General features: G+C 41.2%; 1 protein-coding gene across 1 annotated transcript; it reads right to left on the bottom strand.

Moving 5' to 3' along the window:
• Positions 1–16,911: 16,911 nt before the first annotated feature.
• On the bottom strand, positions 16,912–22,383 carry LOC124788578. Its single transcript, XM_047255851.1, has 3 exons — positions 22,040–22,383; positions 17,802–18,081; positions 16,912–17,715 (listed from the first exon to the last, which is right to left on the bottom strand). The coding sequence occupies exons 1-3, from the start codon at positions 22,190–22,192 to the stop codon at positions 17,129–17,131; spliced, it is 1,020 nt and encodes a 339-aa protein (XP_047111807.1). The 5' UTR covers positions 22,193–22,383; the 3' UTR covers positions 16,912–17,128.
• Between the last annotated feature and the right edge of the window lie 49,706 nt (positions 22,384–72,089).

Genomic DNA, 72,089 nt, shown 5'->3' on the forward strand with positions numbered 1-72,089 from the left:
TAGTAGGTGAAAGAAGTGTGATAGCTGATAACTTACTCAAATGCAGGATAGGTGCTTTTAATGGAACCCTCACTAATAGTGTGGTCCTTCCCCTCCCCAAGTTACCTCTGCAGCTACAGGCCACCTAACATTATATTACTCTAACTGTTGGATAACGCAGCAGAAAATAAATTCCTTGAAGAAGAGGGCACCTTGGAGAAAAAATGATTACATCAACTAATTAGTTTCCTAACTTTTAGCTACATGCATTTTAACTAAATGGTGCCAATATGTTCATATTCCATCACACACTAAACTTATTCTCCAGACTGATCCATGTGTACAGAGAAGCAATATGAAGATACCGATTCTCCCTTGTTGGAAACACTTTTTCATGAAACACTATGCATCAAACAGTACAATGCTTCAAAATAGGTCCTTTTGCATCAATATATTTTTGTCAGTTGTATCTCCAAGCATTGTAGGCCTTGGTTGGAATGTCATTTAGGGCACACACAACAGTAGTTTTCAAATTGTTGATTGTCTTGGAATGGAGACCTTTCAATGATGACTTAAACCATGGGGTGGAAAGGGGGGGAGGGAGAAGTCTGTCAGAGTAAGGTCGGAACTGTAGGTGCAGCAGAAAGCAGGTAGGGATAGGAAGACATTGCAACATTGTTTTTGACCTGATAAACCCTCAGCAACACGGTGTTGTGGTTGTGCGCATTGTCATGGCAGAACTTCCAGGAAACAGTGAGGTGTGGACTGATGCATAAGTCTTTTCTTTCAGCTTCTTGAGTATGTGAACACAAAAAACAACAATGGCAATCAGTTCAGCATATACAAACTCATGGTGGATGATACCATACGCATCAAAAAATGCAGCATTGCCTACACTTTGGATCTGTTAATGCATGGCTTTTTGGGCTGTGGTGACTGAGATATGCCTCTCTGAACACTGTCACATTCGAAAACCCACAACTCGTCTTCTGTTAAAACTCTGCTAAAAATAGCATCATTCCAGAAGTTCTTCATAGACAAGTACTTGGTTGAATTTGTGGTGGTCAGTCAAAATTTTAAGAACTGGTTTTGCATAACTTTCTTCATCTGCATTTGTTGAGTTAAATGTTGTGGGTAATTGTTTTGAGTACATCCATTGGGTGAGCTATCAGACAAACAGTCATTCTACTGTCTGTATTCAAAAGTTCATGCACATGTGTCACACTGTCTTCATCTTTCAACTTTGAAGGGCATCCAGAGCGAGTTTTATTGTCAAACATCATCCCACATTCCAAAGACACTTTCTGGCACCAAAATACCTGCCATTTCGAGACACTGATTCCCAAATTCCTACTCAATGATTAGAAACATTTCAACAGCTGACTTCCCAAGTCTCAAGCAGAATTTAAACAAATGCTGTTATTCGATGAATTCTGCATCACTACTGGAACGAGACCACCAGACAGAGGCTCATACCCTGAATTTCCGGGAGCTCGGAGGAAACAGATTGCTTGCATTGGGAAGCTAATAACCCCCACCAACTATCACAGGCATGTAGACCACCACCACTACTACTACTACTACTACTACTACTACTACTACTACTACTAATAATAATAATAATAATAATAATAATAATAACCTTGCCATTGCTGGTACCAAGCCCAGGGTCTCATCCCGCAAATGATGATGATGGAGGAGGAGGAGGAGGAGGAGGAGGAGGAGGAGGAGGAGGAGGAGGAGGGGGGGGGGGAGGAACACCTTATTAAAAAACCTGGGCCGATCGGGTTCAGGATGATAGCATCCAGTGAAGACCCCAGCCTAGGGTCCTGCGTAAGAGGAGCTTCAGTTCCCAATGATGGATAGAACTTCTCAGAGAAACCTCTGCAACATCTGCTCAGAGCCAGTGGCAAAAAGTCAGCATCTGTTCACCTATTTCGTGTGGCTACAAACAAAACTTTGGAAAAAAGCACTCCAGCTTTATTCACTCAGCAAAAGCTAGACTCACTAAGCAAGCATAATAATGAATTGTGAGAGGAAAATTATCGATATGCCAGGTGGTAACCAATCCATTGGTGCCCACAGTAGCATTGCAACTGGACTACTGGATTCCAGGGAGTCCAGCCTACAACGCAAAAAGGAGGGAAACTGAGCCTGTGGCAAACTTTCCACCATAGTGAAGACACACAAAGAAACACTGGACAGCAGTACACCAATCACAGCAGGGAAGTGACACAAATTAGGAAAGAGGCTGGATGAACAGAATATTTTGATATTAACAAGCAAAGAGACTTGCATAACACATGGTAATACTATTGACTTCTGTAACTACAGACTGTTCGAGCAAGACCGATAGGAAAATATCTAAAGGATTCCCACTCCTGGGAATGGCCTTCACAGTCAACAAGGCAAGCCTCCAATCAGAAACAGAAGTAACACCAATTAACAACACACTGGGCCCTAATGAAAATGATGCTCACAAATGTGCTAGTCACTCTTACATGATAATCAATGCATATGCACCAATAAACAAAGATAACAAGAGAGACTACGGCAATAACAAGTACTGGGAGACATTAAAATTTTAATAGGTACTTAAAATTCAAAATTGGGTAGAGGAAAAAAGAGTATGTGATACAACAGGACAAGATCAAGACACAGCAGACCAAACAGAATAAACAAGACCATAGTGATACCACAGTTCAATAGATCAAAACTGGAAGTGTCAAGGATAAGAGAGACATGAGATGAAGAGACGGCTAAGACCTGAGAAGAACTGAAAAAGAAGGTAGTCAGTAAAGAAGATTTTATTGCAAGATGGCGGCAAGTAAATGATGTGCACTAATGCAGCTCACAAGTTTACTTGAAATTTGGAGGTGTTATTAAGCAGTTAGTCCATTCTATACATACAAGATTCATGTGATGAGTGCCTAGTGTCATATTAGCATTTCACTTTGAATATGCATTTCACGAATTTGCTCTTACTATGGGAAACTTTATAACACACGGCACTGCCAATAGCCAGGTCGACAAGAATCTTGGGGTCAAGTAGGCACTGCGAGTTATGGCCGCATCTCCTGGTCTCCTGGTGCTGCAGACGTCAATGCTAAGAGGTGAGTGTAGTGCTACAAACACAGGATAAACTCAGGTTTGTTATCCAAACGATCTCTGATATTGTCACTGCAGCACTGGTGGACATAATACAGAAAATTCGGAGACGAATGCAAGTGATACCTGAGATCTGAACAAATCATTAAAAGAAACTGAGAATAGGGCACAACTGCTGAAGCAGAAGCTGGCCAAAAAGTCTGGGAAGCTTGAGCAATAACACATGCAATCTCAGACTGTTTGAAATTCCAGAGAACAACAGAGAGAATACAGAAAAATTAGCGATGAATCTTACCCATGAGCACCTGGGCCTGCAGATGACAATGAATGACATTGACAGAAGTCAGAGTGGGAAGTAGGAGCCAGGAACTACAAAACCGAGACCCATTAACTGAAGTTCTTGTTGTACAGGAGAAAACCTGACATCTTCAGAACAAAGAAGAAACTCGAAATCAGGTCTGTCTGACAATACGAGAAGATCTCATTTATATTTTGAAAAAACAATTTTGATACCTGAGCTACAAAATGTATGGACAAAAGATGGCATGATAATGGTGGAGGACAAAAATGAAAAAAGATCAGTTTGCAATGCAAATAAACTCTAAAGCATGTGCTTTAGGAGCTAAGAACATTTCAACTCTTGCAGCGGCTCGTTTGTGTGTTTATATTGTTGTTACAGATCATAGTTACCCATAACTTAACTAATGCGTTAACCATTTTGTTTTGCTTTGTTACTAATTTCTATTTCTTATTGTTTCTTATGTACTTTGTAAATTACAGCACCAACTTAGTTTTAATTCTATTTTTATTTAGCAATTTATTACCATATTTTTGTTGTTACTTACTATTAGCATAATTAATAGTGCACTGTGTTTTTATTATCTTACTGATGTGAACTGATTATTCTAGCTCTGTTAAGCAATATTCTTTCCCTGTTACAATTCAGCTATTACATGACTGTTAGTGATCCTGCTGGCCTTAGCCACAAAACCTCCCTTCTCCCTGAAGATACCTGCCACTTTCACCTTCTGGAACCTTTGCTGCCCCACCCTAGTGCATTCCTTATGCCTTGTTCCCACACCAGCACTTACCCTGAGTTGGAAGTATCCATCAGCAGCATCCTTGCACATGTGACACCTGAACGCACCAAGCTTCATGTTGCACATGCAAATATGTGATCTCTGCCCACTTGTCTCTGTCGGAGACCTGGCTCAAATGAGGCATTCCCACAAGTTTGGAAATCTAGAAAGCTACATCTTTCTAAGTCACAATAGATGTAACAGATGAGGAACTGGTAAATCTGAGTGATTTATCACTTACTGTGCTACACACATCCCAGAATAAAGAATAAGAAAAAGTGGAACCAAAGTTCTAAGAGTTCAAATCCCCTAACAGAAAATGCCTATCACATATCCTCTACAAACCTTCTGAAATAGGCTGTCTTGTTGCTTCAAAATTGCTCTCTCAACTCTTGAATCAACAAGTAAGCATATAATTTTAGCTGGTGACACTAACAAATTTTCTACGTAACAGTCCTTCTAGTGTGAAACCGAAGCGCACGTTTTGTTCTTCAAATGTAACACTACATCTTGCGCCTACCTGTCACACGACCAACAGTCACACACTCACAGATATATTTGCAATGACATTCCCAAACAGAGTAATTCATACCTCTCAAATACCTGCACCTGGCATGTCTACCCAGGGCATAATTCTCATGACATATTTGCTAGAATGTCCCAGAAAGAAACCACACCTGACTACATACCGAGGTTTCATACGCATTAATTTTATCTGAACTTGCAACTGAGTCACAAGGAATAGTTTGGGGGATGACTTCTATTCCCTTTGCAGATATAAACAAAAAACTTTATAGGTTTACCAACAAACTTACTCAGCTATGTGACAAATATGCTCCCCTAAAGACTGGAAGAGTAAGAAGGAAACCTACACCTCATCTAACTGATGAATTAAAATAGCTCATGAATCTCGGGGATGTTCCAGTTTTTGTGTACAAACTACAGCCTACACCTAAAAATCTTATCGCTTACAGGCAAAAGCGGAACAATCAGTCAAGCTGCGACAAATGCTAAACTTAGGCATGCCCATACATTAACAGACAACCTACCCCACAATTGAACTGTGAACGATACAGATACTCCTTGATTACTTCATGGAGACACACAACTGTAGCCACGAAAAATTCTGTCTAAAGTGTGTTACTTGCAATACCATCAAAAAAGCCAACATGCATATCAGATAAGCATCTACTGGACATGATGGCATTGCAGTCCAAATGATGAAACTTATTATTCACTCACTATTAGCCACTATAACACATACCTTCAACTTCTCCTTAACCATAAGTGTTTTCTCTGAAGCCTCGAAACACTGATTACTTATGCCACTACCTAAAAATGATGTTGCCATAGCACGCTCCAATTACCAGCCTATTTGGATTCTTCCTGCATTGTCCAAGGCCTTAGAATATATATTCCACAACTAGCTACTAAAATCCTAACAACAAATGACTGATTAGACGAATACATATCATGTTTCTGTAAATATCACAGCACAACATCTGCTTTAATAAAGTTAACATATGCATACAGGAGCAATGGGAGGCCTGAAACTTGCCACGGATGAAAAGAAGTGACCATCATTTGCTTTTTCGACTGCAGCAAAACCTCTGACACTGTCAACTATGACATTTTACCTGTCAAACTTAGCAGTCTAAATTACTCACCAACTGTGGTGCACTGCTTTTGCTCATATCTAACATTTTATCAGCAATTAACCTGGCATGTCATCAGCAATGTATTGTATCTGGCACCATAATGTAACAATGGAGGCAGGTAATACCAGGCCTCCCTTAGGGCTCAGTATTAGGTCCTGCACTCTTTTCACTGCATGTCAATGATGTGTCATCTGTTTTGTCCTATTGAAAGTACCACAAGTATGCTGATGATCTTTGGTTGTACAAGCATCTAAGGGCAAAGCCAATAAACCTGAAGATACCTTTTGAGAATTTCAATACTGACCTGTGCGCGCTATCAAAATGGGCACAGAATATGGGGTTAAAACTCAAAACCCAAGCAGTACTGCTTGGTAATTATAGACTCATTAGCCTGAAATATTGGTAATTCCTACAGCTTTAATCGTAAATGAGACAAATATCAACTTCTGTCTCTCAGCAGAGAGACTAGGAGTAACAATAGAGGAAAATCTAAATTGGACCGAGCAAGTAACTGCAGTGTGCTACAAGGCTTCAGCCTCGCTCCCTGCCCTACAAAACATTAAATGCTCTTTCCTCTTGACACGAAACAGAAACTTGTAAAAAACACTAATACTTCCAATTATTGATTACAGGCACGTTATCTTTGCAAGGTCTTCCCCAGGAAAGCTTATGGCACCTGGAACTAACTGTGAACGTCTGAGTTTGTTATATTTGTGATGTTCGACTCTCTGATCATATTTCGCCATCACATGCACAGCTATACTGGCTGTGCGGAGACAGGCACAGACATTTCCATACACTCTGCCTCCTCCATTGTCATTTCAACATGTACTGTCCCTCACCTCTCTCCTTGATCTTAACGCACTTGTCTGAACAATGCAACAGAAACACCTGTACTCGAAACAGCAAAATACTTCCTGTCCCACCCACTTTCTCAAAGTCCTTTTCAATAATAGCAACTTGACTCTGGAATAATCTAGCTCATTGTGTCAGAGAACTTAATAACCTTTCCAGTTTCAAAAGAAGTTAATGGCATACCTAATGAAGCAACAATAATGCCTACCATTGTCCCCGTATGCATTTGTTACCCTTGTAAATCCTCCTTTCCAACCAGATCTTCCTCACTTCCAAGTGTTCTTAGCTGGTGCAGTCCTCTTAAATTTCCCTTCCTCACAACTCGCTAGGTCAGAAAATATCTATTTTGTAAATCATACACTATTTTTATAACTCCCATTATTATTATTATTATTATTATTATTGTCATCATCAACATCAGCAGCAGCAGCAGCAGCAGCAGCAGCAGAAGTACTGCCAGTATTAACTTTATTATCTCGTTGTCAGTACTGTTTATTGACACTGTCTCTACAGACTCTCAAATCATTTTATTACTATTTCTCATACTAAAATTAGTTATTTCTTAGGCAACTATGATATAAAAAAGTACCACATGTGTGAAAGCTTGGACCAATATAAGAGAGGGCCAGAAGGCCCAAATCTGATCGCATTATATAAATAAATAAATAAATAAATAAAATGAACCAAAGGAGAAAATTTGTCTTATCAAAAAGAGGAGGCATCACAAAGGAATGACATGTGACCAAGCACTGAAGAACAGGTAAATAGCAAACAACAACTGGAGCAGTGATGAAACTAAATTAATCTAGCAACATTCATAGAGTCACGAAAGCAAATGACAAGTCACAGCAAGAGAGTCAAAAGAAAATATGAAAAGGCTCAATTAAAAGAAACACAAACAGGTTGAAACTGTTTGGCCACATTACAGAACACGAAAAGAAAGACAACCAAGAAGAGCTCTGGAATGGACAGCATCTGAAAGGAAACCAATTGGAAGACCATGAACAAGATGGAGTGACCAGGTGAAGGACGATGCAAATTGGAGAGGACTACAATGGGAGGAAATTCTGAATAATAAGACTGTAAAACAAGAGGGTAGGTTGGAAGAGGCTTTGAGAATGCTCTGCATAAGTAAAAATGCTTCGGGAAGAAGAAGAAGAAGAAGAAGAAGAAGAAGATTTTTCAAATTCCAACACATGAGATTTATACAAGACATTCAAAACCAGATGCTTAGAATACCTATAATGAAATTGGGTTTCAGGAAAAAGGATGGAAAAGTGACACTGAACAACAATGAGAACTGCGAGACACTGGCGAAGTACTTCAATGAGCTATTTATTTTTCCAAGACTGGCAGAAAGGGCCCCAAGGAGCAAAGAAATAGAGAGAAATGGTACCTCAAAAGCACCAGATGAACTGGAGATCAAGAGAGAAATTATGAAACTGAAAAATGTTAAAACAGCAGGAGAAGATGGCACTGTAGCAGAACTACTAACAAGGGAACCTCCCCATCGCACCCCCCTCAGATTTAGTTATAAATTGGCACAGTGGATAGGCCTTAAAAAACTGAACACAGATCAATCGAGAAAACAGGAAGAAGTTGTGTGGAACTATGAAAAAAATAAGCAAAATATACAAACTGAGTAGTCCATGCGCAAGATAGGCAACATCAAGGGTGGTGGGAGCTCAAGAGCGCCGTGGTCCTGTGGTTAGCGTGAGCAGGTGAGGAGCAAGAGATCCTTGGTTCAAGTCTTCCCTTGAGTGAAAAGTTTATTTTCGCAAATTTATGATCTGTCCGTTCGGTCATTGACGTCACTGTTCAGTGTAATAAGTTTAGTGTCTATGTTTTGCGACCACACCGCAAAACTGTGTGATTAGTAGACGAAAGGACGTGCTTCTCCAATGGGAACCAGCGCAAGGTCATAGGTCAACCGATTCCTCCACAGGAAAACACGTCTTATATATTCTATACGACACTGGTGACGGCATGTGCGTCACATGACAGGAATATGTTGTCGACCCACCCAACTTGTACACTTGGTGAATGGGTAAAAAGATTCTTCTACCTTGCCCGATTTAGGTTTTCTTATGAATGTGATAATCACCCCAAAAAAAAAAAGTGACAAACATAAGAGTTTGTCACATTAACAGCAACAAATGTATGCAACAGTTTCACAGTCACACAGTTTTCCCTGTGCTCTGTCAAAACATATATTTTTAATGTTTTCAAATTTTTACATGTGTAGACCGTCAAATGCTGCATATGTCCAAGCAAATCTGAACATGTCCTGGAATTTTGGAGAGTGAAGTTATTATATAAAAAAATAAACTTTTCACTTGAGGGAAGACTTGAACCAAGGACCTCTTGTTTCGCAGCTGCTCACGCTAACCACGGGACCACGGCGCTCGTGAGCTCATGCTATCCTTGATGTTGCCTAATTTGCGCATGGACTACTCAGTTTATATATTTTGTTTATTTTTTTCATAGTTCCACACAACTTCTTCCTGTTTTCTCGATTGATCTGTGTTCAGTTTTTCAAGGCCTATCCACTGTGCCAACTTACAACTAAATGTGAGAGGGGTGCGATGGGGAGGTTCCCTTGTAAGGAAACTTGTGCCAAAGACCATCAGACAAATGGCACATATCACATAAGTCATGTGGAAGAGTGAAGTAATACTAGAGGATTAAAGTGCTCAGTTATACACCCTCTACATAAGAAAAGGGCTATGACTAGCACTGAAAATTACTGAGGGATACCTTCATTGCCCATCACATACAAAATTCAATCACAAGGCCTGTTAGACATGACACAGTTCCAACTGGACAGCACGACAGAATACCAAACAGGCATCAGGAAGATCTTTTGCTGGACAGATAATCTATTTAAAGACAGTCCTGAGATACCAAGTGATGACAAGCAGAGACTGTGCACACCTTTGCAGATTTAAAAAAGACAACTACCTACAGACCAGAGTTTCCCGAACTGTGTTCCGTGGGAAGTTAATAAATGCCTTGCAAAAAACTATTAATAACATGGCTTTCTTTCAGATATTCTGTTGATACTAATTATGTTTTAAAATTTTATTATGATTTGTGTATTATTAACATGACCGAAAATCAAAGTGATCACTAAATAACACAAGTTATTCCCATTTTTAAAAAAAATTACTAATATTCCAGATAAAAAAAAGTGTTCCACAAAGTTCCAGGATTTTTATAGTGTTCTGTCAGATGATTTTGGGATCCCCTGCTATGAACCATTACTGATCCATGAGCTGCAAGAGAGGGTGTCGATGATGAGAAGACAGTGAATCTTATCAAAAAGAACTAACAAATAACAAACCCAAAATTAAATTAATGGTGGACTTGTCACAGTCCTTCAAGCTTAGAACAGGAGTGAGACACTGGGTAAAGGCAATTCACCGCTATTGTTCAACATACTATTAGACGAAGTTGGCAAGAAATACGGAAAAAAAAAACTGAAGGCACAGAGACTTTATAAAACAGTCAATCTTGGAAGGAAAACCAAATGACTAGATATCTGGCATTCGCTGCTTATCTCACAAGAATGACATAATACAAAAAATACATTAAAGCAAATTGAGGTCCTGAAAGAGAAGGCTGAAAAAGTCGGACTACAGACATCCTCCGAGAAAATAGAATACATATCAAACCAAAAAGATGCACCAAGAAAGACAGCCAAGAGATCAAGAGACTTAAAATACTCGTGTATCTAGGGGAGAAGATACAAGCAAAAGGGATAGAGAAAGAAGCTCACAAGTAAAAAAATCAAAAGGAGGCAAATCACTCATGTAGACTGGAAACATTTACAGTAAATTCTTCCTATCATGTATTGTGAAAGTGAGACACTACGTTACTGTCATTAAATGAGAAACTTTATACATGACAAAAAGATGCACTAGAAAATATCAAGAACTAGAGAGAAAATCCTATGGCCTAATTAGACAGACAAAGGCTACAAATTGCTCAGTAGAAAAGAGACTAACGCAGTACATGACGGTAAGAAATATCAACCGAAATTTTACAGGCATATCTATAGAATGCAGGACGCCTGACAAAATAAACAGATCTTGGAGTACACTGAAAGCATTAAAACATGAAATTGATGACCAGCATCAGAAAAGATCTGTAGGATGCTGGTGTCTACCTGAGCAGAGTTAAAAGCGGGCAGTCCAACAAGATGTGAACCACCGTCAAAGCTGACCCGCTGCGACATAAAGGTGGGTCTTCACAGTGCAATAAATAGCTGTGTATTACCTAGGTGTGGCCAATGCGCAGCCGGCCGAGAACAACAGAGTCCTGCGAGAGACCCGCAAGGAGGAGCGCCACGCACCGGTAGCCTCCTTGGTGGCCCGAAGTTTGTTGAGTGAAGGAAGGGTGCGCCATTCTTCACTCCAGGTGCGAAGTACCTTCTGCCACAAAACTGACCTGAGGTCACTCTCCGAAAGGCCAATTTCCAAGGCTGGTGCATCGACAGCCTGTTTGGCCAGCATGCCAACACGTTCATTTCCCGGGATGCGGACATGACCTAGGGTTCACACAAAGACCACAGAGTGGCCGCAACGGGCAAGAGTATGGAGGGACTCCTGGATAGCCATCACCAGACGAGAGCGAGGGAACCACTGGTCGATAGCTCGTAAACCGCTCAGGGAGCCACTACAGATAACGAAGGACTCACCTGAGCAGGAGCGGATATACTCTAGGGCATGATAGATGGCGACCAGCTTGGCAGTGAAAACACTGCAGCCAGCCGGCAATGAGTGTTGTTCATAATGATGCCCTAGAGTAAGAGCATAACTGACATGACCAGCAACCATTGAACCATCAGTATCGATAACATCAGAGCCTTGAAATGCGGAAAGGATTGAAAGGAAGCGGTGGCAGAGGGCCTCAGGAGGGACTGAGTCCTTTGGGCCCTGTGCCAAATCGAGCCAAAGGCATGGGTGGGGCACACACCACGAGGGTATATGCAGAGGGGCCTGGAAAAGAGGTGGAAGAGGGAAAACCTCACGCCCAGAGAGAAGAGCTCTGACGCTAACTGCGATCGTACACCCTGACCAGGGCCGCCGTTCCGGAAGATGGATGACCGACTGAGGGAACAGGAGACGATAATTGGGATGACCGGGCCAGCTACAAACGTGTGTAGCATAAGCGGCCAGTAATCATTGGCCCGGAACTGCACTGGAGGGACACCTGCATCCACAAGTATGCTGTTGATAGGGCTTGTCCGGAAAGCTTCAGTGGCGAGTCAGATCCCGCTGTGAAGGATGGGGTCAAGCAACTGCAATGCGGAAGGTGATGCCAAACGGTAAGCCAGGCTCCCATAATCTAGACGGGACTGAATTAACGTCTGGTACAGCCATAGAAGTGTAGACTGATCGGCACCCCAGCTGGTGTGACTCAAGCAACTAAGAGCGTTAAGATGCCGCCAGCACATCTGTTTAAGCTGCTGAATATGAGGGAGCCAAGTCAACCAGGTATCAAAAACCAATCCCAAAAACCGATGCGTCTCCACCACAGCAAGAGGTTCACCATCAAGATAAAGTCGTGGCTCAGGGTGAACAGTGCATCGCCAGCAGAAATGCATAGCGCAGGTCTTTGTAGCTGAAAACTGGAAGCCATGGGCTACAGCCCAAGACTGTGCCTTGCGGATAGCGCCCTGCAGCAGCTATCCAGCAGCTGCAATTCCAGTGGAGCTACAGTATAGGCAGAAGTCGTCAGCATACAAGGAATCTAGACAGATGTCCCCACTGCCACAGCGAGCCCATTAATTGCAATTCAAAAGAGGCACAGAGACTTAAGACAGATCCTTGCAGTACCCCATTCTCCTGAACTCGGGAGGAACTATGGGAGGCCGCAACTTGCGCGCAGAACGAATGAAGTGACAGAAAATATTGTACGAAAATCGGGAACGGACCCCGTAGACCCCAACCATGAAGCGTAGAGAGGATGTGATGTCGCCATGTCATATCGTATGCCTTCCACATGTCAAAAAAGACGGCGACCAGATGCTGATGGCAGGCAAAGGCCATACAGGTGGCAGACTCCAAGCACAGCAGATTATTGGCGGCAGAGCGGCCCTTACAGAACCCACCCTGAGACGGAGCCAGAGGGCCCCGAAACTCAAGTAGCTAACTCAATCTCCGGCTCACCAGGCGTTCGAGCAACTTGCAAAGAACGTTGGTGAGGCTAGTGGGGCGGTAGCTGTCCACCTCCAGTGGGTTCTTGCCAGGTTTCAACACGGGGATTACGATGGTTTCCCTCCATTGCGGCGGGAACTCACCCTCAACTGAGATACAGTTGAAAAGGTCTAGGAGGCGTTGCTGGCAGTTTACCGAGAGGTGTTGGAGCATCTGACAGTGGATGCAATCTGGCCTGGGAGCCACATCAGGACAAGCGGCTAGGGCACTTTGGAATTCCCATTCAGGGTGGCGTGTGTGAAATGAAAGGCTGCGACATTCCAACTGCTCTTTCAGGGAGTGGAAGGCCAGTGGTTAATTCGCAGAAGCGGAACTCTGAGCAAAATGCTCTGCTAAGCAGTTTGCAATTGTGTCAGAGTCAGTACAGACTGCTCCATTCGGTGAAAGCACAGGTACGCTGATGGGGCCCGATAGTCATAGAGTCACCTTATCTTGGCCCAAACCTGCGATGGAGAGGTATGGAGGCCAATGGTGGAGACATACCTTTCCCAGCATTCCTGCTTGTGTTGGCGAATGAGGCGGTGGGCTCGCACACGGAACTGTTTAAAAGCGAGGTGTGCCAATGAGGCATGGCACTTGTGACACCGGAGTGCCTGCCTGCAATCTTTAATCGCCTCAGCGACCTCAGGCGACCACCAAGGTACAGTCCTCCGCCAAGGGGACCCAGAAGAACAGGGAATGGCAGATTCTGCAGCAGTAACTATGCCAGTGGTGACAGAGTGAATCACCGCACGAAGGGCATCATTGGAAAGAGGCTCAATAGTGGCAATGGAGTTGAACAAGTCCCACTCAGCTTTATTCATAGCCCATCTGCAGGGGCGCCCAGAAGAGTGACGCTGTGGCAGTGACAGAAAGATCGGAAAGTGGTCACTACCGCACGAGTCGTCATGCGCACTCCATTGGGCAGATGGTAATAGGCTAGGGCTGAAGATCGAAAAGTCGATGGCTGAGTACGTGCCATGCGCCACACTGAAATGTGTAAAGGCACCAGTATTTAAAAGAGAAAGGTCGAGCTGTGCCAATACTTGCTCAATGATGCTGCCTCCGCCTGTTGCCACCCCACAGAGGGTTATGGGCATTGAAGTCACCCAGTAACAGAAAAGGTGGTGGCAATTGGGCTACCAGTGCAGCCAGGACATGCTGGGGGACATAACCATCCGGTAGAAGATAGGGACTGCAGATAGTAACAGCCTGAGGCGTCCACACCCGAACAGCGACAGCCTCTAAAGGTGTTTGTAGAGGGACCGACTTGCTGTAAAGAGAGTGAAGGATGTAGATGCAGACGCCACCAGATACCTTCTGGTAAGCTGCCCGGTTCTTATAATAACCCCCATAGCCATGGAGGGTGGGGGTTCGTATTGCTGGAAACCAAGTTTCCTGAAGAGCAATGCAGAGGAAAGGGTGAAGGCTGAAATGTTGTCAGAGCTCAGCTAGATCGTGGAAAAAACCGCTGCAGTTCCACTGGAGGATGACACTGTCCATGGCCAAGAAAGGCATGAAGGGACCGAGAAGGCAGATTACGCCACTAGGTCACCTGCTGCCACCAATTGAGTACCAATGGGAGTGACATCTATCATGTCTGAGGGACCGGTGAGATCTAGGTCCTCAGCGGATGCCAGAATCTCCATGGCATCCTCAGACGCAGAGCTTGTAGGTAGTGGTAGAGTGGGTGCCACCGCAATTTCCTTGATCTTAGGGGTCTTCGATTTCGATTTCTTACGCTGTTCCTGTGGTTGCCCTTGCCGGGACTGAAGAGGACAGCGAAGCCCTACGACCAGCTACTTAGGGCTTCTTCAGCTCCTGGCGGGTGTCTGGTTTGCCACTGGTAGGAACCTGGGAAGGGAGTGACCCAAGGGGTCCCTTCCTAGTGAGAGAAGCCGAAGAAGACTTACGCTTCTCCAGCTTAGAAGTGGGGACTGGTGTACCCGATGGTTGAGGGGGAGGGGGCTCCTGAGGTAGGTGGTGCGGGAGCAACAGGGAGGGAAGTGCCACCCCCCCCCCCCCCACCATCAAGGAGGCAGGTGTGGTCATTCGGCTCTGAGAGTTGACTGTATGTGGTGCAACGGGTGGAGCTGTAACAAGAGTGACAGTGGCGGCATAAGATGACGTCATCCGCACGGGATGAAGCCATTCAAATTTCCATTTAGCCTCAGTGTAGGTCAGTTGGTCCAGGGTCTTGTATTCCATTATTTTCCGTTCCTTCTGTAGAATCTTACAGTCCGGCGAGCAAGGGGGATGGTACTCTCCGCAGTTGACACAGATGGGAGGCGGGGCACATGAAGTATCGGCATGGGATGGACGACCACAATCGCAACATATGAGGCTGGAAGCACAGCAGGAAGACATATGGTCGAACTTCCAAAACTTGAAGCACTGCATTGGGGGAGGGATATATGGCTTGACATCACAGCGGTAGACCATCACCTTCACCTTCTCGGGTAATGTGTCACCCTTGAAGGCATGACAGACACAATGCACCAAATAAGACACCCTTCCCCAATTGTCTCTTCGGAATAATTTTGAAATAAGGTGGTCAAACCCAAGAGGGGACCATCACATAAGGGCTGAAATGTTTGAGACTCCGTTTAGTCGCCTCTTACGACAGGCAGGAATACCGCGGGCCTATTCTTACCCCCGAACCCTGGTGATGCTGGTGTAATAGACTTAGACACAAGACAGACAAATATTCAACCACAAAGTACTGAAGTGGAATGTGAGCCAAGAGATCAAAAAATTGGAGACAGGAACAACTTGGATGGAAGAAAAGGCATATTGAGACGACAAGTAGATGATTTGGATGGTCCTCTAGGGGCCTATGTATGATAACAATAACAATATGGTAAGGTCAACAGAGTGGAAAATTCCAAATATCTTGGGGAATATATGCAAATAGGAATAGCAAACAACGAATCCAACACAGAATGAACAGAAAAACTTCCAAAAGCTTACAAACTCACATGGACACACAATGATGAAAGAAACATTGCAAGACAGGCCAAACTCATGCACTACAACTCAGTTGTGGTACCAGAATCACTATACGCATCAAACGATCACAATTGGAGCATCAGGCATCACAGAAATAGAACAAAATGGAATGTAATATCCTCAAAAAATTTTTTGAAGCTTTACACAGAGATAGAACATGGATGAAGAGACCAACCAAAGAATTATATGAACACACAGACAGACCTACAGACATGATTAGAAAACACCAACTAACATTCAGTAGACACATACATAGAATGAACGACGACAGACTCACGAAGACAATTTTTGATGCAGTAAAAACCTCAATCAAAATATCTAGTTGGCTTAAAGAAACAGCAGCAGCAGCAGTAGTAGTATAATATTACTAATAATAAAAATAATAAGGGTGTCTACAATATATGAAGCACACTGAAAACTCACCCTGCCAGGATGGGAATGGTGGGTTTTATCTTCATTGTAAGAAGAGTTTTAAAACATATGGTGCCTAAATGTCAAAAAACAATCAATGAAAAGTGGCATATACAACAATATCTGCCTGATACTGTGCGATCAAGAGTTTGTGCTGACAGTACGTGGTTTTATCACAACAGTTCTTCAAAAGGAAGAAAAGCAACATTAAGGTTTAACATAATGGCTACAACATGGTCATCAGAGATGGAGGGATAAAAGGGGAAGAAATTTGACTGTGCCCTTTGAAAGACACTACCTTGCTATTCATGTTAAATGATTTAGGGGATATGAGCAGCAGCCACCCCTCGAATACAGGTCCAGTACCTTATCTTTGTGTCACCTTGCTCCGATGCTCCAACACATATGTGAAAAACTTGCAGTCTGTTTAGCTCTACTAGACACTTCATTGTAATTCGCATAGCATATCCGTCAATGTAGCAGTAATAAGTTGTAAAGCTATTGAACCTTCCCCTACATCCCCACCTTTGTTTCATATGGTTTCACCTTGTCCTAATCAATGTCCAGCTGGAAAGTGGCGACTGTAACTTTCCAAACATTAAAACTTCAATATGGTGAAGAAGCATACAGAAACATGTACTTTATTACAAGCATCACCATAGATTTTAGAAGAAATAATGAGTATCATTTGCAACAAATATCAAAACAAGAAAAATACAAACACAAAGTACTAATTTTTGTGCTTTACATTTCACAATAAACAAACAGAACTATGCTTTAAGTGTTCTTACACTGTCTAGGAAATCCTGTGTTAATACGGGCCTGTTACTTACATGCAGTCCAATAAATGCAACCAACAGATCTTGTCTGCTATAGAGGTACCATCCCTGATGCTGTATAATTCAAGAAGCACATATAGCCACTTAGGAAAATATGAGATAAGCATTGCAACAGCTCGCTTGTCTTCCACCATTTTCTTTTTTATTTCAGAAACTGTGACTGTCTTATTAAAGTTTTTATCTTGGTTATCCTTTGGATGTAAATCTGGGTCCACACTCATCATCACTGCCAACATTCGATATTCTGGTGGGAACAGTTCAATTATACTACCTTTCTTTCGGTGCAGGACAGCCCTTACGAATTGTGAGATGATACACAACATTCTAGAATGGGCTCTGGACAAAACCAAAAGCTCATGAAGGACGCATGCTGATAGCTTAAAAACAGATGGTGATTTTGAGCACAAATCAATAAGAGAAGACACTTCTATTTTTTCCAGTTGGTTTTGAAGGACAGAAAATTCTCTCTCATCTAGTATCAAAGTTTCTTGACACAGATTTACAATGGTTCTCTCTACACACAGTGGGAGATTCACAGCCAGATTTTCTATGTTTTCAAGCGAGAGCGTAATGTTGTCTGCAATACAATAAACATCCTGACATTAATATTTCCTTCAACTGTTCTTAAGAAGTGATTCAACTGGAAAATAATATTAATCTTACTTCTTTTCTGCCAAAGTTGTTGAAGAAATTCTGTGCCTTCATTACATACATTTGAAGTAAAATGTGTTATTACAAACGCTACAACTTCATTCATCATGCCAAAATTTGCATTTATCTCCAATAATGCTGCAGTAAACGCAATTAAATATTCAGCTTCCTTTGCTGCTAGATGTTTGTAATCAAACTTATCGGACATCAAAATTGCATCCAAAATATTTGTTGTTGTGATTTCAAATGGAAAGTCAATGGATGGTGGTCGTACTAAATAACGTAAGAGTTCCTGGAAAAAAAAGGAGAGTAAAAATTGGAAAAAAATGAGTTTTCTGGCTGGAATGTCTTAGGCCATCAGATCATCACATGTAGTACAGGCAGTTTATTAGACAAGCAAAAACAAAATCAATACATGAGATTATTTCAGTATCAACCAATAAAATAAAAAACAGCCTGGAATATAATTAGCACAGAGAGAGGAACAAAAAGTACACACGGGTGATAAATGAAACAGAAAGCATGAAACTGAGTTTCAAAAGCACAGATAAAATAAAAATTGCCAACAACCTGTACATCGATACAGTAGAAAACCCAATGCATGAAAGTAATAGCCATGGAAGTAACCATACCATAGTCACAGATAAACTAAGCCACTTAGTGTTCTTGAAATTGGCAACTGAAGAGACTCCGGCAAAGATTTAAAAAATTCTAAAAGCAAGTGACTTAAGGATTGAAATTGTTTTCAGTGAGTTAACAATTAATTTTTTTGTGTGTGTCTGTGTTTTCGAAAGGTGTAATTGATTTGCTGTTTGTGGTGTGGTAAGATGTTTAATTTATTGTTTGGCTTCTCTTGTTAGGTATGGATATGATGATCAAGTTCAACAGCGCGCGTGGTTGCGGGTGGAGATGGGGGAGGTCATGATGTTCTTGATTAAGTTTCTGCAGGTGTTGGGATTAAAAGCAGAGATTGCCAATGCAGTGTCTGCAGAGAAAATATAATGTTGGGTGAGAGTTCCGGCGTCTCGGACCAGGGACAGGTACATGTGGCGGTGTCTGAAGGACAACCGTTGACACTCCATTAGACGTGGTTCCTGGTTAAAAAATCTAGTGTGGCCATGAGAAGATTGTTTTGAGGACTTACTGTTTTTGCTATAGGTTCTCCATTAGATTTTGTGCACATAAGAGTGGAGTGAGTGAGAGGATGGGGACTAGTGTAGCAGGGGATACAACCCGTCAGCTTTGGACAATGACGTCTCAAGTTGCCAATCGAGAAGCGATTCGTCTTAGTGTTGTAGCTCCCTTCAGTGGCTGATAAGTGTTTTTTGGCTTTTAAAAAAAAAAATCTCACGAGATAGAATAAACAGATCCACTTTATTAAGCAATCAGTAAAAAAACGAAACAAACATAACAGCAAAAGCGAAAATGGTAAACTGCTCTCTCGCGACTTGTGAAGTCATTGTCCAAAGCCGACGGGTTGTATCCCCTGCTACACTAGACCCAGAGGATGTTGTTAGATTGGTTTTCTTTTTGTAAAGATGTGTGCTCTGAGTGTGTGAAGTAATAGGGGTAAGTTGGGTGGGCTGGGGGTGATGGTTGAGGTAGACGCATCATAGTTTGTGAAGAGGAAGCATGGGAGGGCTAAGTCTCTGGTTGGTTTATAGATGTGGCGGGCTGTTACCTCCGGGGGTGGGTATGCTGAAAGAGTTTTCAGGGTTTTGAAGGGGCATACCAAGAGGGAATTGGTGGGGTTAATTGAAGAGTATATTAAGGAGGGGAGTACTGTAGTTTCTAATGCTTTTTCGTCATACTGGGGTTTGGGGAAGAACGATTATGATCATTTAGCAGTAAAGGAGGCAAGGAGGGGAGTACTGTAGTTTCTAATGCTTTTTCGTCATACTGGGGTTTGGGAAAGAACGGTTATGATCATTTAGTAGTAAACCACAGATTAGGGTTTAAAAATTACAAAACTGGGTCATGTACTAATACAATAGAGGGGTTTTGGGAATGGTTAAATCATTCAAAGTGAGGGGGAAGAGGCACTCTTCTAAGCTGCAATCTCACTTAGATGAGTATTGCTGGTGGAATAGCGGCCTGGGCATTACTGTATTTTTCGTCTTTTTCTGAGGGCAGCGAGTAAGATATACAGGCCAAGGGTGGTTAGTTGAGGGGGTTTGGTCTGGGGGAGCGTTGTTTCATGATTATGTTGGTGAGGATCTTTTTTGTTGCACTTGTTTTTGAGTTGTAATGGGTGAATGAGTTTCATTTATTTTGTGGTTTTTATTTGTTGGCGATTTTTTTATTCTGGGGGGGGGGGGGGGGACTGGATATGGGGGAGGGGGTTGGGCTGGTAGGCCGTGGGTGGTTTGGGAGTTTTTTTCTTTTTTGTTTGTTTGTGTGTGTATTTGGGTGTGTGTGTGTTTTTCGGTATCATCAGCTGTGTTTGAACTATGTAAGTTAAGGGAAGTGTTCGATTCCATTTTTATTGTTTTAGCGATAGTTGTGGTTGATCTATATAGCTCAAGGGAAGTATCCGATTACAATTTTTGTAGTTGTAGGTGTATTTTGTGGTATCGACATTTGCGGTTGAGCTAGATGGGTGGATTTTGTGGGTACAGTGGAATGTGATAATATTGTGTCATTCTTTTTTTTGTGGTTTGGGATTGTGTTGTGTCTTTTTTTATGTTTAGCTTGTCCCCACCCTAAAACCCAAAATTACCCCCTTGTCCTGTTAGTTTCATTATATTTTTGGAGGGAGATGTTATTGTTGTAGTTATATGTATTTTCATATGTTGTTTTGTTTATGTAGTGACGTCATAAGCGCCATATTGGATATGCTGAGCATGATCGTCGTATTGATGACATCATGTGTAAAAAGCAGACTGGTGGACTCAGACACTTCTGTAATCCCCATCAAGTTAATGAAAATTTTACTTGTGTACAAACAAGGAAAGCATAGTTATACTAAGATTACGGATTGATCCCTTTAGCCTCAGGCTCCTCAAAAATATTAGCAATGCTCAACTGCTTTTCTGGAAAAACATAATGTGCACAGCATATATGCCAAAAAGGCAAATAACAGACACAGCTTTTCAGTCTTAGAAAGAAATAATAGTGCAGGTCTTCGGCACAAGAATGGTAGTTTTCTTTGAATTATTCAAGGCATCTGACGGAAATAAGCTACTTATTAAGCTGAAAAAAAGTACATGATTTTAAAGAGGATCACACGGATGTATTTTTGGGAGGAAAAACTGGTACAAGCAGCTTCATTTAGGTTTTTAGGTAGGCTACAACAATAGACAGTGAGCGAAATTGGAAGCAGCAGATAAACACTATTTCCAATAAGGTGTGTTCAATGAAATTTGCAATCAATTAGTTTTGTATGTATTTCAAGGCATCTTGTGTATAATGGACTTTTTGAGCCACACATGCAACATGGAATCCCAGTATGGAGGAACTCTATCATTGCAGGAATAAAAAGAACACTCACACTACATAAAAACTGATTTGGATATATTGGCAAAGGAACAAAACCGATCTTGTAGAAATTGTTTTAAGAATCTTAATATTTTAACATTTTAATCACTGTACACCAAATATTTAGGACCAGTGTGACTATCACTAGATGCTAAATTGGGGACAACTGAGACCCAAATCCAAATGGCAAGGAACAGAGAAAATTGCAGTGCCTTTCTCATAAACTACACATTTTTCAAAATACTCCAAAATCAAATTAATAATAGTATTGCTTGCAGAATTACAAAGCCTCAAAACTGAGAAGCCTTTCCCTGGAACACTAATAAAATTTCCGGCAGAGAGACAATGATATTGTTTGGTAGAATATATGACCAGATGTTGAGCCGCAGTATACCCTTGGAACAATAAATTTTGTTTGTCATGTAAACAAAAAGTGAACTAATATAAGAATGTGAATTCTCACTAGATCGAATCGTTGTACTATACCACTTATGTAAAATTAAATGATACGTCATAAAATCATAATTTTTTAAATTCTTGTATTGTAAATAATGATGTACTGTATAATATTATGTATTAAACCACTGTGTGTTGTTATATTGTATACGGTACGCTACTACACGTGTATGATATCTAGATGGTAAGCACAATGACGTGTCCACTGGAATACGTAAATAGCTCTGCGAAAATAAATGTAAGGGAGCAATAAAGAGCCAGTCACAATTTTTACTGCATTCTCCTAAAAGAAAAAAAAAAACACTCTTTCAACTTACCAAAGTAGCAACTTTTCTCTCATCATTATTTCGAATTTCTTTACTTGATAAAATATGAATTAAGGCAGACGCATAATCATTTAGGTTACCGCTGTTCAAGAGGCAAAATGGAAATTCCTCACCGTCCCTCTTAGGGTACAGATCAAAAGCCATCGTTATTTTGCACGTTACAACAAAACAATAACATTCCGTATTAATAAGCCTACAACCACAGCATTAATTACTATAATCTATCTATTGCAATGTATGAATATAATAATCAACACTCAACAGATATCTGAAGCAAGGACGTAACATCACCATCCACGCGGGGCGAGATATACCTAGCACAGGCGTCTAAAGCTAGCGAAATGAGGGATGCTCAACTACCTGACCTACCGATAGATGGCTCTACCAGCTGATTACTATCGTCTGTATTGCCCGCCATATTTGAATTTGCCAAGAAGTTTCTCTCGGTCTGTACTCTGTACGGTGTATAAGGGATTAAGGATTATCGAAATGGTGATTTCTTGTTTCGCTTTCAATTGTGCGAAGCGATGGAGTAAGGAAAGTGACTTACCATTTCACAGGTAATAGGACTACCGATGCAGTACGATAACAATACAGACTTAGTGCGTTTGCTAATTCGATGTTTTTGAACAGGTTTCCTCTAAAGCACCCAGAGCTGCTAAAGAAGTGGATTACTACCGTGAAGCGGAAAGATTTTAAACCTACGTCTTGCAGTTTTCTTTGCGGAAACCTTTTCCGACAAGATGATTACGTAGTAAGCCCTCGAACGTGGAAGAAACGTCTCAGACCCGAAGCAGTGCCATCAGTTTTTGACTTTCCGGCACATTTGATACCACCAAATAAACAGCCACGACGACATGTTGTTAGGATTTTGAGTGACAACGATACTTCTCCATTTGAGTTAGCTAATTAATTTCCTTGCCATGTGTGTGCTTTTGACTTTTGTGAATTTATTTCGTACGGACACAAATGGGCTAGATAGGTCTAAGCAATGTTGTAATACAGGTCCATATTTTTGTTTTTAGCGTTCTGTCCTGGAATCCGTGCTTGATTTGCCCTCTGTAGGAGCTACTGATTGCGTGGAGAATGTTGTCAATGATAATTCTTCCGTGGAAAGCATGTCCCATTTATCCAATACAGAAACTGCGAATTGTGTCGAAAACGTTAGTATAAGGATGTTTTCACACCCCCAAAGTTTTATTATAATATTTTTTCATCAAGCCTTGAGTCATTTCAATCATATATAACGAAATTATTTCTTTATTTCAGAGTGCAGTTGGTTCGTAAGTAATTGATTGTGGTATACAGTCGAGAGTAGAAATGGAAGACAAGGCGACAGAAACTTGCAATTTTTTTCTCAGACATTGTGCACAAATTAAAACGTAAACTGAAGTGCGTCCGTGAAAAACTTCGAAGAAGAGAGAAGAAAGTGTTTTCCATGGATGACATCATAAGTTCATTGAGGGGCATCGTCCTGAGAAGTTACGTAACTTCCTCAATCATCAGAAAGGAACACAAGTGGAATTAGTGTGCAATTTAGTGAACAACTCTCTCTCGTCAAACGGTAATAGATACACAACAGATGTGAAAATGTTTGCGATGACTGTGTACTTTTATTCACCAGCACCATATGAATACCTGCAAAAATTAATGCCTCTGCCCCATAAATCATTGATTTACAAATGGGTGGCAAGTGTAGACTGTGAATCTGGCTTCTTAAAAGATGTTTTTAAGTACATTGATTTGAACTCAATTGTAAGGGACCAGTTCAGCGATTCATGTCTAATTGTAGACAGTATGGCAATTAGGAAGCAAGTAGTTTGGGACCAAGAAACTAAGCAATACACAGGTTTTTTAGAGTTTGGTGGGGAAGTGCCTCAGTCAAAAGAAGTAATAGAGGCATCTGAGGCTCTGGTTTTCATGCTTGTCTCTATTAAAGGCAAATTTATATGCCCGATTGCATGTTTCTTTATCAACGGTGTACAGGCAAATAATCCGGCCACACTGATAAAATCTCTTTAGAGAGGCTGCATAGTTCTGGCATTAGGGTTTGGTGTGTTACATGTGATGGCTGCAAGGTAAATATAAGCACTTTGCGTACACTTAGCTGTACTTTAAATTTTTCCAAGGGTGATTTTAAAAGCTACAATGTTTAATGTATCTTGGACATGTATCATATGATTAAGTTTGCCAGAAATGCTCTAGCAGAAGTGTCTGCTATTGAGTCTCCAACTGGCATTATTAGCTGGCATTTCATTGAGCAATTGAACAGGGTACAACAAGAAGAAGGTATGACATTTGCCAACAAACTATCAGGACAACATATAAGTTATGTAAATAGAAAAATGAATGTTTCATTAGCGCCACAGACTTTGAGTTTTAGTGTGGCAAATAGTATAGAGTTTTTGAGGGGGGGTTGGTGATCCAAATTTTAAAGGAGGTGAAGCAACAGTAGAATTTTTGTATAATATTGATAGGATTTTTGATATTCTGAACTCCAGAAATCCATTAGGTAAAGGGTATAAGAGCCCCCTGAGACTTGACAACAAATCTTATTGGCTTGGTATTTAAAAAAAAAAATCAGTCCCCTAGAACTTAGAACTACTTAAACCTAACTAACCTAAGGACATCACACAACGCCCAGTCAACACGTTGGTATTTTCAGACACACTGAAAATTATATCAAAAGCTTAAATATCATAGGTGTTCCGTTGCTGCTCCATGCAAGAAATACTTTTGCTTTTGGGATAATTTTCGATATTCAATCAGTAAGGCACATAGCTCTGACAAGTATGCATCATGTTGAATCTCCTTTGAAGTATTTGCTAACACATAAACTGTCACAAGACCACATAGAGCTTTTTTTTCCCCCCCTGCATTCGGTCCAGATGTGGTTGGAACAACAATCCAAATGCATACCAGTTCAAATGTGCCATGAGAAAGTTGCTCTTGGGTAACAGTGTCACTGCAATGAATGGGAATTGCTCAAATTTTAATGTGTGTTGTTTGCCACCTGTTTATGATTTTCATGCAAGAAAGCATGTAGTAGAAAGTGATGAAAGTGCTGCCGAAAATGAAGTAGAGAAGTGGTGTGCACTTCTTGATGATAAGATTAAGTTCTCATTTCACAAGTAAAACACACTCTATTATATTGCAGGGTATGTGTAATTGCGCCTTTCAAGGCAGATCACATGCAAGACTGTCTTCACAAACTGAAGCCACCAGTAGTTAAATCTGCATTATTGTGATTCTCTCTATAATTTTCCCAATATGGCCAATAAAAGTGCATTTGTAAATTTTGTTAACTGGGGAAAACTGGTTAAAACAAGTGACTGCATGTACTCTGTTGTAGAATACTCAGAAACTGTTTCAGATGTTTGTGATTGCTGGGGATATGCGGCAGAAATATATACAGGCCAAGATTTTGCATTGTGTAAAAAAAAAAAAAAAATAAATAAAATAAAAATTGTAGATTACCCATTTTCTGCTCTTGGTTATGATTACCATTATGAAATTAGGATTGAGGACTTACATCAGACTCAACTTGTTTGTAAGATTGTATCCCTATACTCCTGCATACGCTTAAAAACATATGGAAAAAAACCTTGCTGAGAAAATTTTAAACAACAAATCAAGTACAAGGCAGAAGTTAAATAAACTCATATTGTTTAATCATGTATAGTGCTCAGATTGGAAAAATTATGTAATGGGACATTACATGCAGATGGGTGTGACATTTTGACAGATTTTTTAAAACTATTTTGTCCATACATTTGTTGTTGTGTAATGATGAACTTCAAAAGATGAATCACATCGAAGTAAAATTAACTCTTTACGTCCTGTGTAGATATTGTAACAAAATTATAATTGATATTATATAAGCTTATTTTAAGATGTTTGGTGTTACATAATATGCACTTGCCTTAAAACAGGTGATTTGTGTGAAATCAATGGAAAAAAATGTTCTGAGACTTATTTGACAGATTGCTTTCAGTGTGAGAAAATATTTCCCTCAATAACTATGTTAACTTGAATTTTTCACTTTAAGAAAACAGTTTGATCACAGGATGGGTGTGATCTAACGGAGTATGCAGTGGTTCTGTTTCAAACAGTAATGTTTGTGGATACTCTGCAACATAAGAGCAATAACATTTTTACTCTGTTAATTCTTGTTTTAATACTTCCTATAATGAATACAATGTTCACGTTGATCATAAGCATTTTTATTACTTTAGAACCACTCTAGAATAAGGGGGCCTGAGTCAGGCAAAACCTAATTTTCTGAATTTTGTCTTTATTTTGCTAGGATTCCTTTCTATTATATTTTCCTGTGTTGGGGGGGGGGGGTGAGAATGCAAATAATCATATAGAATTATTATCTTTCTAGCACTACAAAGTACAGAATAGTGATTACAGGTACACGTGGAAATCTAGGAAATTTCAGTATTCATGTTACATGCCTAATTTTCATCAACATTTACCTTAATTATACGGTTACACTTTTTGCTGATTTGAACTGTGTACTACATGTTAAAAAGATTTTGTTTGATCATAGTAATAAAAGCATTTCATTTTGTTAGTTCATATGTCCCATACCGAACTGAAATTATCAAGTTATGATGACAAAGGAAGGAAATAACATTAAGGAATCTTACTTCACAGAACTTATGTAACAATGTTTACACTTTTTGCTAGTTAACTTTAACATAAACCATTTAGTTTTCCATTAAGACTGAAAGCAGTTGCACGAGTCACGTAAAGATCAAAGTTTCCCATAGGGAACTAAAGTATTTTACGTTTGAGTCATTGCAGACCCAAAGTATTGTGATCTTCATATTTCTATTTAAAAAAGTTTGTAACTCAAATTCACAGACATTTTGGAATCTGTAAATACATGTGTGTAGCAAGGTACTTTTCATGTGCCATGTGGAACCTTTAATTGTATGGTTTAAATATAATTTATTTCATGAATTACCTTTAATACCAACACTGTCTGAATGCATTATTTACCATTTAGAAGAAGAAATATTAGTGTACAGAATAACAAACCTCATGAAAAATGTGAGAGATTGTTCTGTACAGAACTTGGAATGGCTCTTTATCAATAGCAGGTAAAAAAGAAGGCTTCTATTAAATGTTCAAAGAAACCAGTCAGTACCTCTTAATTCACCATAGAGGTGATACAGTAATAAAACAATTTACTTTTTTCAGAATTTCTGCTAAGTATTAAAAGTGTGAAGACCTATTCAATTAGTATTTGCTTTACCAATAACCTGTAGTACAAGCACACGTATAAGCAGGTAATTATGGGAGTCAAGAGTTATGTTAAAATTAAAGATACTGACTGTTATTACTTGCTCACAAAGCATTGTAGTCGCTGTATAGTTTATGCTGCATGTGGTGTACCCAATGTGATTCCTGGAGGACATAATATTGTTATCCTATGGGAGTGCATTGGTACCACACCTACTGAAAGTACGTTTTGCTGTGGAATAGTTGTATCAGATGCCTGTACCAGAAAACAAATCTCCACTGTGACACCCTCATGTTCTTGGTATGCTATTAGCTATTATTACAGGAATACTCTTCACATGGAGGAGGAAGCATAGTGAGATTTTCTTTTTCATCATTTCCAACATTGTACACAACTTTCTTGCACTTTTGTTATCAAATTTTTCCCTTCATAATGGAGGGGAGAGAGGGAAAAAAATAAATAGATAAAATTTAAGCGAGCTTTCATAAAAACTGAAAACTCTACTTGCGTCATTTGTTATTTTCAAAATGTTACTCTCTTTCCAAATACTGTTATATTTCTTCAAACCAATTTTGAATTTCTCAGGTTATTACATATTATTTACTGTACATTGTCCACCAATACTTCCGTTGCTACCGGATAGTTTGTAATGTGGCACTGCCTTTGTGCCACTGGTATTGGCTAGTAAACTTTTGCAGATACGAAAATCGATTGGACTAGAATGTACTGTCAGTATAGGACAAATTCAGACAATATGGAACTTTTTACACTAAATTTGCAATATAATGTCACCCTTGTCTCTCACAGATTGTAGCAGCCATTGGGGTGCCTGTCTGGCCAGCTTCTGCAGCTTTCGATTTCAGGTTTGTTTTTTGCTTGGGCCGTATACTGACAACCAGTAATTCCAGACACCATGTCAAAGACTGGAACCAAGATACACAGAAATAAAACTCCACGGTTGTAATTCAGAGTGTAATTAATTTTGCTCACTGACATGTTTTGAATTCAATTTTAAAATTGTTTGGGTGTCAGACTGGAAAATTACAGTTTTAAGACACCCCAACCGTGAAATTAACAGCTGTGATCGAGGTTATTTTCAACAAGTTCCTTCACTTCCTACATCATCATGGATCAGTCCAATATAATATTATTACTAGACTTAACTTCCAAATGATACAGGTCATGCATTTAAGAGGAGCCTTAACATTGAGCTTTGTGTTTATCTCATTTAAATGTATTTCTTGTCTCGTATCAAAGACTGAAGCACTGTTAAAAACTGGTGCTTCTACCTTATCACTCAGTTCAAATACACCGTGTCATGTACAGGCGTTAATAAAATCATGGCATTTCAATTTCTGATCAAAGAGAGTGCCAAATTCGTAAGTGCATGTTGCAATTACAGTGTCAGCATATATGCAGATCGGTAATGCATCACTTCAGATAAAGAAAAAATAACGATTTTTCCGTTTATACGTAAGTAATACTTTAATAGTTCAGTTGTAATTTCTGTTGTTAGTAAAGATACCCCTAAGCAAACTTTTTTTCAAGAGACGGCTTCACTATTGTCCACACTTGATTTTCCGAATTATACCTGTAGTTAAAAGCTTCGGCAAGTAAGGTAATTTTTTGACCTCCATTGAATCTTAGTGTTTTAAAACGGGCAAATAAGTAAAGCACTTATAAAATTAATAGTAAACAATTTATAGGTAGCTTGTCAAACTTTCAAAACACACTCGAATTTAAGAATTTCATAGCAGAACTGTCACTGTTTTTTCTCGCTAGATTAGAAACACTTTATTATGTTGATGTGTAGATATCTAGAACATCCAATATAAAATACTTATGAGGGCGCAGAACGAAAAACATTTTCATCCGTGTTTTGACACTTCGGTTTTTGCCAAATTCAGGTATGGCGGACACCCAATTATATGATCTCTTGCCGGCACGCGCTAGAGCCATCTATCGGTAGGTCCGGTAGTTGAGCATCCCTCATTTTGCTAGCTTTAGACGCCTGTATACCTAGCGAGTAGCGCAGCGCGCATGCGCAGCAGCAGACGATACGCGCGAGCAGCAGATGATACGCGCGGAAAGGAAATAGAACTGTCTGATGTCTTATGAAGTCGTTCGTTCTACCGCGCGTAACCCAAGAGCGATGTATGATATACTGGCGTATCATACGTTCAAATTATTTCTCTGAGCTCAAGGTTGCTATTTAATAAGAAATTGATTTTTTACCATTATTTATTGTTTTTCTCTTATGTAGGTTAGTACTGTTCTGAATTACAGACTCAACAGTTTTATGTTACGACACTGGGTCACATAGGTATATGCATATCGAAATTTACATTTATACAGCATATTGCACATGGAGGATCCATCTGTTTTTGGAGCTATTGCCCTGGCAGTGACAGTAAATCTTCGGTTTAGGGCAGAATGGCGACAAAAATGAAAAGCCAGACGTTGTTAGGTTCGACCCTGGCTGAAAAGATTGAACGAAGGCAGGGGAATATATTTAATGTTAATGAAAGAACTGAGGCCCGAAGATCCGCAATAATTTCGGAACTTCGTTAGGATGGATATGGCCTGTTTCGAGAAGCTGCTGATTATGATAGAAGACGGATTTAGCAAGTGTGACGCAGTCATGAGGGAGGCTATCTCACATTCTCGAAAGTAAGAAGTAAATCATATGTTTATACTTTTTGTGATTATACTAGCCTAGATCACAGATAAAACACCAGTAAACGCCCTGTAGCGACGCTGCCGCGCGCTAGTTCAAGCTCGCCGGTGTGTGTGTGTGTGTGGTGTGTGCGAGTGTGTCAGTGTAGTGCTGTGCGGTCGTAATTACTGTACACGACGTCTGTGTAGTTCCGCGCCCAGCCTCTAGAGGCGCTGTGTTTTCTAGCTTTTATATACGTTCTGTTTATTATTATTATTCCTTGTTTTCTGAGTTACTTAGTAGTTCCGTGCCTCCTGGCTTGTGTGGACGAGTACTGTTTTCTCTCCAATAACTACAGCAGTTTTCCCAGGATTAAGAATCCTTCCGTAGAGGCCGGAAGCAAATTTTGTAACTCCGACCAATCCATGCATGCCGGGCGTCGTCAGATACGCGCTCGCAATAAAGTTATTGTTGATAAACTGAAGGTCTTTTATTCTTCTGAATCACGTTAAGCAAAGGTCGGACAGCCACCAGTTTAGCTGAACCCGACAGCCCTGTTATGTTGCAGGCTGGTTGTAACATTACGTTTCCTGGCGAATGGGGAATCTTTTAAGGATCTAGCTTTTAGCCACAGAGTAGCACAGTTCATCATTTCAAAAGTTGTTGAGGAAGCATGCACTGCAATTTGCAGCACTTGATAGGACTAATACTTAAAGGTGTACTTGTGTTATTTGTCAAAGTTTTTGAATATACGGTATATGAGCGCTACACAGAGTTTTTCAGACCTCGTCTATCGCACTGGGCGAAACTGCACGTACTTCGTCGCCTATCACTGGCAGTTTGTCTTTTCTGGCATGTTGAAATAAACAGGAGATGCAACCAAAACAAACATGAACTCCCGCAAGCTAAGGCATTAAGATACAAATCGAAAATCATCGTGTGGCGTTATATGCATATTACTCAGAAAGAAACGATTGCCGACTTATTGTATTATTATACAGCGAGTCGTACGTACACCTTTACTCGCTGTATGCCTGAATTAAGACGCTTAACGTCTCTTTGCTCCATTTGATTTCTAGAATACGAAGTAATCAATAGAAATAATGCTTTCACAAACAGCTAGTATAAAAGAAAATCTACTAGCAAAAAAAGTTTTTTCTCTGCATTTATGAAAACGTACTTACTTAAAAAAAAAACGCCGAAAATCCCCAACACGAAAATCTGAAATCAGCTACTAGCTACTAAGCTGTAAGACAGGGTTTACGCTTTGAAATTACTTGTCAAAGATTTGATCAAATATTAGTCAAACATATTTGACAAAGATCTTTGACGTCGCGCAAAAAGAGTGGCATTCATCTCACGCTAGGTGAGCAGAGCCCTACGTCATAGTGACGTAACGCTACGTCATCGGGTTGTAAATAAAAATAATGGACTTCATGTGTACGTATATCGATTTTTGCAGTTGTACCACAGGGGTTGCACGGTAACGTGAAAGCTAAATCTAAATAAACGCGTACAAACGAAGTGACTGCAGTTGAATTACTTATTAAGCTATAATCTCAACAGTTTTCGATGTTATTGTGTGTTTCTTGACGTAATGAATGTCTGAACAAAGAAACCATAACAATAATAAAAGTCAAAAATAGCGTCTAGTCATTTTTAAAAAGAAAATCCAATTAATTATGAGTAAATCATGTGGATAGAAACGTGAAATAGAGAGAAATTAAAGTGTTTCGTATCTTTATAAAAGCCAACGGATTGTACATAATTCTTGTGGACAGAAACGTTAAACTGAGAAATTAATGTGGTTCCAAAGATAATTCCGAATGTTGCAGGAATTTTAATTTTGCCTTCATGCTGAAGATCAGCACAGAAACTTTTGCTCTTCAGAAATAAATTATTGCTGACGATTATAATGCACTGACCTGTTATAACACATGTCATTATTTTTCTTTATATGTTGTATACTGTGAAAAAACAGTGACATGTAAGTCACATTTACCAGCATTTTAATCAACTGAAAGCAGTGAGTGCTGTTGCCATTTTCAGCTACTTTTTGTATGACTCTTAGGCAATATGGAAATAGCTATAGTAATCATGCCAAACAACCCCAAAATTTATACCATGTCTATTGAGAGAATAAACAAACACAGTATTCAGCCATAGCATGTGAAACATCGCTTAGTGCTGCTAAAAACTGTGGGCTGTTGTGGCTATTTTGTCAAGTAGCTCACCCATTGTGACAGCCAGTGTTCAACATCATTTAGCAACTACTAGGAAACTTCCTTTTCTTATAGTTGATACTGTTTACATATTAAAATGTAACAGTTGCAGACGAAATATCATTGTTTTTTCACAGTATACATCGTATAAAGAAAAATAATGACGTGTTATAAACAGGTTACATTATACATTACAGTCATCAGCAATAATTTATTTCTGTAGAGCAAAATTTTCTGAGTTGATCTGCAACATGAAGGCAAAATTAAAATTCCAGCAACATTCCGAATTATCTTTGGAACCACATTAATTTCTCGGTTTAACGTTTCTGCCCAGAAGAGTTACGTACAATCCATTGGCTTATATAAAAATACGAAACACTTCAATTTCTCCTTATTTCACGTGTCTGTCCACATGACTGATGCAAAATTAATCGGATTAAAAAAAAAATCTACTCGCTTTTTTTTACTTTCGTTGTGGTTAAGGTTCCTTGGTCCAGATATTCGTTATGTTCATGAAACACACAATAACGTCCCACATTCTTAGGATTAGACCTCAATAATTAATTATTTCACTTTTGTGTCGACACAATCACTCACGGTTCATAGAATTTTTTAAGAATGACTACAAGCTTTTTTTGGCTTTCGTTATGTTCATGAAATACCCAATAACATCCCAAATTCTTTGGATTACAGCTTAATAATTAATTATTTCACGTTTCTGTCCACATGATTTCTAGACGATTCATTGGATTTAAAAAATGACTGCAAGCGTTTCTTTTTTTTTCTTTCATTATAGTTCCTTCGTTCAGACATTCATTATGTTCAAGAAACAGAAAATAACATAAAAAAATTGTTGGAGTTCCAGCTTCATAACTAATTCGGCTGTACTGTACATACCACACAATTGCTGTAACTTCGTTTCTACACATGTATTTACATTTAGCTTTCACGTTACCGTGCAACCTCTGTGGTACAACTGCAAAGATCGATTCACGTAGTCATGAAGTCATTATCTTTGTGTAGTTCCGCCATCCAGTTCTCTGTAACCTCTACTTGTGTGAAGAAGTAAATAAATGAACTCCTGATTATAAGGTGTTGTTTGGTGTATCTCACCCGAGTATCCACCTCACTGGTGACCCCGAGTTGTAACGTATTCCGTTTTCGCCGTTTTACTGTATCCGCAGCCTCTGCGTCGGTTATTTTCGCGTGCATTACATCAACACAACATTCGAACAATGGCTTCAGCCCAACGCCTAACGCCGGATTTTGTGATCGACATGCATCGTGTTGCGGGCGATGTACACCCACCAGGACTGCAACACGACGCCTCTCACTCGTCGATTACGCCGATTTCGCCAGACGCTTTCGTGCCTGCAACAATACGTGAGGTTAGGAGTGCACATGACTCCGGCTATCAGACGCCTTTGTTCCCGCCACATGTGCCCTCCCTCATCGACGGTGCAGTTACCTCTTACGGATCTCCGTGCAGTGTGGAATCAATGCCAATTTCTGCAAATGCTCCATTGGATGACCTACCACCGCCAGGACAACGGTTTGCCACGCCGCAATCCGTGCTGTACACTGCTTTGTTCACAGGTCAACCTCCTCAGCATCCGACCACGCCCACACCTGCCTTGGTTCAGCATCAGCACATGTCTTCCTGCTTCAATACCTCGGCCTGCAAAAGGAACAACGGCTTGTTATCTGTGCGTGACCTCTATCTCTGTCCTACTGCTATGCCTCAGTGTTTTGTGCCACGACATTCACCTTTTCTGCACACTGTTTTGAGTGAAGTGACTATGAACAGTGAACATCAACACATTCTGCCCAACGTTCGACATCATTTTCCTCACTGTGCTCTTGGACAGCCCGCACCTCCGCAGCCTCCCTGCAACAAAAGTGGTCCGACACTGATCGCACGTCAAGTTTTCCGCGGACTGGCACGCGTTTTCAAACTTCGAACTTTTTCTCACCTGTCGCCCCTGCGCCGGCTCCACTCGAACTTCCGCAACCGCAATTGACACACTACGGTGTCTCACCCGTGTCTGTCTTCCGCTTTGCGACGGATCGCGCTCAACCACAACGCGTCACCTTCACGCTGCCACCCGACTGGGCGTCGTCGCCACATACCCTGGAGACACACTCTCCTGGAATACTGCAGCAACAAGAGCTCGTTTCAGGCAGTGCCCCGACGAATTCAACTCACCCTGTTCTTCCGAACATTCTAAAACACTTACCGACGCTGCCGCCATTCAATCCCGACAGGGCAACAACCTGGTTCAAAATTGTGGACGAAGTGTTCGACCACTTCAAACTCGACGAATCAACCAGATTTCTATGCCTTATTACCCACCTATACGACCAGGAGGACTTGATTGCTGACCTGGTCGATGCCCCGGACTCAGCTACCTGGTACACTCTAGCCAAAAAGACAGTTCTACGTCGGCTTCCGCGCTCAACTGAGGCAGCAATATGGCAAGTGCTCCACGTTGAGCAACTAGGCAACGACAACCCTTCACTACTTTGGAGATGGCTACGGGCCCTGGTCAGCGACGATCTACTCTGACACAGCTCTCCTTGACATCTGGACAGATAAACTACCTCCCCACATCCGCTTTGCTCTGGCTCAGCGGTCTCCCGAACCTGTCGAGCAACGAATGACAATTGCTGACAAACTACATGAGGAATCACTGCTCTATTTCGCCAGCCACTGCCTACCTGGAAAGTGTCAGGTTCAGGCTCCTCGTCCCGCGGCCAGGGCCGCACTGTACCGACCGTTCTGCTCGCTCCGGGATGTAGTACACAAACAGCTGGGACGTCACCGGCTCCGCCCTCGGTCATGCCCCCTCCTGCAACTGAACCAGCTGCGGCCTCCAAACCTCGGCCACCGCCTCTGGCAACGAACTTTCCACAGGAAATGCAGCCGCACTACCCATACTGTTACTTCCACACACGGTTTGGTGAGGCGGCATGGAACTGAAGACCACCCTGCTGCTTCCCAAACGCAAATCGCAGGTAGGTCCGAGTGCCGCCTCCTGCGCACAACATGACAGGCACATCCCAGTGCTCCATTATGTCCAGGAACAATTGGATAATTATGGCCGACTTTATATTAAAGACATTTCGTCGGGATACTTTTTCCTAGTGGACACAGGCGCCGATGTTTCGCTGCTGCCTATGTCCTTAGTGTCGTCGACCACCCGCCCTCATTGTACTTCACTGCAAGCTGTGGATTCTACTAAACTACAATGCTCGGGTTCAACTTCCCACATCGTCTCACTCTCTGCAAACTGCAAACTCGAGTGGACTTTTTTAGTGTGCAATATTGAGGAAACTATACTAGGCATTGACTTCTTGCAACGCCACGAACTTTCACCAGACCTAGTGCGAAACACCATGTTTCATCACCTGTCCAAAACTCACTTCCCCTGTGTTTCGTCGAGCAAACCCCCCGTGACACGTCGGTCCGGGCTCATCTCATCCGTACATGTTCGGCTCTGTCGACGACGTTACAAGAAACAACGTACAAGTGCCTTGTAGAGCTTGAAAACGTCGCTCGCCTAGGCAAGGAAAACTTCGAGCTTTCCCTCGAGCTCCACGAAACTCAGCTCCAGCTATCTGACGCAGCAAAGGAATTACAGACACTGCAGCAAGGACAAAGCAAGGTCAGTAAGTGTGCCAAATCTGCTTGTAGTCCCAGCAATCGAGCCTCTGTGTGCTTACCTCCCACTACCCCTCGCAACTGTGCTACCATAACGTCTACTGACAGTTCCACAGGACCGCACCCCCCTAACACAGCGGCATTTGACACTCGGCCGGACATGAGTGCGCATGCGCGATGAGCGTCACGTGTTCCCGTACTGACAGCTCCTACCCCTCGCCTTGCGGACATCACCTCAAACTATGCAACTTCGGCTCCTGCGCGCCGCTGTGCGACCGCCACTGACATCACAAGCAGAGAACTCACGCCTCGTGCTTCGCCCGTGACCGTGCTGCCACAGGCTGCGCCCTCGGACAGTGGACTCACTAACACTTCACAAGCTCTACCGAGCTCACACAACCATGGTGTCACTGCTTCGGGCCAGCGGCCATCTTGTCACATTGACTCCTGAGACACTTCGCCGCCTCGGCTCCTGTCGGATCCGCCAAGTGGCTCTGAACACCACGACCTCGCCTCGCCTGCACCATACGCCTCACATTGTAAACAAACTGCCTCCCGCGACACCAGCAACATTTCCGTCATCACCAATGGCACAGTTCACAAGCTTTGCCTCACGCCTGGCCCCCCGATCTCCAGTAAACCTTGTCGATTTTGTCCCGAGCGCCTCTCCGACCTTAAAAAGCAGATTTCTGAACTTCTAAGCTCCGGCGTCATCGAACCCTCTGCCAGCAGCTGGTCTATGCCCATTCATATGACACCCAAGAAAGACGGGTCCTGGTGCACATGCGGAGACTACCATCAACTAAACGCACGAACATTAATGGGCACCTACCCCATTCCCAACATTGCCAACTTTACCAGTTCCCTCGCAGGTGCGACCACGTTCTCTGTCATTGATTGCAAACGGGCCTACCACCAGATCCCCATGGCTCCTGAAGACATCGAGAAGACAGCAATCACCAACCCAATCAGGTTATTTCAGTTTCGATTCATGCCCTTTGGGCTAAAAAACGCAACCCGGACCTGGCAATGCTTCATCAATGAAGTGCTATTCGACCTAAAATTCTGCTTTGCATATCTTGATGACATTCTTGTGTTCAGGTCCTCCGTCGAGGACAACATTCGACATGTGCAAACTGTTATGAACACTCTCGCAGCAGCTGGCATAAAGACCAACCAGGACAAATTGCAGCTACATCAACCCGCTGTCACTTTTCTTGGTTTACGGGTCTCTGCTGACGGCATTTCACCGCCCCCTGACAAAGTACAGACAATACTAAACCTACCCAGACATTTCAAAGAGCTCCAACGCTTTCTGGGGACGGTTAATTATTATCGCCATCATCTACCTCGGGCTGCGGAGATTCAAGCTCCACTGATGGACGCCTTGGCAGGCACCAAGACTTCTGAATCTCGTCCCATTCTGTGGACCCCTGCTATGACTGACTCTTTCATTCCCTAAGAAATCTTCTTGCCGAGGCCAGCACCATCGCGCATCCTCATCCCAATGTGCAGCTTTTCATCACCACAGACGTGAGTGATACTGCCATCAGCGCTGTCCTTAGCCAGACAGTCGACGGCCAAACTTCACCTGTGCAGTTCTTCTAGCACAAGCTCACCAATGCAGAATGGAAATATTCCGCATTTGACAGGGAGTTGCTCACGGTCTATGAAGCAATCAAGCATTTTAAGACTGACGTTGAGGGACGCCCTTGTCCGCGGCTCGTGGTCGTGCGGTAGCATTCTCGCTTCCCACGCCCGGGTTCCCGGGTTCGATTCCCGGCAGGGTCAGGGATTTTCTCTGCCTCGTGATGACTGGGTGTTGTGTGATGTCCTTAGGTTAGTTAGGTTTAAGTAGTTCTAAGTTCTAGGGGACTGATGACCATAGATGTTAAGTCCCATAGTGCTCAGAGCCATTTGAACCATTTTTTTTTTTGAGGGACGTCCTTTCTATGTTTTAACAGACCACAAACCCCTGGCTGCGGCCATTTCAAACCTGCCAACTGACCCGCCTCCTCGCCGTTTCAGATACATGGACTTCATATCTCAGTTCACCACCGATGTCAGACATGTAAAGGGTGCTGACAATATAGTTGCTGATTTCCTTTCACGAGTCGACGCCGTTCATTCGCTGTTAGACCTCTCTGACCTGCCTAACCTCCAACCCGCTGATGAGGACACTCAAAACCTGATTTCACACTCTACCTCTCCACTACACTTCGTCCGCACCACCTTCCCTGGCATTTCTGGTGAGATCTGGTGCGACGACAGTACGGGCAAGTTACGCCCCCTCATCCCAACCACGCTCCGTCGAGCTGTCTTCAACGCACTGCATAATTTAGCCCACCCCAGTGTTCGTGCGTCCGCCCGCCTCGTAGCGGAGCACTTTGTGTGGAGAAATGTCAACAAGGACTGCCAGCAATGGGCACTTTCCTTCGTCGCATGCCAATGGTGGTGCAAAGTACACAACCACACTTCACCCCCCCCCTCGGAGCCTTTTTGATTCCTCCTGGGCTTTTCCAGCATATTCACATTGACATTGTCAGCCCTCTCTCCCCTTCTAACGGCTTTCGTTATGTTCTCTCGTCTATCTACCGAACAACTCGCTGGGTAGAGGCTGTCCCCCTTCCCAATATCACGGCAGAAACTTTTGCTCGAGCTTTCGTCGAATCATTGATATCGCGTTTCGGATGTCCAGCTATCATCACGACTGACCAGGGCAGACAATTTGAGTCGGCCCTGTTCAACGAGATTTGTAACATTTGCGGCATCCGGCGCATCCATACCACAGCATATGACCCGCAAAGTAATGGGCTAGTTGAGCGCTGGCACTGCACTTTCAAGGCGGCTCTTCCATGCCACGACTCTCTTTGGTTGGAGGCCCTTCCCCTTGTGCTACTCGGCATTCATGCGATCTATAAGGAAGACCTCAAAGGCACAATAGCTGAGTTCGTATACGGCCAGAACATTGTTCTCCCTGGCGAACTTGTGAGCCCTTACGCTTCTCTCCCTCAGTCTGACTTACCTTCCTTCATGGACCGCGTCAGACGCCACTTCATCGACCCCCACATCCCTCTGCCCGCCAGCCATTCCCCCCTCAAGGTTCACGTCCCGAAATCTCTGAACAATTGCGAGTACGTCATGCTCCGAGATGACACTGTCCGTGCTCCCCTCCAACCCCCATATACCGGCCCATACCGAGTTCTCCGGCGCTCAGCCAACACCTATGACATCCAGATAAAAGATTCAGCTGTTACAGTCTCTCTCAACAGGCTTAAGCCTGCTTATGTCGAGCCCACTTCTACCCCCTTCAGGCCACGACCATGCCACTCACTGTCATGGCTCACGACGCTCCGACGACTCCCTCCATGTTGGACTTACTCATTCTGTCGCGTGACTTCCAGCTCCAATCGTCGAGCCCCTCTCCGACCTCGCCTTCTACTCCAGTCTCACGCACTCCATCAAGTGACCACATGCTCCCCACGTTGAGCTTACCTACGATCACGCCCTCGCTGCCGGGCCCTTCTCCGGTCCCTTCGATCTCTCCCCCGTCGCCTGTCTCGCCGTGTCGAGGTTTCTCACGCTCCCCCATCTTGAACGTGCCCTCCCTCGATGTGTTTGAGCCTCTCCCCCCGGACATAATCCACGACATCTCTATAATACTACGTGATGACACACTGTTCGTCATATGTTTCCCTTCACCCGGGGCTCATGACACAACCTCCACCATTCCCTGCCACCTGGTGAAATGTGTTCCCCTCTCGCCCAACGTCGACCTGGACATGCTTCGTGTGTTCGCCATGCCCACCGGAGACATCGTCGTCATCGCTCTGTTCCTCCTGCAAACCGCTGGCCTACCTGTCGCTGCACGACCAGCACGCCCAGTATGACCCCCGGCGCGCTTCAATGACTTCCAGGTTGGGCAGCCGGACCTTCCTTCACGTCATCTACCAATTACAGCTCCCCAACGACGCTGTCGAGCTGGCCATGGTTCAGCTCCCTCGAACCACCCCTGCTGACGCCATAGTCACCTCCCCCCCCCTGGCCTCTCATGAGTACTCCGTACTGTGGGGGGGGGGGAGCTATGTGGCGCCGATGAGATCGACACCAGTATCGATCTGAGCATCATCTTTGATCTAAGCAAAACATTAGCTTTGTGTAGCTCTGCCATCCAGTTCTCTGTAAGCTTTACTTGTGTGATGAGGTAAATAAATGAACTCCTGATTATAAGGTGTTGTTTGGTGTATCTGACCCGAGCATCGACCTCAGGTTTATTTATGTCATGATGACGTAGCGTTACGTCACTATGACGTAGGGCTCTGCTCAGCTAGCGTGAGATGAATGCTACCCCACTAAAAAGGGATATTACACTGTTATATTTTTCGTCAAGTTCAAGATGGCTGAGAATAACAACTTGTTATACCTGCAGCAGTTGCATGTACCACAATTGCACTGTGTGCACACGTGGAAGAGAAGCGGGGGGAAAAAAAGGAAACATACCTGGGCGAAGCCGTGGGTTTTACGACGACACGATAAAAGCATTCAACAAAACTTATTATGTGAGCTTATAATGGAGGAAGTCACGTCGTACATCAATTACTTAAGGATGGATGAGCATACATTTCAGTATGTGCTCAGCGAAGTGTATTCTCATATCACAAAGCACAATACTAACTTAAGAACTGCTATATCTGCAGAAGACAGGCTCACTGTAACACTGATTCCATGCTACAGGAGATAGTTAGGTTAGGTCAGGTCTCCAATCTTCCTAATCTATTTTTGTATTCAGGGTGCCTCACGTTGTAAGGTGCCTCATCAGCTTCATACATCTCTATTAATTTTGTAGCTGTCGGTACACACCAATTTTATTTACTGGCAATGTTTATAAAAACACTACACATGACACAACGCTGCAGCGATGTTAGCGCTCCATGTAGTAACATATCACATTGCAGTGAACAGTAGACAACCGACTTCTTTGGTCAAATCTACAGCGAGGCCCTAGATTTGACAAATTTATTTGACGACAGACGAGATTTGACGAAGTTCCCTATTCACCATCAAATTTCTTTAGCAAAGATTAACGTTTCATCGCTGGGTTTCGCAATCATGTACAGTTTTTTAAATAACATTGCGGTCACCTTTTGACTGTAAAGGCCAATTCACACTGGCCGTCATGTCACATCTCGTAAAAGCATTGTGCAGGGAATTTCAAAAGGCGGCACCCACAATGGCCATCCCGTCAGATCACGCCTTGGCACTGTCAAGGATTCTCGAGAAAAAAGTTTCGACGGCTAACGTCATCCATCCACTGTTGATCACATGACTCCCAAGCTCATTTTCTCCCAATACACAGCAATGCGCAGATCTCCATATTTCGGTTCATCGTGGTTTTTGTGGTTGACATCAGTTCTTATTTGTTATTAACTGTTTCATTACTTCTTTTGTTAAAATTTGTAATTTTATATTAAACAGCAAAAGATGAATTGTAGCAGTGAGACAGCAGTCTAAATTGCACAACGGGTGCGTATGTAGATTACTTGACCTCTACTACATTTAGAATTAATATTTTTCTACATACTGGAACCGTGTTTAATATTTAACAATAAAATGGATTGCAATATGGCTGCAACTTGAAGTGGAAAAAGTACTGTAGGTAGAATCAGATTGATGAGTAACTGGAATATATTTGTATGTTATCAGGCATTTGTAATGTTTCATGAAGAAATGGACCGAAAACTTTAGATTCTGCAACAGTGGCAAAACGTGCCTTTTGTTAATGAAATATACATCAAATCATGTATGAGTCGTTTCTTTAAATATATGTTTGTGACAGGCTCCTTTATTGTTACATAGCTCTCTCGATTGCGTGTGAAAGTTTTACAAGCATCGATGGTCAATATTTATGTGGTTTCACCAGCTACCCCCAACACAAATAATGCACTAGAACTAGAACTAGAAAGAGCCAAATACAAGATGTAAAGAAAATCTATAAATTTTGAAGGGAAAGGTTTGTGGGAGGTAGGACTATTGTTCGAAAATTTGCACTGGTAACTGAACTTAACCTTAAACAAACCGATTTTCATGAAATGTGATGGCAGCACGTAACACTGGTTTTTTTTAGTAATTTTGGGTGTAATTTGACGTTACAAATGGAAAAGTAGTGCTTTGAATTTCTAAAATACTGATAAAATGTGGATTCCTCTTCCTTGAACTCCTTGTGTAGAGTGTGAAACTCCCCTTCCATACCAAACAATCACGTTTTTCAGGCCCACATTCTTTTTTTTTAGCTTGTTTTGCACTTGTGCCTTCTTTCTCTTATATACCTGAGAACCATTGGCGTCTAATAAATGTAATTTTCGTAGAAATGTGGACTCCATCATTCACATATACAACCTACTGCATTGCGTATGTGCACTTTGTGCATAAAAACAGTTGAACAATCTTATGAATGTCACAAATCCGGCAACTTGAGATCAGTTGAATTGACTTTGCGTGCCATACCGTGACAGACGATGTGAGTATACCTTAATGTGATGGTGCTGTGATGTGATGGTGCCTCGACAGCCAGTGCGATTTGGCCTTACTACTACTTGTTTACATTGCACTCTTTGATTGCATTGTAAATATGTTGCTTGTATTCTGCTTCATTTTGGCTCATGTGCATAATATTGGGTTGAGTAAATGATTCCAGTTTTGCTTTAGTTTCATTGAAAAGCTGGTTTTGTCACACTGTGTTATGTGGAGTCACGTATATTTGCTGCTTCTTACGAATCTGTGTGTTAATTGTTCGATTTAATTGCATGTAAGAATATTTCTTTTGTTCTGCTTCATTTTTAACTGCATCTGCTTTTCAAACTTTCTCGTATTTAATGGAGAACTCCATGTTAGCGGCTTTTGACATAATTGGTATTCAACATTATTTGATCTTATCAAAGAATGAGTATGTAATTCTGTTCTGAATGCTGTTTCTTCTATTCTTTGAGAATGTTTTGAAGTCTTAGTGACAGAATATGTAGTTACTGTGCCATCTAGGCTACTGCTGTAAATATGCAGCTAACGTGAAGTTCTCCACTACATGCGAGAAAGTACAGAAAATGGATGGGACAAAACAAAGTAGAATACAAACAATATACTTACTATGCAATTAAATTGAGCAGTTCACACATGGATTCGTAAGTAGTAAAAAATACATGTGAGTCTGTAGCCACTGAGCTGTGGTCTTGCTCATCCAGTTGTTAAACTCGATTAATATTACAATTAAACTGCATGAACTAAGTCTTGGTTCTGTAGCAACAACAACTCTACTCACTGGTCGAAACAAGATAATACAGTAAAGCTCTCTGAGTGCAGCGAATTTGAACAGATGTCCTTGCAAATAACAAGCAAAACGACTCTGTTTATTTGTGGCTTGAATGACACAAACGTTGACAGTTCTCCTTAGCATGGACCATACAAACAAAACATACAATTTTCTGCAGGTCTAAGAATAAACAGGAATACGGAGAATATAATAGAAACACAACGTCCCTGGCAGCTGGTACAAAAACTATTTTCGATAACGACAAATTTATAAACACATGTGTCACAATACACACACACACACACACACACACAACGACCACAAATAGCGCTACAGCCACAGTCTTTACAACAGCCCACTCAGTGGAAGCAGAGTATCATCCAGGTGATGCTTTAGGATATGTATGTATCGACCAGACCTCGTGGTGTGTTAGTCCCCTAATAATGATGACAGGGGTGGTGCTGGTGCAGGAGCTGGTGTCGCTGGAGTGGACGCTGGGCGAGGCTGCGTCCATGGAGACTCAGTGGCGAGGGAGGAGCAGCCCACTGAAAACATATTCTGGTTTGATTCCATCGGTAGAGACTGCAGTAAGCTTCCCATTGACTGAAATGTTTAGAGCACAGTTTCCCCCCTTGAGGACCCTGTGCAGCCTAGTGTATGATGCTCGGAGGGCTGGTTTGATGCCACTGGCTCACAGCATGATATGTAAATGTGCTCAGATCGCCATGGACGAATGTGGAAACTGTGCCGTGTCTGGCTGATTGTGGGGGTCGGATCCTTGACACGTGACCTCTCTGAGTTTCATGTATTTCCTAAAAACAATTAGAGAGAAACGTGCAGATTCGTTTTCAGTTGAAAATGCTTATGTCTGCTGGTTTGGATTATGTAAGGGATTTGAAAAGCGAACTGTTAAACGTTCCTTAGAAACGCAATATGAAGACTGATGCTGTAACAACTCTAAATCTATTGTCCTCAGGTGCTGATTTATGGTGTCACAATGAGCCTATTTTCCTCATGGACTCACACCTATTGAGTACGTGGCTGGCGACTACAGGGCCCCTACATGAGTCCTGGCATTGCTTCCACTTAATTATGCCAGGCTCCTCACTTTTATCTTTCCTATCTGGCCACCCTCGACGAGCTCTTGTTCTTTTCCGATCCTGACACTATTAGGTTTCAAGGGCTAGGGGTCTTTCATCTTCCAACCTATACTTCTCATGCAGCATCTGACCCAGAGTGGGTGGCTGCAAAAAGCGTCTGTCTCCCATGTTAGGGGCGGCCTCCAGAACTGCGGAAGGCAACAGAATACCACCGCAGATTATCTCCCCTGCATTTTATGCACAAAAATTGCTTCCTTTCATGTTAAATCTGTGTGCGGCGGTAAAATAGCCCCCCATTTGGATCTCAGGGGGGGGGGGGGGGACAACTTGAAAGGAGGCAAAAAATCAAAACGAAAATTGTTACTTGGAATGTTAGAACTCTGCTACAAGCAGGAAAACTAGAAAACCTTAAAAGAGAGGTGGGAGAGAATCATATGGACCTTGTAGGAGATGCTGAGGTAAGATGGAATGGACTTGGAGAGTTACAGTCAGATGAATATGTATTGTACCACTCAGGAGGAGGAGTAAAAGGAATGAATAAAGTAGGAATGATTATGACAAAGGAATTAGCTAAATGTGTGGAATATGTGGACTATGCAAATGACCGGGTTATTGGTGTAAGGCTGAAAGGAGCACAAAAACATTTACTGATTGTCCAGGTGTATATGCCAACTTCATAACATGACCAAATTATAGAGGAAACGTACAATGTAATAGGGAGAATAATGGACGAAAATAAAAAATGCTGCAGAATAGTAATGGGATACTGGAACGCCATTGTGGGAAAAGGGAAACAAAGTAGGTAGTCATGGTCTTGGAAAGAGAAATGATAGAGATGAATGGCTAATTGACTTCGGCAGGGAAAGGCAGCTGATAGCGGCAAACACATGGTTCAAGAACCACAAGAGGAGGCTCTACGCTTGGAAATCACCATGAGATAAATTCAGAAACCAAATCGATTTTATAATGGTAGAAGAAAAATACAGGAATGGAATCAAGAAGGTGCACACATTACCAGGTGCAGATATTAATAGCGACCACAACTTACTTATGGCAGAAATAGAAATAAGAATGAAAAAACTGAGGATGGCGACCATGGTGAAGAAGTGAGATCTAGAGAAGATAAGATCCAACAAAGAACAAATAACAGAAATTCTGTTACGTGAGGTTATAAACACATTATGAGACAAAGAACCACCTGATAATGTCAACGAGTACTGGAATATGCTGAAAGAAGGAATAATTAAAGCAGGACAGCAAAATATAGGGCACGTAAAAGGGAAAAGGTAAAAAAAAAAAAAACCATGGCTCACACAAGAAATGATTTCCAAGATGGAGGAGAGAAGACAATTTGAAAACAAGAATGCTGAAGATGCGAGAAAGATGTACCGAACGTTAAATAATGAACTGCAAAGAGAAACAGAATAGGCTGGGAAGAAATGGCTAAAAGAGGAGTGTGATGCAATTGAATAACTGGACAGAAAGGGAAGATACGACTTACTATACAACAGAGTAAAGACTATGGCATGAGAACAAAACAGAGCAGGAAGTGCTACTATGGAAATTTTGACTAAAGACGAAGAGGAAGTGTACAAAGATCGTGACAATGTCCTCCAGAGATGGCAAGAATATCTAAAAGAGCTATATGACACAAATGGCAAACCAGAAATTCTGGAACTTGAATCACACAACAGTGTAAGTGATGATGAGAAAGGACCAACCATCATAATGGAAGAAGTAAAGTCTGCCATAGCTGCAATGAAAAATGGCAAAGTGCTAGGTACAGATACAGTGCCGGGAGAAATATTAAAATGCTTGAACCAAGAAGTAATAAGAGAAATATTGAGGTTATGTAATAAAATATATGACAGTGGTGAATGGCCTGAGGATTTTCTGACAACAGTAATGATTCCATTACCGAAAAAACAAGGAACCAAGAAATGCAGTGAGCACAGGACAATCAGCCTCATTTCACATGCAGCCAAAGTGATGTTAAGAATAATTAATAAAAGACTTGAAAAATTAATGGAGGAGAATCTTGGCGAGGAGCAGTTTGGTTTTAGATGGAATATGGGCACCAGAGATGCATTAGGGGTCCTATGAATCTTGGGAAAAAGATTTATTGAAAAAGGTAGAGACCCATATATGTGCTTCATCGATCTAGAAAAGGCATTTGACAATGTGGATTGGGACAAGCTGGCGACTATAATGAGGGAAAAGAGAGTGGACTGGAAAACCAGAAGACTTGTAAACTCATTATATATTAATTAAAAAGCCTCAGTTAAAGTGAGAGGACAAGGAGGCTGTCTATCACCTACTCTTTTCACCCTCTGCTTGGAAAATATGATTGACCAATTGTCATTAGATGACAAAGGAGTAGATATTGGAGAAAATAGAGTAGGGTGTTTTAGGTTTGCAATGACATAGTCCTTCTAGCCACAGGGGAAAAAGAATTACAGGATTTGGTGGACACTGAAGCTAACGGAAAAATTATGGAATGAAAATTGAAACAAAGAAAACAAAAGTATTGGCACTAAGAGGAAATAAAGAAATAAAAATTATGCTGAATGGGGAAATACTGGAACAGGTGCAAAATTTTAAGTATTTTGGAAGCAGGATAGACACTGACTGGAAGTGCACCACAGAAATTAAAACAAGGATAGCAATGGCAAAAGAGGCGTTTTATAAGAAAAGGAGAATTTTCTGCAGCGGTCTGGACAGAGAACTCAGGAAGAGACTCATAAAATGTCTTGTATGGAGTGTTCTTCTATATGGCGCTGAAACATGGACTTTGACGAAGAAAGACAGAAAAAGGCTGGAGCCTTTTGAGATGTTTACATGGCGGAGGATAGAAAGAATAAGTTGGATGGGCAGAGTAAAAAAAAGAAGAGGTACTGAGGAGAGTGGGAGAGAAAAGACAGTTACTAGATGTAATAAAAAGAAGAAAAAGAAATTGGATTGGGCATATATTATGAAAGAATGAAAGACTGATGAAAGCAGTTTTAGAAGGTTATGTAGAAGGGAAAAGGAAGGAAGAGATTTCAGATACTGGATGACATGATGGACGGTACAACATGCAGCAGCCTTAAGAAAGAAGCAATGGATCGCTGAAAATGGAGAAGAAAAGGACCAGCTCATATAGCAGAAAACTGACTATGAGGAATGAGCCTATTAATGAGAGAAATATTCGGCCACAGAAACGAAGCTACCATAAAGAAGAAGACATTTTAGAGGTAAATATGTTACCCACTAGTGAGGAAATTGCTGCTAGACAAAACGTTAACCATGAAAACAAGCACTAATGTGAATGTGACAATGCATGCTTATGTCAGTAATTAGAAATCAAGGAAACAGAAATAAGAGACCATAGGCGAAAGAATGCATATTTACAGGATCGTCTCTAGATACAGCACTGTGTGACTGAAATTAAAGCATGTTCAAAAAATGATTTGGGGTTCTTTTTCTGAGTGTCAACCAGTGGCGGCTGCTGTGTAGAGCACACGAGCACGTGAGCACCCTAACTTTCGACACCTAGCCGATTTATTGGTTATTTTTCTTTGCAAGATGTCAAACGTAACATAGACGCTGCAATCTGAAAGATACGCCGCTTATATTTACCGCGCTATTGTTCCTCAACACTCTGTGAAACTGGGCAACAGGGTTGCAAGCACACTTTCAGTTGTGCAAATTTTAAGGAGCTTTTGCACATGCGCAACTCGCGTGATGTAATTGCTGTAAGGGCCAAATACATACGTCTCTGATTAACAATGCGCACGACATGCACAGCTAGCCCTTGCCACTCAACTAGAGGTTTACTTCAGTGCCACCGGGTGCTAACACACTACAGGAGACTTTTATAGCCGTTCGCTCGGCATAAATCCTGCTAGATGACAGCACACTCCTCAGATACGCTAATTCATTCGCTACATAGTGCAGTAAAATCAGATCGGTCGTCAGTGTATGTTATACTGACGGTAAACCCATTTTGTGAGTTTCTGAATGAATTTATAGCACACTACAAGCCATTACAATTGCTACACCACGAAGATGATGTGCTACAGACGCGAAATTTAACCGACAGGAAGAAGATGCTGTGATATGCAAATGATTAGCTTTTCAGAGCATTCACACAAGGTTGACGCCGGTGGCGACACCTACAACGTGCTGACATGAGGAAAGTTTCCAACCGATTTCTCATACAAAAAAAGCAGTTGACCGGCGTTGGCTGGTGAAACGTTGTTGTGATGCCTCGTGTAAGGAGGCTACATTTCAGATGTGATAGGACCCGTGGCTCTACCCTTCATTCCATCCCTGCAAAACCCTACATTTCAGCAGGATAATGCACGACCGCATGTTGCAGGTCCTGTACGGGCCTTTGTGGATACAGAAAATGCGTACCATCACGTTTCCGACTTTGATACAGGTCGGATTGTAGCCTATCGCGATTGCGGTTTATCGTATCGCGACATTGCTACGCGCGTTGGTCGAGATCCAATGACTGTTCGCAGAATATGGAATCGGTGGGTTCAGGAGGGTAATACGGAACGCCGTGCTGCATCCCAACGGCCTCGTACCACTAGCAGTCGAGATGACAGGCATCTTATCCGCATGGCTGTAACGGATCGTGCAGCCACGTCTCGATCCATGAGTCAACAGATGGTGACGTTTGCAAGACAACAACCATCTGCACGAACAGTTCGACGACGTTTGCACCAGCATGGACTATCAGCTCGGAGACCGTGGCTGCGGTTACCCTTGACGCTGCATCACAGACAGGAGCGCCTGCGATGGTGTACTCAACGACGAACCTGGGTGCACGAATGGCAAAACGTCACTTTTTCGGATGAATCCAGGTTCTGTTTACAGCATCATGATGGTCGCATCCGTGTTTGGCGACATCGTGGTGAATGCACATTGGAAGCATGTTTTCATCATCGCCATAGAGGCGTATCACCCGGCTTGATGGTATGGGGTGCTATTGGTTACACGTCTCGGTCACCTCTTGTTTGCATTGATGGCACTTTGAACAGTGGACGCTACATTTCAGATGTGATACGACCCGTGGCTCTACCCTTCATTCCATCCCTGCAAAACCTTACATTTCAGCAGGATAATGCACGACCGCATATTGCAGGTCCTGTACGGGCCTTTGTGGATACAGAAAATGTTGGACTGCTGCCCTGGCTAGCACATTCTCCAGATCTCTCACCAATTGAAAACGTCTGGTCAATGGTGGCCGAGCAACTGGCTCGTCACAGTACGCCAGTCACTACTCTTGATGAACTGTGGTATCGTGTTGAAACTGTATGGGCAGCTGTACCTGTACACGCCATCCAAGCTCTGTTTGACTCAATGCCCAGGCATATCAAGGCCGTTATTACGGCCAGAGGTGGTTGCTCTGGGTACTGATTTCTCAGGTTCTATGCACCCAAATTGCGTGAAAATGTAATCACATGTCTGTTTTAGTATAATATATTTGTTTAATGAATACCCGTTTATCATCTGCATTTCTTATTGGTGTAGCAATTTTAATGGCCAGTAGTGTATATTATGTTATGAATTTTATTATAGAGTAATTTATCTGAGGCGCTGAAACTCCCCATCGCACCCCCTCTGATTTTGTGCTAAGAGGGCCCAGTGGACAGGCCGTCGAAGCCTGAACACAGATCAAGCATGAAAACTGAAGAAGGTGTACTGAACTGTGAAAAAAAAAAAAAAAAAAAAAAAAAAAAAAAACAGAAACAGTGAACGGCCCAAGCAAAAGAAGTGCAATATAGAGCAAGCTGAATAAGCGGTGGCGTCTTGGTGAAGTGGTCACGGTGTTGGACTAGCAAGCAGGTTACTTGTGATCAAATCCCCGGTTGACGTTTTCTTACTTTTTTCGCTCTTCGCTGTATCCAAATTTGTGTATGTGTCATGGTGTAACGTCCATTCGCAAAAGCGAGGTGTAAGGAGGGGATCTATAATGACAGTTCATTCTGCACAACTACTGTATTACCAGCCAAAAGGAAGTGGCTTTCGCATGGGAACTGCAAACGTTCGATGACGAGGACAAGTCAGCCGAATCCCCCACCTGTCTGGTGTGTAATAGACGGCATTACCGACAGTACGTGTGTCATATGACAGGTATCTGTTACCAACGCAACTAATTTGTATGCCTGGTAAGTGAGTGAAACATGCCTCCTTGCCCAATTTAGGTGTTTGTATGAACGTGATCACTCCCAAGGAAATGATGAAAATATAATAGTTTGTCACATAAGCTGCAAAAAATAAACGCAACGGTTTCACAATCACACAGTTTCACTGTGCTCTGTCAAAACATACGTTCTTAATGTTTTTGAAGCTGGGTTCCATTTTGGAAGTTTTGACTCTTGTATTCCTTTGTTGTAACATAGTTCACACCCATTTATTTTCTGTTTTCATTTCTGTGAGACGTCTATGTGGTACTTATCCTGCTGTCACTATTCATCATATTTACCTGCGATGGTAACGTATTCTTAACAAATGACTCGTATTCTGTAACCAATGTGAAGTATGACAACTTCCAAGACTACAGAAAGAGAACAAACATTTCAACGACCAGACAGACAGTACATAATGTTGTGAATAAAATAAAATAAAATAAATGGCACGAAAGAGTTTTGAACACCGCTCGCACGCTTCACAGTAGAACACTGTGACAACCTTGACGGCACGTCTCTGAATGTGCAATTAATATTGTACTTGTTAAGTCTGAACTATTCACAATTTTTATTTTGCTTTTTTTTTACAGTTAGTACACATTCTTCCTGTTTCCATGGTTGATCTACGTTCAGTTTTTGATGGGCTATCCATTGGGCCATATTACCACTAAATCTGAAGGGGGTGTCAGGGGAGTTTCCCTTGTGAGAATCGTGAGGGCCTAAAGCACATCACCGTCTATTGTGAACGTGTAGGATTTATTCATGCTTCTGAAATCTGTTGATCTTATAGTGAGTCAGGTTTATCTGTGCTGTAGGCCCATATTGCATATATGAAAATTCATGAAAAGCCATATCACTGGTATCTGTGATATTCACTCAAATGTGGGATTGATGGCGGTGTTCTTTAGACCCTTATGGGTGTCAGTGTCTCATATGTGTTCTAATCAGGTGACCTGTTGGTAGACATTACTACTTGAGTTTAATCATTTCCACAAACAGCACTTTGTGTCTGGAGTTGGTTGTTTACTGGGCAGAACTGGCTTCCATTTACAGTGTAAACATGAACTATGTTGGTTCTATTTAAAATGCTAACAGAAAAGTAAAGCTGTGAGGACGGGTCGTGAGTCACGCTTGGATAGGTCAGTCGGTAGAGCACTTGCACACAAAAGACAAAGGTCCCGAGTTCGAGTCTCAGTCTGGCATACAGCTTTAATCCTCCAGGAAGCTGCATATCAGCGTACACTCTGCTGCTGAGTGAAAATCTCAATCCAGGAACAAAAAAGTAAATTACCAGAAAAACTTATCTGCAAAGGAACTAGGGCCTCTGGGAACAGATCCTTTGATTGCGACATTTACGAAATTAAATAAGGATGACTACAAGCAAACATTTAACAAGATAGTATGCAGATAGCACAAGTTGTGTGGGTGCAACGTAAGAATATCTGATTTTTCAGTTTGGAAGTTAATTTGCGAACTAATCCATCTCTGAGGAACCTTGTACATTTGTCCGAAAAAATGGAAAAGCGCGAAAACTCCTACAAAAATGCGAAGTGGAGAGTGGCGGAAGCTTACACATTATTTCGTTAGTGCCCTAAACTGTATTTAATTATGTACAAACAACAAAATTCCACATAACAATTCTTTCTTTTATCAGATAAGTTATACATCTTATTATTATTGTTGTTGTTATTAATGTTGTTATTATTATTGACAGTGGCTGTAATTATATATATTTGTTGATAAGCATTACTGTTACACAGCAGTTGCTTAATTTCACACTCTCAAATTTTTCTGAATCTAAAAGTTTGTGAACACCCAGGATGTATACTCATGAGCCGCCGTTGCTGCCAACAGCAGATAGTTATGAAATAACGGTGCACAAACAGATGATCGAAGATATTCCAAAGAGTGCAACTTAACATTAACTACCTATGGCAAATCTTTGCCTATCTCCATCCCCCAAAGAGTTAAGTCTTTGATTTTGAGCTGTAATGCGAGCGAAATCCTATGAGGTAGTATATGCAAGAATGATAAACAATGTGATGCTGGGAGTGCTATTATATTGGTGGAAAGTCGAGCTATGAATGTAGAACTGTCATCTTCCGAGAAGCAAGACACTTATTCTCTACAGGAAAGTGAATGCAATAACAAGGAAGATGAAGAGATTGCTTCAGAAGTTGGAAAATTTTTTGAAAATTGTACCAAATATGGTAGGGAAAATGTTCCAGACAGGAAGCAAAATGTGAGCAGTTAGAGATGGTTGTAGAATATTTTGCTTATAGAGTTAAATGAAAACACTCCAAACTAGCACATTTCTATGGTAAACTAACTGATCATGTATATGTTTCAGAAAGGAGCTGGTTTTAAATAACTGCAAATGGATCTTTAATGAAGCAAACTGAAAATTCTATTGAATTCGCTTTGAAAATGGAAAGAAAATTCCAACAATCCCATAGAAGTTCATTGATCATATCCCAAAAGCTTTAGTAAGGTTAAAGGACATTATAAATCAGAAGTTTCCAGGAATGGAGGACTTTGCTGCAATGTGTTTCATAAGAACATGCACTTTCATTAGAATGAAAGCTATCAACAAGAAAATAATGCAACAGTAGTAAGCAAACTCAGAGTGAAGAAAAGAAACTACTGAAAAAAAGAGAAAAAGGTTCTAAAACAACTTTCCAGTGCAGAAAAAGAAAACGTATTAATAGAGTTAAAGAGTTTTAAATGACATTATAGGGGGTTTCTATTTACTATAGATCTATGTGATGTAAGCCTGTGTGAGTGTCTTCCTCCAGAAAAAAAGCAGTATACTCCAAGACAGTGAAAGAAGTGGATGTTCTTTGGAAACTTAACACTAGGATTTCACCAACCATAGAAAAATATTTTATAACTAATATAAAGCTTAGTAATAATAATAATAATAATACCTTAAAACATTGGAAAACTTGATTACATTCATACCTGTGTATGGCACAAACACGTGTACATCATGTGCCTATAAGCTTCCATGCAGTGCATCATGGCGTTAGGGTTTGTGGTGACATCACAGCTTGCTGCCTACCAGCTTATGACCCCTACCCTGTATCCTAGTATTTGTGGCTTATACTGTATTACATCCTGAGCTTGGCAGATAGATTGTTTTCCGCAGTCCATCATCATGTGGAATGGGCAACGGAGTTGTGACACCCAGCTGAGCATGACAAAGTATGGCAAGAGCTTCCACCATGTTGTTGTTCACTGGTGCTGCTTCTCGCCATTGAGTGGAGTGGTCAATCATGGTTAACAGGCAGTGCTGACCTTTTGAAGGAGTCAAAGGTTCCATGATGTCTATGTGGACAAACATGTCATGAGTATTAGCATCTGAGAAGTCAAGTATGTGTTGACTGGCATTGTTCCTCTGTCACTGGATGCAGCATCTCATCCACTCGCAGCAGTCTTTCTTAATCCTGGCCATATAAAACCATTATTTAGGAACCAGATTTTAAATTGTAAGACATTTCCAGGGACAGATGTGGACTCTGACCACAATCTATTGGTTATGAACTGTAGATTAAAACTGAAGAAACTGCAAAAAGGTGGGAATTTAAGGAAATGGGACCTGGATAAACTGAAAGAACCAGAGGATGTACACAGTTTCAGGGAGAGCATAAGGGAACAATTGACAGGAATGGGGGAAAGAAATACAGTAGAAGAAGAATGGGTAGCTCTGAGGGATGAAGTAGTGAAGGCAGCAGAGGATCAAGTAGGTAAAAAGACGAGGGCTAGTAGAAATCCTTGGGTAACAGAAGAAATATTGAATTTAATTGATGAAAAGAGAAAATATAAAAATGCAGTAAATGAAGCAGGGAAAAAGGAATACAAACGTCTCAAAAATGAGATTGACAGAAAGTGCAAAATGGCTAAGCAGGCATGGCTAGAGGACAAATGTAAGGATGTAGAGTCTTATCTCACGAGGGGTAAGGAAAATTGAAGAGACCTTTGGAGAAAAGAGAACCACTTGCATGAGTATCAAGAGCTCAGATGGAAACCCAGTTCTAAGCAAAGAAGGGAAAGCAGAAATGTGGAAGGAGTATACAGAGGGTTATTATGGAAATGGAAGAGGAGGTAGATGAAGATGAAATGGGAGATATGATACTACGTGAAGCGTTTGACAGAGCACTGAAAGACCTAAGTCGAAACAAGGCCCCGGGAGTAGACAACATTCCATTATAACTACTGACAGCCTTGGGAGAGCCAGTGATGACAAGCCTCTACCATCTGGTGAGCAAGACGTATGAGAGAGGCGAAATTCCCTCAGACTTCAATAAGAGTATAATAATTCCAATCCCAAAGAAAGCAGGTGTTGACAGATGTGAAAATTACCGAACTATCAGTTTAATAAGTCACAGCTGCAAAATACTAACGCTAATTCTTTACAGACGAATGGAAAAACTGGTAGAAGCCAACCTCGGGGAAGATCAGTTTGTATTCCGTAGAGATATTGGAACACGTGAGGTAATACTGACCCTACGACTTATCTTAGAAAAAAGATTAAGCAAAGGCAAACCTACGTTTCTAGCATTTGTAGACTTAGAGGAAACTTTTGACAATGTTGACTGGAATACTCTCTTTCAAATTCTGAAGGTGGCAGGGGAGCGAAAGGCTATTTACAATTTGTACAGAAACCAGACGGAAGTTATAAGAGTCGAGGGACATGAAACGGAAGCAGTGGTTGGGAAGGGAGTGAGACAGGGTTGTAGCCTCTCCCCGATGTTATTCAATCTGTATATTGAGCAAGCAGTAAAGGAAACAAAAGAAAAGTTCGGAGTAGGTATTAAAATCCATGAAGAAGAAATAAAAACTTTAAGGTTCGCCGATGACATTGTAATTCTGTCAGAGACAGCAAAGGACTTGGAAGAGCAGTTGAATGGATGGACAGTGTTTTGAAAGGAGGATATAAGATGAACATCAACAAAAGCAAAACGAGGATAATGGAATGTAGTCGAATTAAGTCGGATGATGCTGAGGGAATTAGATTAGGAAATGAGATACTTAAAGTAGTAAAGGAGTTTTGCTATTTGGGGAGGAAAATAACTGATGATGGTCGAAGTAGAGAGGATATAAAATGTAGACTGTCAATGGCAAGGAAAGCGTTTGTGAAGAAGAGATATTTGTTAACATCGAGTATTGATTTAAGTGTCAGGAAGTCGTTTCTGAAAGTATTTGTATGGAGTGTAGCCATGTATGGAAGTGAAACATGGACGATAAATAGTTTGGACAAGAAGAGAATAGAAGCTTTCGAAATGTGGTCCTACAGAAGAATGCTGGAGATTAGATGGGTAGTCACATAACTAATGAGGAGGTATTGAATAGAATTGGGGCGAAGAGTAGTTTGTGGCACAGCTTGACTAGAAGAAGGGATCGGTTGGTAGACATTTTCTGAGGCATCAAGGGATCACCAATTTAGTGCTTGAGGGCAGCGTGGAGGGTAAAAATCGTAGAGGGAGACCAAGAGATGAATACGCTAAGCAGATTCAGAAGGATGTAGGCTGCAGTAGGTACTGGGAGATGAAGAAGCTTGCACAGGATAGAGTAGCATGGAGAGCTGCATCAAACCAGTCTCAGGACTGAAGACTACAACAACAACAGTATAAAGCTTAGTAATCATAACAATAATAATAATAATAATAATAATACATTAAAACATTGGAAAACTTGATTACATTCGTACCTGTGTATGGCACAAACACGTGTACACAATGTGCCTATAAGCTTCCATGCTGTGCATCATGGCGAGAGGGCTTGTGGTGACATCACAGCTTGCTGCCTACCAGCTTATGACCCCTACCCTGTATCCTAGTATTTGTGGCTTATACTGTATTACATCCTGAGCTTGGCAAATAGATTGTTTTCCGCAGTCCATCATCATGTGGAATGGGCAGCGGAGTTGTGACACCCAGCTGAGCATGACAAAGTATGGCAAGAGCTTCCACCATGTTATTGTTCACTGGTGCTGCTTCTCGCCATTGAGTGGAGTGGTCAATCATGGTTAACAGGTAGTGCTGACCGTTTGAAGGAGTCAAAGGTTCCATGATGTCTATGTGGACAAACATGTCATGAGTATTAGCATCTGAGAAGTCACCAACTGGTGCATGTATGTGTTGACTGGCATTGTTCCTCTGTCACTGGATGCAGCATCTCGTCCACTCGCAGCAGTCTTTCTTAATCCTGGCCATACAAAACCATCCAAGACTGGGCATATTCTTGTCCCCACAGCAGGGTGGCAATGGTTGCGCAATGATGTGTTTGCCTTGGGCATATAACAGCGTAGTTTGATGTGAGTTCCCCAATCATTAATCAATCGTAGGCTGTGTTTCGACAAGTTTGGCATAGTTGATGATGGAAGTACTGCCGAGAGAGGCAGTCTGTGGCTAGATACTGAATGCCAAATGTATGTCCAATACTGGTGTTGAACTGTGCAATACACATTAGCTGTTTATGTTGTTTGGGTGATCACTTAAGGTTGTTCTGACAGAAAGTGTACGTTAACTGCTTGTAGTCTGTAAAGATAGTAAAATCTTGGGCTTCTACCTGAAGATGGAAGTGCTGAGTAGCCTTGTATATCTCCAGCAACTCCCGTTTGTACAGACTTAATTTTTGTTGTGACGTTGACAATTTACTCGAGAAAAAGGCCAGAGGTTTCCACGTATTATTGTTACTTTATTGCAACACTGGCTTCTGGTTCACAACCACAACCTCAACCACTACCACTACCACATTTCTTTCAGGTCTGGGTGCGCTACTAATGCAGCACTGATGTGGTTTGTCAGTAAAATTGCTATGTTATTTTACACTTACAACCTGTGAGTGCAGCTGTCAAAGGTTCTTTATTTCCGCCACATGCAGCAAGTGGCAGTGGTAAAAATCCAACATTCTGAGAAAACGCTGTAGTTCTTTGAGTGTGGTCTGCTGAGGAATCTGGAGGATCGTTTCCCCTTCGCGACATAGTGGTAAGGAGCCTGACAGAGCAACGCAGTGGTTAATGAAGTCTACTTGCAGTCGACCGAAGATATATTTCGCCGTGTTCAGTACCATGGTGTATGGTACCTCGACATTGTGTTGGTGATACTGTTCTGGCAAGCCTGAGAATACCAGAATGTCGTCTAAGTAGGAGTAACAGAAGGACAGGCCTTGTAACACAGAATCGATGAACCTCTGCAAAGTTTGTACGGCGTTCTGGAGGCCAAACGACATGAAATTGTTCAAACGGGGTTGTTATGACCATCTTTGGGATATCTTCTTCAGCGAGCGATATTTGTGTGTAGGCCTTGGCACAAACTACCACACAACACTGATGGGAAGCACTAAATGCATAGTTGTAGTTGCAGAGTAATGGCACTGTGTATCGATCTAGCACTGTCTGAGGATTAAACACTCTGTAATTGCTGCATGGCCACCACGCACTGCACTTCTTTGGAACTAAGTGCAATGGTGGAGCCAAGGGACTGCTAGACAGTCGCATGATGCAGTCTCGTATCATGCAGCTGAATTCTGCCTTGGCTATCTCTAGCCGATCTGGAGTCAAACATAGTGGGTTACAAGATGATGGTGATTCCCTCGGTGGTCTTGCGGTAGTGTAAGGAATTGTGCTTTATTTTCCTAGGTGTGCTGATAGGTCTTGTCAGAACCGGAAAATCCTGGAGTAATGCGGTATACTTGCCATCAGCAACTTCAGTGAGCTTAGCAGGGTGAGTGGTTGTATTGAGTCATAATCCAAAGGTTGTCAATCCAATGGGGTTGACGACCAGTCACATATTTGTTATGCTGGATAGCAGGTTGTAGTATAAAAGAAAGTCTGCTCCCATAATCAGTTGTGTAACGACCACAGTCATACAGTCCCACATGAACGCTTGGCATAGACCCAGCAATTCAAACTACTGAGTGCCATATGTTGCTATGGAGGAATTGTTCACAGCAGTCAGGTAGATCAACTTTGGTGGCCTACAATAGCGTATAACAGTTCATGGATAGATGAACAGATTGGATACCCTGTCCATGGGTCACTCACGAATAGATGCTCAACATAGATTGGCAATCAGACAATGGACCTATGTCCAGCTGGCACTGGCGTTTGGGTACATACAGCAGACAGTACAGTGGCGCTTCTGTTACCTAAAACTACTGGAATACCAATAGATCCCTTGTTGTTGTTCAGTCACAGGTGTAGTAGAGATAACCGATGGTCAGCTATGTGAGTGTGTTCAGAAACTCTGCCAGTCATGATCACTACTCATGTCACAGCGAGACAATAATTAACTGTTCTTCTGGATCAAGAAGTCCACTTTAGCTGTCGGTGTGTCATAGTAGGCGCATGATACAGTTGCCGACATGCCTGCACATTGCGCAGTTACCACAGTGATTGGCATAGGAAACTTCACATCTTGTACTTTATCTGTCAAGTCCATCACCGAATCCAAAGAAACATCCATCTGGGATTCTGTTATTGCGTTGATGGCATGCGGCAAATGGCTACTCCAAATACTTTGTAGCAGGCTGTCTAGAACCATACCAGTGTCGATCTTACTCCATTTGAGCCGCAAATACTGGAATGGTTTGCGGTCCCCGGTGTCCTCTTGTGCTACAACCTGAGGCAGGCGTACTTCTTGTGAAATCAATAACATTCTGATCGACTCTTTCTTCAGCTGGTCATACAAAATGCTTTCAGGAGGCGCACTAATTATGTCGTGCACCTCAGTGGCGTACTGCTGGTCGAACTCACGACCAATGCAAACTTTTGAGTAGAAGAAACTGATTATGACTTAGGTGAACCAGATGGCCGGATTGTGAGGCCAGAAGGGCAGCAGTTGTACTATGAGGTTTGACATAGTGAGGTTTACGAAAAAATCAGAAAACAATTTTTTTTCTGCCAACGGCTGCACAACTTTATTTATTCTCTACCGGTTTCAGTATTGACTGCCAGTTAGAACCAGTGGAGAATAAGTAAAACTGTACAGCTATTGGCACAAAAAAGATTTTTTGCAAAAATTTATCACCTGTAGATCACCACTTACAGAAATCTTTACAGTGACGGTTGTAGTGTTGGGCTTTCTGTCATCTCGCAAATTGTCCTCGATAGTATCATGTCAAATTCGTGTCTTATACAGGCATATCACATTGGGGTCACCACTTTAACTATCGAGATGTGATCTCGCTCACCTGGCTGTTAATCCCATTTAGTATTATTATTAAATTACACATACGAAATCTTCATTCTGTAGCAACAACATCTTTATTCACCTGTCGAAATTACATAATACACTTAGGTTCTCTGAGCTCAGTGAATGTCCTTGTGGGAAACGACTGAAGCTGCTCTGTTTATACATAACTAGAACGACACAGACATTAACAGTTCTCCATAGCATGGAGCATACAAAATTTCTTTTTCTTCTACAGACCTAAAAATAAACAGAAACCTAAAGAATATAAGAGAAACACAGAGACCCTAGCGGCTGTCAAGAAAACTATTTTTGACAGTGCAAAGTTTGTAAACAAGTGTGTCACAACACATGCGCCCCAAACTGCACAAACACTGCAGACAACTGCGTTAGCTCCAATTCCACAAAACACCACGAGACCAAGTGTGATTCTGTTTTATATCAAACAAAAGTAGATATGGAATACTTTACTTCACCCAATATTACAGATGCGAGCAAAAATCTGGCGAATTGGAGCAACGTATCTACGACACAATTCAAAGAGAACAACACACACACGAAATCGTAATCATGAACACATTGACATGAAACCAGCGTCTGTTTTGAATGAAACTAAACCAAATACGGAAGACTATAAATCACCCAATACCAAGAACCAAGATGATGGACTGATATACTTGTAGCGCTCAAAGCGGCCTGTTAAAAAATCCCTATACAAGTTTCAGCTCTGTGCATCAAACTGTTGCTGCCGAAAGAATGGACATGACAGGGGCGAGGTGGTCTAGCAATATCCCTGCCACGTTGACTGATCTCTAACCAAGCGACCAATTAAAAGTCAGAATGGAAAGCCAATCAAAAAGTGCTGTGTTTCACTCAAATGCAGGTCTATATTACTGATGTTACACTGAAGCGTAGAAGAAACTGGTATAGGCATGTGTATTCAAATACAGAGATATCTAAACAGGCAGAATACTGTGCTGTGGTCGGCAGTACCTGCATAAGACAACAAGAGTCTGGGGCAGTTGTTAGTTCGTTTACTGCTGCTAAAACGGCAGGTTATCAAGATTTAAGTCAGTCTGAACATGGTGTTATAGTCAGCACATGAGCGATGAGACACGGCATCTCCGAGGTAGCGATGGAGTGGAGGGTTTCCATCACAGGTGTGCTATGAATATCAGGAATCCAGTAAAACATCAAATCTTCGACATCACTGGAGGTCAGAAAAAGATCCTGCAGGGATGGCTCAAATGGCTCTGAGCACTATGGGACTTAACATCTGAGGTCAGCAGTCCTCTAGAACTTAAAACTACTTAAACCTAACTAACCTAAGGACATTACACACATCCATGCCCGAGGCAAGATTCGAGCCTGTGACCGTAGAGGTCGCGCGGTTCCAGACTGAAGCGCCTGGAACCTTTGGGCCACAACGGCCGGCCTGCTGGGATGGGACCAACGACGACTGAAGAGAATCGATCAACGTGACAGTGTCAGCCCCCGAACCACTCATCGAAACATAATCGGTATGGGATTTCGGAGCTGTAGGCTCACTCATGTATCATTGATAACTGACTGCATGACACCGCAGCGACAGTGGACTGTTGACGACTGGAAACACGTTGCTTGGTCGGACGAGTGTCGTTTCAAATTGTATCGAGCAGATGGACGTGCATGGATGTGGAGACAACCTCATGAATCCATGGACCCTGCATGTACAGGGAACTGTTCAAGCTGGTGGAGGCTTTGTAACGATGAAGGGCGTGTGCAGTTGGAATGATATGGGGCCACTGATGCATATAGATACGACTCTGACACTTGACAGATACGTAAGCATCCTGTCTGATCACCTGCATCCATTCATGTCCACTGTGCATTCCGACGGGCTTGGCAATTCCAGCAGGACAATGCGACGCCCCATATGTCCAGAATTTCTACAGAGTGGCTCCAGGAACAATCTTCTGAGTTTACACACTTCTGCTGGCCACCAAACTCCCCAGACATGAACATTATTAAGCATATCTGGGATGCCTTGCAACATGCTGTTGAGAAGAGATCTCCAGTCCCCCCCACCCCGTACTCTTATGGATTCATGGTGACAATTCCCTCCAGCACTACTTCAGGCATTAGTCGAGTCCATGCTGTGTCGTGTTACGGCACTTCCGTGTGCTCGCTGGGGCCCTACACAATATTAAACAGGTGTCCCAGTTTCTTTGGCTCTTCAGTGTATTTTTATACAAATTGGCAGTGATCCAATATCATTTCAACTGTGTTTTTTTGCGTTACTGTTCTCATGGCGATTAGTTCCACTTTCGCACTAATATTTGAATAGAGAGTTCTATACTTATGCTAAGATATAGGGTTTGTATTTAAGTATTGGACTAATTGTTCTCTTGATTGTTATGTTTGCATATGCACTGTCATTGTTGTAACTTCTGCATACGTACTGTCATTTTTGTAATTTCTATATCAGTCTCCCTGTGGAGAACAAGTTTGTTCAGCTGAGGCTATCTTTGTCTTTATTGGTAGTTAGAGTCCCCTGCAGTGTGAACTAAGTCAGGGTAAGTAAAAGTCTTGTCACTATTTCTAAATGTTAAAAATAATTGTCACCTGCAAAATTTTCTCCCCAAATGACCATATGGTGGAAGGGGGCTGTCTAAGACCACTTTCATTTTTGTCACATTACATTACTTGTAAAATTTGTTTGTGTGCTATACAGAAGGTTTTTACATGTGTTATAGGTCCTTGGAAAGAGAATATGCATGATGCAATAATATTTATTTTGCGTAATAGCCAGCATCCTCTCATTCATTCCATGTCGAAGAATAAGCTCTGTTGTATGCGTGTGTAGATGTACGCATTTTAACCTGCCAGGTATTATGTTCCCCATTAGCTACTTTCTCATATTCAAATTCCGGCCTTACTGCAGTCTAGTGTAGTACTGCAGTATCTGCAATAAAGCTGTGAAGGAAATACAATACTATTGATATTACTTAAGTTGGAGGTGGAGCCAATGTCCAGGTATAGCCACCATTACATAATCTTGATGACAGCAAATGTGGTCCTGGATGTTATTTCAGCAAAACTGAAGTATAATATTACGACCTTGATACTAGAACTTTTTACTTCCACTTTATGCAATTTCAAAAACAGAAACTCAGAATTTTTTGTATCCAGTATGTCACATTATTCACACAAAGTCTTAATGTACAGAGTCTCATTGATCTACGAGCTTCATAGTAAAGAATTTCGTGTAGTGAACATCTGAACTGCAGAACTACAACTGGCCAAGTGCTCCTCTTTGGCCCCAATTTCGCAGTATGTATGAATTACATTTTATGCTAGAAGCTACCTTGACATTTGATGAATCAGATCAGTGGTACAATCATTTTTGCTTTTATGATTTAAGACAGATCGAAATAAAACTATAATCTTTGTGAGTAAAAAGCTTATAGAAATATTTTTGAAATAAAAGATATTTGTATGAGTGTGAGAATACATTATGTATTTTTGAAAAAAATAAGCCATGTCATAAGCTTTACATAATATAAGTTGTTAAATTAGTCGAATGTAAGTGTCATCTCTTACATATGATATCGCACTGTTATGAAACAGAAATAAAATCAAGGTTTTGTTTTATATTTTGTGGTGACATTTATATGAAAACTAATTTTCATAACCTAACCCAGAAGCATTTAAAATATAACGATATCTGATGGACTAACTAGAATCAAGACAGCTTCGCCAGAGCGCTAATGCATTAGTAATAATGGAAAAGTACAAGAATCAGATACTTCATATCCCAAGACAAGTAAAACTAGATCTGAAAGTATCGTGATGCCACAAGTTTCCATTATCTGAAAAGTTACTTGAAAATCTTGTTTGGTAAGGTAAACAGAGACTTCGCTGTGTTCTCTAGTAGTGTAATGCCAATTTGATAATCTTCTCTAGAGAGGTCTAGCAGGATTGCTTATTTGCAAGTCAATTTGTTTCCCACTTTTTCTCTCTGAACTATCAGCTGTGAGATTTTCAACCACTCCCTTAAAAACTAACTCCTCACTGCAAAAGTTGCTGGTTGGTGTTTTTGAACGACATTCTGCATTCTGCTGAAGAGCTGATAAGTAAGAATGTTCCTTGCAACATCATTTGGTTCGATTTCTTCTTCAGTAAGTGTGAGTAGATACTTGTCTTTTGCAAGAGAGTCACTTTTTTATTATTTCATTAAATATTTGAGAGCATTTTTCAATTTTAATGATGAAGTTTCCCCTTTTGTTTTTCGTTTGTGCTGTTCGAATTTGGCATCTTCCTTTGTCCATATCAGCAACAAACATACGCCATCAGCACATATTTTCATATTTAATTAAAAGTAACGTTTTTCTTCAATTTATGAGCATAATGGTGCTAATGTAAGTTACTTTCTTGTAACATAAATAGATTGATGATTTCGTGTGATGAAAAGTAAGGTAGTTAGCAGCTGCATGATCAAATTCAACGCCGCCAGCAATCAACTTGTATTTTTCATGCATATTTATGTGAAATTCATTGTGGGATTTCAAGTTGTTTCTCTACTTCCATTATAGGAATCATTGGGTTACCTGACCAACCCATTTGAACAGAGTAAAGATATGGTGATCACAGGATTCCTGCGCAGAATGATCACCAGTTTGCATAATGGTTCTTTCAAATATGGTGACAGTAGAGCAAAAAAAATACTTTTGGGTTTTGGTTATGCTAGTTGGTTGAGTTCAGTTCGGTATCACACAGTACTATTTCACTTTCATCGTGTACCATGTGTTACAACGTTGTGTTGAAGGATTATGAATCTGGCTTCTATGTAATGCTGGTCGCCATGTGGAATTCTGTGGGGCAACTGTACCATTCCTGTGCAGACTTCTCCGAATCGTCTTTTCTCCTGCAGGAAATTGCTAAAGTTTTCTGAATGATGCTCTCATACCAGTTTATCAAATGATGACTGAACACATATTTTCACATTGAACCATCCATTTCCAGATGTTTATTGCTGAATTGTATTTACAATTCAGTCCATCAACATGACGCTAATACACCCTTTCTCTGTGAGAACTTAAACGAGAGTACACCCAATCTAACAGTAATACGAAAGCTTTCTTACATTACAAGAAAAACCATTTTTTTCTCATAAGAGATTCCATAGTAATGTCATAATCCTGTTTATTCTGTACATGTCTCCTGGATCCCTGGGCTGCGTACCAGACACCCAGCAAGTAGTCAGCATTCTCCTAAGTTCCGTGCACAGCAGCTACATCTTTCTTCATACCTCCTCTTGGTACGAACACATACTGTATTCTCAATTGGTCTGTCGACAAGTCGTCATACAACGCAACAGGACTTGACCCACAACAACTTGTTACACTACAAATCGAGCTAGAGATGTTGATTTTTCATTTTCTTTTATAATATAGTATTTAAACATTTTACATGACACATAAATGCCTTCTTATTAAATTTCCTTTTGAGATTTAATTTATTCCTTATTGCGTCATTTAATATGTTAGTATATTTTCTTATTTCTCATTCCTCAACTTGTCACTTAGGACACATTATACATAATTGTCGTATTATTTTGTTACATAGTATTCCTTAAATACTATAATGTAGAGTCACTTGAATTATTGATACTAAACATTGGGTGACTGTTACCCTTGAAATCAGACTACATTCCCATTCCTATCTGAAATTCTTTCCTCATGTCAACAGTCTCTGAAGAGGTCGATTTAGCTCTAATTTTTAACTTTCTGGACTTTATACTGTTATGTCTATAGCCAGTTGCAGGAGTAAACAGCCCTTTAAAAATATTGGTACAAATGATTTTACTATTTCAGATTAATTTTCAGTTTAATATATTAGCCGATTTATATTAGCAACTAAGGGAGTAATCCGTTTGTTAATAATCCAATATTGAAGTTTCTTGATATGAACCTCTACAGCCATGTAGCACCACAAATTCTTGAAAATTTACTTCACCCTGTTTCCAAAAAGTTACTATATTTAATCATTATAATTATTTAAAATGATAGTTCTACTTGTGAGCTATCCCAGGCTCCAATAACAATATCTTATTCTAAGTAATTTGTTCATAATTAACTTAAATGTTAATTAAATTCTTCCACATTGCATATCAAAACATGTAGGGCAATATGTGTCCCATTTTTTGCTGTAGTTAACGAAAATCATCTAATGACATTCGATTGTTGTTTTGTAAATTTTACATTTAACAATGTATTCAGTTCTTTTGTTTTGTATCAAAGGAAGTGGTTCATGAGCCACTCAGCAGAAGCAGAGTCAATAAGAACGTAATACTCAAAGTAAGGGACAGTCAGTGAGAGAGTCAGTCAGTGAGTCTGCATTATTACTTTTCGGAAGCTGTTTATGTAAGACTATTTCAGAAGCTGTCAGATGATAACATGTATCTACCAAAGTTATTATGTGAACTTTTATTAACTGTGCTTGAAATTTTCTAGTTTTCACTCATCTTCATACTTGCGAATAGTGGAGGCACAAATTATTAAGTTGCTTCGATGGTATGATTGAGAATTCACTATTACCACTCTTCAAAATTTTAAACATGTCTGAAGCAGCAACTGTTGAAAATCTTTGCAGTAAATGATAACAGCCAAACAGTTGCAATTGTTCAGTTATAGACAGAACAAATAACTGTATATTTTTTCACACTCAGTGTTAATGGTAACTAAAATGCTGCCCTCCTCTGACACATTAAGGGTGGTGTTTTATTGCAGTGTTGCTCAACTGGGATACTTGTAAGTCTGCAGTAAATTACAGAGTCTAATTGTGGTGTGTGACAATCGATTATTGGACAACATTTGGGACGAGACAGATAGCTTGGTGTGCTAACTCATCGTTGGGACACATTTGAGATGAGTACAATTTTTAAATCTTATATAATTTTGCCCCAATTTTTTTCTTTTGTTATGTTTCTATTGAATGGCAGGATATTGTGCATTTGCGTGTGACGATAATCTGGTTAGGTAGGTTTATTTTCGTGTTTTGTACTCTATATTATCTTAAAATATGGGAAGCACGGAAAATCTTGTTACAACTGGAGAGGTTTCATATACCCAATGTCCTCAATCATCGACACCAAAACTGCAACAGTGATCTGAGGCATCACATTTCTTAGGATTTTCTCCAAGCGAATGGGCCCCAGGTTTATTAGAAAGATTATCTCATCTCTTGGATAACAAGCTTACAAGTCAGTCTCAACTCTTGGAACACAAGCTTACAAGTCAGAATAATGATTTAAAGAATGAACTTACAAGTCAAAGCAGTGACCTAAAAAAGAGTGTTCTTAATCTAAATGATGCAGTTATGACAATGGAGAGGAAAATTCATGCTATGCAGGAACAAGTAACAAACTCCCTTTCAAAACTTACTCAGTTACGTGGGTTGACTGCCCTTGAAATTCAAACAGTAAGTGATAGGGTCGATCACCTATAGTTGCTTGTGGAGATAGTTGAAGATATCATTCACGTTAGGTAGAAGGTACTCTAAATTCAAAATCATACACGAATATATAGAGCAGGAAAGAGGATTCATCGAACAGAGACTGAAACTATACACTAGCCAAATGGATCAAATGGCTCTGAGCACTATGCGACTTAACTTCTGATGTCATCAGTCGCCTAGAACTTAGAACTAATTAAACCTAACTAACCTAAGGACATCACACACGTCCATGCCTGAGGCAGGATGCAAACCTGCGACCATAGCGGTCGCTTGGTTCCAGACTGTAGCGTCTCCAGCCGGCTATACTCTAGTCAAATTGGTAACGAAAACAATAAAATTGAGTCTTTGTCTGAAAATTTACAACAGGTGAATATCTGATTAGGTGATAATGAAACAAATATGTCATATGCGCAAACTGGGGGAAATTTTGTATCATTTTGTAACAATTTATCTCGCAAATACTTGTCTGGTGATTTTAAAATACACTCGGTGGACTTCCTATGGCAACATAAAGATCATTTTCCTCCGATTCTGCGAAAATTAAACTAGCCAAACGTTTCCTTGATGGTGAAGCGTTGTTATTGACTAATCAAAATGCAAAGCCAAACAAAGCATTTAGTGAATTCAGACAGGTCTTGAATAAATTCTGGTCCGAAAGTAAACAGGTGGACATGAAAACATCATTTTTGAACGGTCTTAGGTACAGACCAGGTAATCTCTAGATGCGAGAATTTTGTGAGAAACCGTTGCGTAAGCGTGCTCACCTGGACAAACCTTTCAAAGATCTTATTGTTATTGATGCTTTGAAAAGACGTCTACCAATGAGAGCTCATTGGGGCCTTGTTTACAGTCCCAATGATTCATTAGAGAATGTTTTACAACATGTTGATAAACTTGACAAAGCTTTTGAGGAAGAGGACAGTGTTAATAACTCACATTACAACAGAAACAACAATTACAATGGGAGGTCATCTCAACACAACCAGCATAATAGACAGAATGGTAACAGGAGGAACCATAATACTTATAATAACAGTAATAATAATAACAGGAATTGTAATGATAATAGAACAGAAGCCATAGTAACTACTAGGTGTGATTGGAATTTTTAAGAATGGATCTGCTACTGCTTACTGGTTTGGCGGGTGCAGGTACATGGAGGGTGGGGAGTGAGTCATTGCCTTGTCCTTGAACGCCTTCTGACTGGAAACTGCGTTTCCTTTACTTAATTCGTTGTAGCAGCAGGTTGAGTGTGGGTCTGTTACAGCTTGTTGCTGGATTCTGTATGAGTGAAAATGTACGCAAAAACGGAACTACGAGTTTGTGTGAAATTTTGTTTTAAATCCAGAAAATCAGCTTCTGAGACTTATGAACTATTAAAAACTGCTTTTAGAGATAATTAAATGAGCCAGCCAAATGTCTTTGTCTGGCTCAACAGGTTTTAAAATGGCCTCGAATCATTTGAAGATGAAACACGATCCGGCTGTCCTTACACCTCAAAAGCGAGTGAAAATTTTCTGAAAGTTCGCGACTTAGTGCGCTCTGATCGTACACTTACAATTAGGGAATGGCTGATGAGCTTAATTTAAGTTTCTATGCAGTTCAGTCAATTTTAACTAAAGATCTGAACATGTATCGAGTGTCCGTAAAATGCACTCCAAAAGTGTTGTCAAGTGACCAGAGACAATACCGACTTGAAGTGTACCAAGAACTGATTAATCGGACTAAAAATGACCCATAGTTGTTAAATAGGATAATTACAGGTGACGAATCGTGGGTATATGGATATGATCCTGAAACCAAAGTGCAGTTTTGCAGTGGAAGACTCCAGGTTCACCATTACCGAAAAAAAACACGGCAAAGTTGGTCGAAGATGAAGACAATGTAGGTGACTTTTTTCGATTCTACCGGTATTGTGTATCATGAATTTACCCCTGGAGGACAGACAATTAACTAGGAGTACTACAAATGTGTCCTTGAGCGTTTGTGTGAAAAGGTGGAGAAGAAAAGGCCTGCATTGTAGAAAGACAGGTGTTGGGTGCTCCATCATGACAGTGACCTGGCTCATCGTCCATTTTGCATTGTTGAATTTTTGGCCAAATTCAAAGTTCCTGTGCTTCCACAACCACCATATTCCCCTGATTTGGCCCCTGTGGAATTCTACCTGTTTCCTAAAATGAAATTTTCACTGAAAGGGAAGCGATTTGACTCGATTGAAGACATCCAGGCAAATACGGAGAGTATCCTTAACACACTTCAGGAAAAAAATGTGCAGAAATGTTTCCAAAAGTGGAGAAACCGTCGGAGTCTGTGTGTTCAGTCAGAAGGGGACTATTTTGAAGGAGATGGATCACAGTAGCAGGTAAGTACCACCATTGTACAATTACAAGCCCATTCTTAAAACTTACCAATCACACCTCGTAGAACCAAGAAAACTTTTAATACTTTCACCTGGTACCTGTCAGGTGGAGGAGGTGAATAACTTTCGTGACCAGGCGATAACAAATGTAGATCAAAAGGAGTGTGATGATGAGAATGTATGTGACTATCCTGGCAAAGCAATTAATTCTGAAGGTAAGTCTTGGGATGTAATATTTAAACAGATGTAGAGTGGTAAGAAATGTACTGTGGATCCTTATGAACTTGAAGAATGTGTTATAGCAAAATTGTTTAGCCCTGAATGTTCTATGAAAGATGTAGATGTTGATAGCGATTGCTTTGATATTGGTATTTTAATGTACTTTGAGCAGGAGACTTTTGTAGGTGATAGTGATGATGAGGGAGAGGCTTATCATGGGTCAGTGGTGATAGATGTGTGTGAGAACCAGGTGATTAGTGTCAGCATTAATGATTTAGTGGTTGAAGCTGAAGCTGATACACTTAATTTAGAAGGGCTGGACAGTCTGGTTTATGTTGAAGTAATCGATCATAACCAGGCCAGTGGTGTGGCTCAGCAGAGTCCACGTGTCGCAGTCAACATTACTGATATTTTGTGTGAATGTCAGTCCATTAGAAGACAGCATTGTGAGGTTAATAAGGGGATTACTGGCATTTCGGAAATGTGGGAAAAGATGAGTCAGATTTCAGTTCAGATAGTCAGTTTATTGATCATTCTCAGCCTAATTTTACTTGTAGCACTAACAAGTACACATATTCAAGTCCAATTTGTAAGTTCAGTCAAGCATTAGCAGTTATTCATGACACAGACACACAGGTACTACATTTCCTTATACAACTGTCTAATGATAATGAGAACCATTTGTAGAAAGATTTATATTTTGAAGATATAGAGGATGACTTTCTTAGATAAACTAATATTAACAAACAGCAGGATTTGTGTGGCGGTTCATACATGAAAATCACAGTTGGTGATTGGCAGGGTTATTGTGTTATTGACACAGGTAGTGCCATTTCTATTATTTCCGACAAATTCAGGGATACAGTTAAGCAGAGTTCTGAGTACACTGAATTTCCTGTAATGGGAGTTTGGATTAAAGGTGCTACAGGTAAATTTAGTAAAGTTGCAAACAAACGAGCTTTAATCACATTTCATGTTGATAATGCAGTTTTTGAACAAGGATGCTTGGTCAGTGACCGGAATGAGGAGATATTGCTAGGCATGGATTGGATGTTGAAAAACGATGTAACATTTGACTGGCTAAAGTTTAGAGTAAATTTTTCTAATGCCAATACACATTTTTCTGGTTATACTGGGTTACACTTAAAAGTTGATGACACATCTGCTAATGAAATACATAGTTCGACTTTGTGGTAGAAAGAGGATATATAGATGATGATGATTTATCAAGTAATGATGCAACTGATATGGATTTTGATCAACTTGTTACTGACAACATAAAAGAAGCAGACAAGCTTACTGGAGATGAGAAGTCAGAAGTACTGAGATCCTATAAAGATACAGTTAGTCAGAAACGAGGTAGAGTTAAGAATTATGCATGGAAATTAAGGTTTAAAGAGCACCAGCCTTTCTTTATAAAACCATATTCAGTTCCTGTCTGCAAAAGACAAGTTGTGGGGAGAGAGTTGAAGAGTATGTTAGAGTGGAGGATTATTGAAAGGGGTACTAGCCAGTACAACAACATTTTACACGAAATTACACAAATACATCTTTATGATGCTGGACACTATGGATAGTCAGTAGAACTGTGTAGGATTGGATAACTGAGGTTACTTTACACTTGTTACAAAATCGTTTCCCTCCCATGAACCATGGACCTTGCCTTCAGTGGGGAGGCTTGCGTGCCTCAGCGATACAGATAGCCGTACTGAAGGTGCAACCACAACGGAGGGGTATCTGTTGAGAGGAGAGACAAACATGTGGTTCCTGAAGAGAGGCAGCAGCCTTTTCAGTAGTTGCAGGGGCAACAGTCTGGATGATTGACTGATCTGGCCTTATAACACTAACCAAAACAGCCTTGCTGTGCAGGTACTGCAAACTGCTGAAAGCAAGGGGAAACTGCGGCCGTAATTTTTCCCGAGGGCATGCAGCTTTACTGTATGGTTTAATGATGATGGTGTCCTCTTGGGTAAAATATTCCAGAGGTAAAATAGTCCCCCATTCAGATCTTCGGGCAGGGACTACTCAAGAGGACATCGTTATCAGGAGAAAGAAAACTGGCGTTCTACGGATCGGAGTGTGGAATGTCAGATCCCTTAATCGGGCAGGTAGGTTAGAAAATTTAAAAAGGGAAATGGATAGGTTAAAGTTAGATATAGTGGTAATTAGGGAAGTTCGGTGGCAGGAGGAACAAGACTTTTGGTCAGGCGAATACAGGGTTATAAATACAAAATCAAATAGGGGTAATGCAGGAGTAGGTTTAATAATGAATTAAAAAATAGGAGTGCAGGTAAGCTACTACAAACAGCATAGTGAACGCATTATTGGGGCCAAGATAGATATGAAGCCCACGCCTACTACTGTAGTACAAGTTTATATGCCAACTAGCTCTGC

Source organism: Schistocerca piceifrons, chromosome 3 (genome assembly GCF_021461385.2).
Source record: "Schistocerca piceifrons isolate TAMUIC-IGC-003096 chromosome 3, iqSchPice1.1, whole genome shotgun sequence".
NCBI lineage: Eukaryota > Metazoa > Arthropoda > Insecta > Orthoptera > Acrididae > Schistocerca > Schistocerca piceifrons.

Coding starts and splice junctions, on each gene's coding strand:
- LOC124788578 (XM_047255851.1), bottom strand. CDS start 22,192: ATGGCTTTTGATCTGTACCCTAAGAGGGACGGTGAGGAATTTCCATTT. Junction 18,082..22,039: donor AGAGAAAAGTTGCTACTTTG/GTAAGTTGAAAG, acceptor TTTTTTTTCCAG/GAACTCTTACGTTATTTAGT. Junction 17,716..17,801: donor ACAACTTTGGCAGAAAAGAA/GTAAGATTAATA, acceptor ATTGTATTGCAG/ACAACATTACGCTCTCGCTT.